This window comes from Aristolochia californica, unplaced genomic scaffold (assembly GCF_029961685.1).
Source record: "Aristolochia californica isolate CCGP_79_NKW_82.1479 unplaced genomic scaffold, dmAriCali1.0.hap1 SCAF_7, whole genome shotgun sequence".
Classification (NCBI taxonomy): domain Eukaryota; kingdom Viridiplantae; phylum Streptophyta; class Magnoliopsida; order Piperales; family Aristolochiaceae; genus Aristolochia; species Aristolochia californica.
In genome coordinates this window covers 6,046,369-6,114,328 of record NW_027182268.1, presented here as the reverse complement: position 1 = coordinate 6,114,328, position 67,960 = coordinate 6,046,369, and the positions used below count along the sequence as shown (strand labels likewise).

The window sequence follows — 67,960 nt, the reverse complement described above, 5'->3', positions numbered from 1 at the left end:
TTGCCATGAACGGCATCCCTTTCCATGTCCAAGAAACGCTAAGAGCAAGCAGTAAAGTAAACGGATTTTTTATTATTTCTATCTAAGAAAGAACAAGAGAAAGAGACCTAGAAATTGTCTAATTGATGTGAAGAACCTTGGTTGTAGTGAAGTGAAGCATCTCTATGATCCACATCGATGAGTGATGACTTGGGAGTTCAGTCGATGACATTGCCGAGTTCAGTAAAATTAGGAAACCTCTATTTTAATCCATAAACTCCCATTGCTGACAGGGTGAGATCTCATGCTGATCTTTTCTTCTACTTCGAGTTGCCGACCGAATGTTCGAAAGAGGAAAAAGGACAAACAGTTCTCAGACATTTTAGGATTAGATCTTTTATAGTTTCACCCAACTATCTACAGTAGAAGAGAGGAGAAAAAAATTATCCGAAGGATTGTGCAACATCGGGCTACCCCATTTCTACCCTTTTCTTTTGCCTCTGCTCAGATTGTAAAAATAATTCCAGGGACAATGTGGTAGTTTTCTCTCATTACACAGAGTAAATTAAACTGATAAATAGACATCTCTTAGTATCGTAAGGCAGGATAACCCGACAAGTACTGGCCAAGTTGATCAAGAAATATGATCTTGTATCTTATCATCGCACCAGTGTCAAGCATGATCTTACTTATATCTGCTTGTATTGGCCACAGTCGACAGGTTATGTTATTGTAGTTTAAGTACCAAAACAAATGTGAGAAATTCACAAACCACATTCATGAAAGTTTCTATTTACAAAAGATATACAAAGTAGTATATCTACACTTGTATGATATAAAATCCAAACTAGTTTGACCAATCAGGCTCAGTAGTTGAATTAGACCTAGCCGATCAATAAGATCAAGGAGGAACAGAAGGAAAAGGGGTATATGCCTCCTCCCTTGTCCTCCCTTTCAGCAATACCAAGGAACTCCTTTACGCTCCCTTTCAGGGATAGCAAGAGAGGGACTCCCACCTCCCACCCTTTCAACTGTTATACGACAATAGTAAATAGGATAGTGAAGGAGAGGTCTTAAATGGACCCAGTTACGCCTGAGCTACCTGCAACCTCCAAAGACAGAGCAAAACCCAACACTACATACCATGTATTTTCAACCGTCTATTTTCATAGTTGAATGCAGCAAACAGAAGAAACAAACTGCATCACTCTGACATGTACCTCTTTATCAGACTCAACAAACATATCTGAGACTACCGTAGAAGAATGTCAGACAAGTTAAAAAACCTGATCCCTCAACTCTGCCGGCCGGACCCAGAAAGAAATTATCCGACGAAGTGCTAAATGGCACGAACAGCCACTAGAGAGTCACCAAAGATCACGACAGTATGTATAACTAAAATCCCGTTGATATTATTATAATCTTTTCGCTGTCTTGGTCAGTTCTATTACATGTAAAAGCAATTAACGAGCAGAGCATTCAAGTTCTCAGCTTTCTGAATCTTATTTGGCGGAAGTGGAACTTGGAAAAATGTTTACCCTGTACAGACCAACCATAGAGAGGGAAGAGAGCCAGACTAGGAAGAAAAACAGTAAGTTCAGATGCCGAAGCAAGGATACCTCGGCGCTCATCGAGCAGGATCAATCAATCAATTGGAACATGCCTCCTCAGTGGAAGGAGTGATTCTCATCAAATTGTAGCAGTTGTGCAGATTCCAGTTCTTTCAGTGGTTGCTCTTGCCAGAACTTACCTACCATTGTTCAGAATCTCTAGCGTTCTATCTTAGACATCCTGAAAATATGAGTAAGATCATGAGTGATAATGAATTTAAAGTTCAGATAGTATTGACCCTGGAAAATAATTGCATGCAGTTCTTCTATTTCTTTTTTTACTTAAGAGTTTTATTACCTGATTGGCTAAAGAAAGTGGGACTTGTTTTAATTGATAGGATGATATTGATCAGAGACACGCTTAGGAGGCAGCTTTCTCAAGATGAAAAGTACCAAAGCTGAAGGAAGAATCTCTACCAACTGAATAAAAGATGAGAAATTACCAATAAGCTTTCAAGAGACAGAAGAGTCTGTAAATAATGAAATGTTTGGTAAGTACCATGTAATACATAAAATTTAGAATAGGATGATCTAGAACATCCAAGTCTGCATCCTTGTTAAATGCAGAGAGAGCAACCTAGCAGACAAAATAAAGGTTATGAATTGCAAAAACCAAAATTTGATAGAAAGATGAACTATTTTAATAAAGAGGAAAATTATGGTCATTTACCACAAAGCATCTAATCAAGAAACATGTGCAACATATCCCAGTAACGAAGCCAACCTGTTAAGAGAAAAAGAGGTTCAACTCCAGCAGTTAACTGAAGTACAGTAGGTTCAAATTCTTCCACCGCAGACCTATTTTAACCTAGCAGTCACTGCTTGTGTACTGGAAGTCATTCCAAGATGATTAAATGCACTTGCCAGATTTCTTCATATAAGCATGATGCCTCTTTAACTGCTTTTTTTAACAACTTTTGACCACTAATATTTGTTGAAATCCGATAAACATCAAGGGTGACTGTTATGTTAAGCTCCAAACCCCAAAGATACAATTCAGAGCTGACTGCTATACTAGACAGAATACCTTAAGATTTAAATTCAGAACTTGAAAGCATAAGCTTTTTCAATGAAACCAGTAAAATGGTAAACCTCATTCAGCTTTTTCTGACGACCTCGAGATTCAATAGGGAAGCGCCTCAGCATGATGAACAACCTTCAAGTTGCAGTTAGTCTCATGAGGTATATTAAAATACCATAATAAGAAAAACAGATAACAGGCATGTTAAATAACATCTAATCATAAGAAGTCAGGAATGGTTGAAAGAAATTCTCACCTCCCTCCATATATAAAAAATCCCACAGCAGCAATGAAGGAAACAACTGAATAAAAGAAATTTAAACAACACTCCTCAAGTCACACTTTAAATTTATTTTAACCAAACAAGAAAAAGAACAAAAAACATATTTCAAAAATATTTCAACTAAACGACCTGACAGAAAAAGTTTAGAGATTTCAACTGCAACTGAGCCATGGTTCAAATGTAGATAGATCCACAAGCTAACCTGTCAACCCCCACACACTACCAGGTAAGGAGCAAACCATCTATCTCATAGTGACAAAATGTATGTAGACATATCTCATGACAAAATAATGTTCATATGACATTTTGTACCTGTATTAGATAAATAGCTCCATTGACAGCCAAATATGTACTTCTTAGATTATTTATTGGAAGGCTCTTTGCCTATAACAGACAATGAAATATCAATGCCCACTACTAGTAACTTTCAAATGGTCAAAAGTTGACTAACATTGGAGGATGTCTTAACTCCAAAAGAAAACACACGTACCTGGTGATAAATCTCTGCCCAGAATAGGACAAGTAATGTATAAGTTGAAAAGAATAGAAGCCCAGGAGCATCTAATAGTGCCATCCCAAGTACCTGTACCACATAACTATATCATAAACAAGAATTCAACCAAACAGTTTTGAATACTGGAAACTTCTTTAGCAAAATCTCTGAAGATGACAATTATACAGATGTGGAGAAATGTAGCTGAAGATAATGCCAAAAGAACACATCATAACAGACAATTTTAAGAAAAGGTAATTCCCACAGCATTATCAAAATATCAATTTTTGGAAGGTTACGTGCTACAAGATGCATATACGTTTTGTCCTTTAATTTTGTAAATGTAAAACAGAAGATAGTGCTAAATGTTGGTGCAAGTCCTCACTAAGCAATGACAAGTAAGAACAGGTAAAAAAACTCACCTCTGGTTTGAGAAGAAACACTTTCTTATAAAGTCCAAAAAGGATGGCCCGCACTGCAATGGTATTTTCACATTAGTAAACAGAAGGAAAACTGAGACAGGGATGGAGATGACAAAGAAGTTGCTAATTGATCCTTACATCCATTCACTAGAAAATTCAACAAGTGGAAGACCTTTTGTGTAGTCCAACCATACTCTGGTACTCGTAGTTGGATACGGAAGAGTTGCACCTGGAGAAATATGCCAACAGCTAACATCACATCAATAATGCTGCAGAACAAATGGACCAGTTTGTGTCCAGAAAGTATGGAAATACCATGGTGAGAGAAAGCATAGAGAGGAGATCCATCTCTTCGTTGGTAGTTATTGTCTAAGGGAGATGCATTACACTACCAACCCACATCCAAGTACAGATTTTTTCCTCTAGCATCATGAATCACTTTAATATGCAACCCCCCGATATATGATCTGTCACTTCACTAAGTGAAGCAATGTTTAGCTAAACGTCTAATGTTGAACACTTTCCAAAAGCCTTCTAGTTGAGTTCTAAGTGCAAAAAATAATGAAGGCAGCCACTAGAGGATCCCTTATTAGGTCTGTTGGTCACCAACTCAACTGTTCATCTTCATTTCGCACTGATTCACTAAAGTTTCCTGCTGCCTTTCAATCCATGCAATCCTCCTACTTTTAAAACCAGCAGATTGAGTATCACCGAACACTAAGAAATCTACTAAAATTGAGCAAGCCAGGGCAATTATAACGGAAAGAAGTGCACTCTGACTAATAGCCCTCGGAAGAGTTCTTTTGTCTCACCCAGGGTGACTCCTGGAAAACAGGAAGGTTCAAACAAATCCACACCACCTAACGTGGTGACCCATTGAAAAACAACTTGCTTGTACCCACCTACCTCTAGGTCATATTCAAGTACATCTCAAAAGCTTACCTTTACAACGCTAAAGTTGTTTTTAGTTTATCTCTGAGTATATTTTGCACCAATGGCGGGCAAACCTCAGACTCGAGATCCTTCAGAGCTATATCTCAGTTCTTAATCCAAGTAAGATTTTTTTGCCTACGACAATGTAACCAAAGAGCTCTTACGATACATAAAATTCTCCTAGAAACATCACATCATCTCATAGGATCTAGGATCAATAACATAAACTTAAAAAAAAAAAAAACACCTTTTTTCGGAGGAACAAATCAAACACAGGAAAAAAGAATCGCTCTCACCAGAGCAACAAAGCTGACAAAAGCATACGCCCCAGAAAGCGAGTAAAAGATGCTGTCCTGCCATTCGGCCGAATTATCAATGTCGCCCCACCAAGTCGACGCATTCCCTCTGTAACTCAACTCCATCACGGGAACCAATCTCGCCATCTTTCTCCAATGAAAGGGAGAACAAGTAGACTGTTCTGCCAAAAAGAGGACTGTTCTCCTCCCCTCTTTGTTCTTGCAGAGAATTGAGGAACAAGAAGAGGATCTGAAGGAAACGTGTCACTCCAGGTAGGCGAAAACGGGAGGAGGCCGCATCACACGTGGCAAGTTGTTAGAATCTCGCGGGTTCGTGGCATGTACGTCGACTTTCGCCTCGACACCAAATCTGCCGCTACGTTTTCGTTTTTTTCTGCGTTGGAGTAGCGGGAGCGGGAGAAAACGACAAAAGAAGTGACCGGTACGGGAACCGTGTTTGTACCGGCCGGTTCGCAGTCGTTGACGGGTTGAGTCAGGTTCTCCTTATTGAACAACGGCATTATACTTCATTCTAATAATGTAATTATTTCTTAAAAAATTTAAGTTTATTAAAATGATTTAAAAATATATAAAAAAATAGTTTAATTATCTGGATCTTAAAAGGACAGCTTTGTAGGCTCACACCTTTTGTAGGCCATGTGCACACACTTGTTATTAGTTGGTTGATTAATAGTCAGGTTATCTCGATAACAACAACACTAACTGTGATGAACTCAAAATGCTTTTAATAACTTGCAAGTGCGACTATAGTGATTACTCCACGAATCTACTAACCATCCTAACATTGTCATAATGCTTAGGTGAGTAATTGTCAAACAGCACAGACTACCGACTATTTGCCTGTAGTAGGTGGGGGTTTCACTTCGGCTACACTTCCCTCCTTGGTCAACTTAAGTCTATCTTCCATGGGCGTGCCAATGGAATTATAATCTGACATCTTCTACCTCTCTAGAACATCACAAACATATTTCTTTTGACATACAAAGATACCTTCCTTTGTCTAAGTCACCTCAAGTCCTAAAAAGTAAGACTAAGACCCATGTCTATTATATCAAAATTATGCATTATGACCTCCCTAGACTCCTTAATCAAGGTTGGGTTGTCACCTATAAAAATTAGATTATCCACATACAAACAAATGAGTAATATATGTGCATCACTCCCTCTTTTGGCTTACAAAGTGTGTTCATGTAGGCAACTTTTAAACCCCTCTCTACAAAAAATATTCATCGATCAGAGTCTACCAAGCATGAGGGGCTTGCTTCAACTCATAGAAGTTTTCTTCAACTTGTACATCATGTGTTCCTTGTCGACTTAAACATATCCATTTGACTTTTCAATATAAACCTCTTCTTCCAATTTGCTATTAAGGAACGCAAACAAGACATCCATCCGATGAATTACCTACCTCTTCTAAGCTGCCAACATGAGATTATCTATACCCTATTAAGTTGAGTATCGAGGCAGAGACTTCAAAATAATCTATATCCAACTTCTGTCAGTAGCCCTTTACCACCAAACACAGCTTGAGTTTATTAACTCCTCCATCTAGCTGGTACTTGGTCTTATAGACCATTCAATACCAATAGTTGTTTCTTTGAAGGAAGAATGGTGAAAGTCATCAATAAATGTAATAAATATTATTTATTTCAAAATATCACAATTGTGCTATGTATTGATCGTATGATTTTAATGGCTTACAGAACCTACATTATATAGACTACTTTCAAGAGTACATTTTCCTCTCTTGTCCAGGACTACAAGTAAGGTTCAGATCTTTAAACTTGGACACTTTTTTCTTTTGCATTAAACAACTCATTATAAGGTAATTTTAGCACAATTAGGAAACCTAATATTTCTACTTAAACAAAATTTAATTGGAGAATTGGTCATAAGTTTCAACATTTACCAAAGAGGACAAGTGTCAAAAACAAAAAAAATTATTATGTTAAGAATAATTAAAATACACACTTATTATTTCCAAACTAAGTCAATATTTGTTTTATAGTGATTATAGTAAAAAAACTATTCGTCAACATTAGAAAATTAGAAATCATTTAAAAATTGATGAGATTTTTTTTTTCATTTCACAAGTTATTTGTGATAAAAGCACAAGGAATGTCCTTTGGTGTCAGAGTGGTTCCGTCCACTCTTGTAGGCGGTAGTTTTTCGCACCTAACAGATCGGTCGTTTGAGTGTATTGGCTAGGCGTTTAACATGGTATCAGAGCTGGGCATGCCACATCCATTGTGTGAATCCCGTGAGAGGCGGTAGAGAATGGGCAGGGTAAGTGTCAAAGTGGTTCCATCCACTCTTGTAGGCGGTAGCTTTCCGTACCTAACAGATCAGTCGTTTGGGTGTATTGGCTAGCCACTGTCATTTGGAACTCATTTTCACTATATAAGAATGTGAAACCATGGTATATTTAATTTTGTTATAATTGTTAAGTTAAAATTTAAGTTTATTGAGATAATTTAAAAACACCCTTAAATTTAAAATTCTCATGCGCCAAATTTGTGGTGAATTAAAAATTAAAAAACAAAGAAAAAAGTATGTATAACAACTACTTCTACCAAATAAAAAACTAGTTAAATTTAATTATATTGAAAATAGTATAAGTCCAATAAATGATCCAATAATTAAATTTTAATTTATAATTAAAATAATATAGCATAATAATTATCATGTATTGGAAAAAATGTTAGATTCTGAGAAAATTGACGCAATACTTATATTAGCATCGGAGGCACATTTTGTTTTTATACCAAAATCCAAGTTAACTCCTTAGAGCTTTAGGAAATGCTTTATTTGCATAAATTTACTTTAAATTTCATTACTGGGATTATAAAAAATAAATAGATAAATTTTTAAATACATCCTTCTTAGATGTTGCATTTTAGAATTTAACTAATTAGAAAATGTAATTTTGAATACGATCCTACAATGCAACTTTACGGTGTGTTTGTGTCAATAGGAAAATGTAGGAAAAAATATCATCGAATTTTTTTCTTGTGAACCAAAATTTGTCAACATTTGTGCCATTTGTGGAGATAGAAAAAATTTCCTCTTGATTCTGGTACCGCCTTCTCCATTCAAGAGACGAGAAGAGGGGGAGTGTCCCCCACCAACTCCCCCCTCCCTCAGCAAAAGAGAAAAGAAGAAGAGACAGGAAGTTCCCCATCTTGTTTCTACACATGGGAAGGGGATTTCCTCCTTTTGACTTAAACTTGAGCCAACAATTAAGCCTGTTTTATTTCTAAAAAATATTACTTATTTTAAAATTTAATAACAAATTGACACCGAAGTTTATAAAAAAAAAATAGTCCTATTGCAATTTTGGTCATGTTTGGACTTATGACATCTAGTCAATATTTAAAATACACACTTATTATTTTCCAAACTAACTCAATATTTGTTTTTATAGTGATTATAGTAAAAAAATATTTATCAACATTAGAAAATTAGAAGTCATTTAAAAATTGATGGGATTTTTTTTCTTCATTTCATAAGTTATTTGAGATAAAAGCACAAGGAATGTCTTTTGGCATCAGAGTGGTTTCGTCTACTCTTGTTCGGTCGTTTGAGTGTATTGGCTAGGCGTTTAACATGGTATCAGAGTTTAGCACGCCACATACTGCGTTCGCATCCCGTGAGAGGCGGTAGAGAATGGGCGGGGTGGGTGTCAGAGTGGTTTCATCCACTCTTGTAGGTTGTAGTTTTCCGCACCTAACAGATCGGTCGTTTGGGTGTATTGGCTAACCACTGGAACTCATTTTCTCTATATAAGAATGTGAAACCATGGTATATTTATTTTTTTTATAATTTTTAAGTTAAAATTTAAGTTTATTGAGATAATTTACAAACATCCTTAAATTTAAAATTCTCATGCGCCAAATTTGTGGTGAATTAAAAATTTTAAAAAAAGAAAAAAGTATGTAAAACAACTACTTCTACCAAATAAAAAACTAGTTAAATTTAATTATATTGAAAATAGTATAAGTCCAATAAATGATCCAATAATTAAATTTTAATTTATAATTAAAATAATATAGCATAATAATTATCATGTATTGGAAAAAAATGTTAGATTATGACAAAATTGATGCAATACATATTAGCATCGGTGGCACATTTTGTTTTTATACCAAAATCCAAGTTAACTCCTTAGAGCTTTAGGAAATGCTTTATTTGGATAAATTTACTTTAAATTTCATTACTGGGATTATAAAAAATAAATAGATAAATTTTTAAATACATCCTTCTTAGATGTTGCATTTTAGAATTTAACTAATTAGATAATTTAATTTTGAATATGATCCTGCAATGCAACTTTATGGTGTGTTTGTGTCAATAGGAAAATGTAGGAAAAAATATCATCGAAATTTTTTCTTGTGGACCAAAATTTGTCAACATTTGTGCCCTTGTGGAGATAGAAAAATTTTCCTCTTGATTTTGGTACCGCCTCCTCCATTCAAGAGACGAGAAGAAGGGGAGTGTCCCCCACCAACTCCCCCCTCCCTCAACAAAAGATAAAAGAAGAAGAGACCCCATCTTGTTTCTACACATGGGAAGGGGATTTCCCCCTTTTGACTTAAACTTGATTTCTAAAAAATATTACTTATTTTAAAATTTAATAACAAATTGACACCTAAGTTTATAAAAAAAAAAAAAAATAGTCCTATTGCAATTTTGGTCGTGTTTGGACTTATGACATCTAGTCAATATTTAAAATAATTTAAAATAATTAAAATACACACTTATTATTTTCAAAACTAAGTCAATATTTGTTTTTATAGTGATTATAGTAAAAAACTTTTCATCAACATTAGAAAATTAGAAGTCATTTAAAAATTGATGGGATTTTTTTTTATTTCATAAGTTATTTGTGATAAAAGCACAAGGAATGTCCTTTGGTGTCAGAGTGGTTCCGTCTACTCTTGTAGGCTTGTAGGCGGTAGCTTTTCGCACCTAACAGATCGATCGTTTGAGTGTATTGGCTAGGCGTTTAACACGGTATCAGGGCGGGGTGGGTGTCAGAGTGGTTCCGTCCACTCTTGTAGGTGGTAGCTTTTCGCACCTAATAGATCGGTCATTTAGGTGTATTGGCTAGCCGCTGGAACTCATGCGCCAAATTTGTGGTGAATTAAAAATTAAAAAACAAAGAAAAAAGTATGTATAACAACTACTTCTACCAAATAAAAAACTAGTTAAATTTAATTATATTGAAAATAATATAAGTCCAATAAATGATCCAATAATTAAATTTAATTTATAATTAAAATAATATAGCATAATAATTATCATGTAATTGGAAAAAAATGTTAGATTCTGAGAAAATTGACGCAATACTTATATTAGCATCGGAGGCACATTTTGTTTTTATACCAAAATCCAAGTTAACTCCTTAGTGCTTTAGGAAATGGTTTATTTGCATAAATTTACTTTAAATTTCATTACTGGGATTATAAAAAAATAAATAGATAAAATTTTAAATACATCCTTCTTAGATGTTGCATTTTAGAATTTAATTAATTAGATAACGTAATTTTGAATATGATCCTGTAATTCAACTTTACGGTGTGTTTGTGTCAATAGGAAAATGTAGGAAAAAATATCATTAGAAAATTTTCTTATGGACCAAAATTTGTCAACATTTGTGCTATTTGTGGAGATAGAAAATTTTTTCTCTTGATTCTGGTACCGCCTCTTCCATTCAAGAGACGAGAAGAGGAGCATCTAAGAAGATAAGATTTTTGAGTAAAGAAAAAAAAGAAGAAAAGTTGTCTCTTCTTCTATGAAAGAAAGCCCAAGGTTACAAAAATAGCAATGAGAATATTTTCACTATTAAAAAAAGTTACAAAAAAGCCAAAAGCATGTCTCTTTGATTCCTTCTTTTGCTTTTTTTTTTTTTTTCCTTTAAGGCAGGAAATTGAAATTCTCAATTGACATTTTTGCATGCATGAAAAAGAATTCATGGAAAAGCTTTTTTTGGGGAGGGGGCGGTATAGAGATTTGGGACCAACATTTTTTACTTTTGCAAATTCCATCAGAATGAAGGGTATAATTTCAAATTTATAAAAGATAGTGGGACCCAAAAGTTGGATGCTCTCTTTAGTTTTCCTTTTTATAAAAAGTTAGTGCTTCTCACCTTTAAGAACAAGATAGGACAATTATATTTAATCATCTCTTAGGGTTTTATTTATTACAACATGTGTATCTTAATTTCTTTTTATTATCTCTTCTATATTTCGAAATGTCAATTTTTTTTTTAAAAAAAAACTTGTAATAAGCTCTAGACAGGTTAAGAAGAAGAAAATTCATCGATTTTATCTGGCTTTTAATATGCAACAAATAATTTAAAATATGAAAGTAGAATATACATGGGAAGTGAAATTGAGTTTGATATGTTTTAAGGCATATTGAGAATGTTCGACATCAATTTCATTATAATTTGATTTATTCATCTAAACTAGATGTACAAGTTTGTATTTAAATTATGTCATGACATATATTATTCTCTGCAAAGCATTAGTGAAATCCTTAAGCTGCTTAAAATTAAATATTTTTTTTTATAATTTCAATTATTTTTTTTGTAAAAATATCATTTTTATTTCAAACTAGTTTTAGGACAAATTTTCTTCTTCTATATAAACACACTTTAAATTTATATTAGCTATTTTCTAGTATTTTGACATATTAACTAGGTAATTGCTTTTGTTAATACTTTACATCAAATTACTCCCCATGTCCCAAAAATGGCTTTCCAATATGAGGAAAAAAAAAAAAAAAAAGTTAATCCTAATTAAACTCAATCGTCGATCATATAAATTAAGATGTGTGATGAGACTGACGAATAAGAGATGGAACTCAAGCCCTTGGACACGTCTTAAGTTGTTGATTTGCATTACAAACCTTTTTCACATATGATATTATTGATAATCTTTATGTGGCAATCCTCATACACAAACAACAAATACAAACAGATGACAACTAAAAGCACTATCAAGATTTGTGGCTTTTTTTTTTCTCAAGCTTTCACACTTGGTAGAGACCCCAACCAATATATATCCTACAACTAGGGCAAGACATGTTTTCAAGTGGTTTTTTGGGTCACCCTATAGCAAAAACCACTACAAGTCAGCTTTCATGTGGTTAAGGCACTGGGTCAATGGTTAGGGCTATCCCTACCTATCTGTATATGACCAGGTCCATATAGTATGGCTTCAGGCAATGAAGAATAGTCTTTAATGAGGATACTTGCAGCTAAAGCTCAGTTAATGAGATTATTATATTGTTATTACAAATGTTAACAATCTATTTAGCAAATGATTAAAAACCAAAAGTATCAAACCACTATGCTAAAGGGAAATGTGATGTCAAGTTCTAAACTATTCCTTGTCTTAATTTTATCTTGACCAAGACCATCACATTCAAGCTGCAAGTAAGTTTGTTTTTACAACAATTAAACTCTTCTTATTGGAAACTCTCCTCTATTGAGCTATAAAAACGAATATAAAATGGAAAATCCAGGAGCTAAAGGGTAGAGCAATCAAAACTAGAAATGGAAAACTGGAAACAGAAAAATAAGCCAAAAGCGACATTAAAGAAAAAAGAAAAATTGAGATGATGGGTAGTGCAGCAAGGAAAGCTGAAGTTGAGATTTGTGTAACAGTGGGGGGCATTTTGCTTTTCTATTTTTGGCTAGAGCCAGGGGCAAATGTATCTGCTTCAGTTATCATTGAAGTAGTAGCCAGGAAAGTCAACATGAAGGAAGTCTGCCCTGTGGCTGCCTTTTTTTCCTTTGTACTCCGAAGAAGACCCAAAAACGGTTATAAAGTCGCAAATAGCACCACTCCGGCGAATTCCTCTTATTTTATTGTGCATATTCAATAATCCTCAGTAGAAAGGGTTCTCAGCGGTTGTTGTGGTTTCCATCCTTTATTTTGCTCTCTAAAGCCTGTTGTTGGAGAAGGAGAGGGAGAAAAACCCAAGTTGAGCTTTGCTTTTTCTTCTTTTTTGGCTTTTTTATTTTTATTTTTGTTGTGTTTCTCAGTTTAGTGGAGAAAGACGATGGCAGACTGATCGGTGAGTTGAATTTTGGAGTACCCAAAAGATTCCAGTTCGGTCTTCTGTTCTTTGATGGGATATTTCTGCTTTTTTTTACATCACTTTTCCTTTTCGTGTTGGGTGAAATTGGTAAATGAATCGAAGTTTTCTGAGATACGTTTTGTTGAAATTTCAATTTTAATGTCACAGATGCTGGGAATTTAGCTGGCGGATCGACTCGGTTGAGATGTGTATGGATAGGCTCTGCTGTTTTAATGCTGCCTATTCTCAGGTAAACTGATTTTTGCTTTCCTTTGTTGTTTTACTTTTCTGATTTTGTTAGCCTCTTGCTGTTGAGGTGGATTAATAGAGACTCAAAATAAATTCTGTCATTTTGTCTCTTGAGTGTAAATTGATGAGTTGGGAGAAGTTCTACACGCTGGTCTTTCCAAGTTGTTCCTTTTTTGCTTTACATTCCATTCATAATTTACTTTGGCTTTAAAAGTGAATTATGGCGTTTTCTGACATGAGGTCGAGGTTTTCTTGGGCTACTTCTTCCACCCTCTACTACTCAACAGTTTAAGTTCGATTTCTTCCTTTTGAAGATCTCGAGTCCTCTGCTGCTTAATGCCGTTTTCCAGTCTTGTATGAGAAATCGAACTTTTGTTCATTTGGTTCTAGCAGGATCGTTTCAAGACTGGTAGTGAATTTAATCTCCTACTGTAATGATACAATACTTCTGGCTTTCTGTACTCGCAGTGTTTTTCATCTTTATTTTCCTGCTAATGGCTTTCTTTACTCAAAAGGGTTTTTCCATCTTCATTTTCCTTCCAATCTTTGTGTTTGTATGTTTTATGTGTTAAATTTGAAACGTTGAACATGGATATAATTTCAACTTGTATTTAATATCTTAGAGGGATTTCCCTCTATTTAATTAGGTCTCTTACGAGTGGTGTATCATGGTTGTGGTTTTTAAGTCTTTCTATTTATGAAGTTTCACGATTAGAGCAGCTTTATAACTGGTATACTTCACATTTGAATTTTGTTCTTTCTTTTAGCTGGTAGGAGTACGTTCATCATGCGGTTCTGGTAAAGGAAGAAACCATCAGGGTCCAATTAAGGCTACTTATGGATTCAGTCTCATCAAAGGGAAGGCTAATCATCCTATGGAAGACTATCATGTCGCAAAATTTGTACAAGTCAAGGGACAAGAGCTTGGGTTGTTCGCTATTTTCGATGGACATTTGGGAGATAGTGTGCCGGCTTACTTGCAAAAGCACTTGTTTTCCAATATTTTAAAGGAGGTATCCTGTTGTAGTTATTAAAGTCTGTGAAATTCTTGGAGAAAGAGACCCACTTGTTATTATGCTTGGTCATGGTCTGCTGTTTGAGTGATCTGGTGAATCTTTTGTTAAATGTTTCGTACTGTAGGTGTAAAGTCATTGTTTTTATGACCATGATCATTCAAACAGTGAGATTTTTGGCAATGGTCCCACTGATATTAGGTCCAGGTTTCAATATTTGTCATGCATATGCCTTCGAAAAATAACAATGCCACACAAAAAGTAGGGATGCAGGGATATGGACCTTCCTCTCAAGATGTTTCCTTGATCACTCTGAAACATTGAGATCTGCTTAATTGAGAATTACATGTTTGTTTTTTTTAGGAAGAGTTCTGGACCCACCCAGATAGATCAATTAAGAAGGCCTATGAAAGGACTGACCAGGCAATTCTCTCTCATAGTCCAGATTTGGGACGAGGCGGGTCCACCGCTGTAACTGCCATTCTCATAAATGGCCAAAAGTTATGGATAGCCAATGTGGGAGATTCTAGAGCAGTTCTTTCAAAGGGTGGAGAGGCAAGACAAATGAGCACTGATCATGAGCCAAGCACAGAGCGAGGGAGCATTGAAACAAGAGGAGGCTTCGTTTCAAACATGCCAGGTTTTCTATAAAAACATGAAATTTTTATATTTTTTCTTGGAAAAATGACCTTTTTGAATAACTATCTTATTGAAATATTGAGATTTAATTTATATGGCTTTCTGATCTGTATTCACTGCTCAATTCACATAATTGATTACTGAATCTTACACTTATGTTGTGATGTAGGCTTTTGGCTCAATGTCCACTTGTGGTCTTTGGTTTAAGTCTCGCCAAGGTTTAGAGTGTAGTATTTGTATAAGGAATCTTCCTGTTAGAAAGAAATAGCTTTATTGCTGTGCAACATATAAGGCAGTTTTTAACTAAATAGTCAAACTCTACAGCTACTGGTTGGTCAGTCCATAGTGCCTTCATTCTGTGGTTATGCTGCATATTATCAGGAGCATGTCTTCTCACTTGTACAACTCCCTCTGCGTCAACTAAAAAGTCAAACTCTATAACCACTGCTAGTTCTTATTCGCTTCCTTCCGTGATTCTGCTGCATGCTATCAAGAGAATGTCTTCTCACTTGTAAAACCCCCAGTGCTCCACCTTGGTTTTATAGACCCCAATGTATGATTCAAAAAGCTGACATCCTAATGTTAGTCGATGCCCTAAGTTTGTCATAGTGGTTTCCTAGACACCGATGAACCAAATAGGCTAGTACCACCATTTTGTGAGTTTCACTAAAACTAGATCTAAACAGTAAAAAACTGACCAAACCATTGAGATCATAAACATAAATTGTATATGCGTATGTTGAGAGAGGGGAGGGGCAAGGAAGTGCATGTTTTGCTGAGACCTAACCCTGCTTCCTCAAGGTAGTGAGCTTCCTTATCAACTGAGAATACCTCAAGCCATACCATCCTTGTTTGCGTTTATTTAAATGCTTATTTGGGTGCAGTGCAGCAGCAATTAGTTAATATAAGTGGCTTTTGGAGATTGAAGGTTATTTTTCTTTATTGACAACGTTTTTGAAACAAAAATGTTGGGGTAGATCTAGTATTCTTCCTGAGATATGGTTCTTGTTTGAGTGGTAATGCATACTTTCAAATTTTCCCTTTTGTTAGTTAGGACTTTCCATTTTACTGTAATTTATTGTCTTGGATAGCTGACAAAGCAGTTTGATTTGGAAAGCATATGCTGTGATATTTACATTTGCACACATACAGTCGCAAAAACATTCTTCAAATTACTCTGTTCTCATCTTTTCATGACCTTACCTGCTTCTCCAGACATATCAAATTAACTTGGTATCTCTATCACTTTTTCCTAACAAAAATAAAAAATAAGATACTGACTTTAGTTTGACAACTTTATGTAGGAGATGTGCCCAGAGTTAATGGTCAGTTAGCTGTTTCTCGTGCGTTTGGTGACAAGAGCCTTAAGTCACACTTAAGCTCAGAACCTGACATTGACCAAGCAGACATCGACCATGAAACTGAACTTCTCATCCTTGCCAGTGATGGTTTGTGGAAGGTCCTTCTCCACTTTTCTACCTCTCTTCTTCTCTGTGTGGACTCCATGTCAGTGTCTAAAAATCCTTTATTGTTTTTCATGGGTGCTTGGTCCAGGTCATGGATAACCAAGAAGCGGTCAATCTTGCAAGAAAGGTCAAGGACCCATTATCTGCTGCCAAGCAACTGACAGCGGAAGCTTTGAATAGAGACAGTAAAGATGACATATCTTGTGTTGTTGTACGATTTAGGGTATGAGAGCCTATTAGAGTTTATACTGAAAATTCTTACATAGCTTGCAGCTATTCACGAAATCCAGGTGAGTCCGTACATGACACAAGCCAGCATGAATCATGAGAATACTAGGAAGAGGTCAGATATCCGTTATCTCTCTTCCCTTGTAAATTTTGTTTGTCTCGTTTTGGTCTGTAAGGTTTTTGTTATTATTTGATTTCATCATTATGTTGGGAAAGCCAAATTGTATACCCGGTTTTAATTTTATTTGCACGAAGACCGAAGCCAGCTCTATCCAGCACTAAGTATATTTTATTTGATTAATGAATGAGGTATGTTTCTCATTGACATCTGATTGAGCTAATGGTGTAAAAACCAGAGAACACTATTGTGCTCAGTTTGGTTCTACCACAGCATTAACTACTCAGGTTATTTCTATTCTCTTAAGACTGCACAGATCTAAGCCTATTTCCTCACTGGACTTGATTTCTTGATGGAATCACTCATAATCAAGTGAAAAAGGGATCTCCTATCTGAGATGTTTACAGGAATTGTAACCCAAGCACATTACAAAAAACAGCAATTGCTGAAATGTGTTATCTCGCTTTTTTCGTTCTTGTTGTGCAGGCATTGCTCTGTAATATTGCAACCTTGGCACGAGGGGATGGTACATGTTTTGGATCCAATATATATATATATATATATATATAGTTAGTGATAGGGTTGATCCAATATCAAAAGCCATTCGGTGTGAAATATGTAAAATGCTATCTCAGTCATTCGATCATGATCAATGGTTATCTCAGTCGTCTAATCAAGGACAATTTTAGTCATTTAATCATGATCAGACGGTTGAGATAACCGTTTTGCATGTTTTGCACCAAATAACTATTCGTATTGGATCAGTTATGTATATAAAAGAAATAATTTATTCATAATTTTTTGTTTAGAAGGATCTCACCAAGTAATAGAGCACATTCAAACGAAGTGTGAGGGGAAGAGGGGAGGAGGCCATCATGCCACATAAAAGGTTCTTTCCTGGTACATTTTGAAAGCTTATTTATCTCCTATGATACCATTCTTTAACTGAGCAGTTCAGATCTTTAGGCGATTACTGAATACTGGATTGAGATGGAAGTATCAGATCTGGTAAACATTAAACGTTGATTTTGAAACTAATGTTAATGAACTTTTAGTAGAGCTTACCAACGACCATCAAGCTGACGATAAACAGTAATCAATCGTATAAGGCAAATTCATGGAAGAAGAAAAGGTGAAGACAAAATTGAATTCTAACACAGGGCTCTGCTTCGCTCGGCATCTACTCGCAGGGCTCTGCTTCGCTGTCAAGGATGTGTGCATATTAAGAAGTGTACTTCTGTTGCAAGCTTGTTATTGATTTTTCATTTGTTGTCAACAAGTTTTGGTTTTGGTTTGAAGCGCAGTTTTGACGTTAGGGAGTATGTAACTGGGTTCGGGAGTCCGGATTGGAAGAGAACGCATGACCCATCGATCAAGACGGCTGTGACGGTTTCGCTTCTGTTAAAAAATGGAGCTACTTGTGTTGGAAAGACTGTGTCATGGATGAACTCTCATATGGGTGGGTCGGTTATGTCGCCTAGCATGTTCTTTTGAGTTGTAATTAGCTGACATAAATTCGTGCTGTCGTTTCCTTTTTTTTTAGTGTAATTAGTTTTGCCTAATATCTTAAACTATATGCATTTGTTTGATGTGCTCTCTTGTGGGACTTTTCTTTTTACGAGTTAAAAAGTCTTCCAAGGAACAGTTGCTGTTTTTATGAGGTTCAAGTTCATTTGGAATTCGCTAATATCGATCCAATTTTTAAGGTTGTTACAACAACTGGTGGATGCCCTTTGTATTTACTTTCTATTGCTTTAGAAATCAAATTCTTTACCCATGTCAATCATTGCAACTTAATGTTTCTGCTTGAAAGCAAACTAGTATGAGCTACTGTGATTAGCTTCTGTCTCTCTGTCATCACAGAATCACAGGGGAGAATATGCATTATGGCACCCCTAATAACCCTGAATTGCTATCACATATTCCTGGAGGTTCTTCAAGTGGTTCTGCTGTGGCTGTCGCAGCTGGACTTGTGGACTTTTCTCTTGGTATGTTTAAGTTTTAATTGCTCTTATATATCAAGTGTTAGTTATTATGAGGCCACCAGTAATCTCAAATTGGTTCCCTTGGGAATCATAAAATTTCTTCTATTTCTGCATTTTTTCATGTTGAGAGGATTCATTGGTTTAGATTATGCTCACTTGCAGCAAAAATAATTCTTTGTACATATATGTTAGTTAATATCTTTAACTCTTGTATACGCAGGTACTGACACGGTAGGCTGTATACGAATCCCAGCTGCATTTTGTGGTGTGTTTGGATTCCAACCTTCTCATGGGGCAGTTTCTACTAATTGAGTTCTGGCAGATTCCCAAAGCTTAGATACAGTTGGTACAATAAAAGTTCTAAAATCCTTCAACTTGTTACTTTAGATTGATCATTTATTTTTGAGTGACCTCTGGTGGTAGGAATGATTGTCTGCATTTTATAACAAAGGAAAATGCTGAGGTTTTTGGCTCAATGACAACTGCAGATTGGGGGTTGATAGCCTCAATCTGAGGTTTTAGTTCAAATTTCACAAAGTCCAGTTCTTTTATTTTTTCTGTGTACATGTATCTAACACTAAAGAATGGTGAATAGGGAGAATGGTTTTTAGCATGTTGTCCAATTCCAAATATAAGGTGCCACAAACTTTCCTTGTAGCTTATTCTAAAATCCTTATTGACCAACCTCTATTTTAAGTATCAGTTAATTCTCACAAGCAGATATGTAATTGATACTGCAGCAAGTGAATGCAGATTGATGCCTGTTACTGCCTTGGGGAGACTAATTATGGGTCTTAACGTTATGACATTTACTTGGTTTTCTATATACAGCAACCTGCGCAACTAATATTTGCTTTGAATGCTTTTTTATGATTTAGATATTTTAAAAGTTTGTTGCATTTGTTTGATTATATTTTTAGGTTTTTCCTGATACTCAATATATTTTCTGTTTCAGGGTGGTTTGCTCAAGATCCATCCATTTTGCGTCGGATAGGGCATGTGTTATTGCGGGGATTGCCTTCTGAGCTTAGAAAGTCAAAGCGCTTTATCTTTGCAGATGATTGTTTTCAGCTTTCTAAGGCCCCAAAACAGAAGACTGTCCATGTCATTAAAAAGGTAACTGAGACTTTATCTGGATGTAAGCATACTTCCTTTGATACTTTAAGAGGAGGGAGCAATACACCTGCTTCTGGTGTTCTCCACTTTTTTTGCTGGTTTATTAGGTATATGATATGTGTGAATTCCTCTTATATGTGCAGACCAGCAGCCAAAGCATATGAATATTGGCCAGTATATTGCTTCAAATGTTCCAAGTTTGAAAGGATTTCATGAAGTATCTGGAAATACGCAACAAGGAATTTCTAGTTTGAAAGCTCTTTCAAGTGTTATGTTATTGCTAGGTATAACAACATAACATTTATTATTCACTTGTAGCTGTTGCTGCAGTTACTTTTTCATCTACTGCTAATACATCTTGTGCTGTACATTTTGGTTAGTGATAGATGAGTGCGTTTTTTGGTTTTTTTTTTCTTCAATGGAATGTGTTTATATTTTATGTCAGTCATGCATATAATTTGGATGGGCATGTCATTCCTGTGAGTATAACCTCAAGTGTAACTATTTCAATAGACAAATTATTTAATTTATGCCTCAGGGGCACCCTTTTCTCTAGAGTTAACTAATGCCTGCAACAGTGAAGTGGGTTATGGACTTCAACCTCTTTTGCCTCTTGCAGATGGTTTTACCCCTAATTATGGGAAGCCATTTCTGCTAGTTAAATTCTTAGAGACATTGTAATCATATATCGTTTAATGTGTATCAAAAAATTTTTAATGTGGGCACAGGCACTTGTGAGTAGGGGGTGGCTTTGAACCGAGCCGACTCGGTTTGATTTGGTATCTCTCGAGCTCGAGATCCGAAATCGGCTCGTTTGAGTTAACGAGTCGAGTTCGACCGAATCAAGGTTCGGCTCGAAAGCTCGCGAGCCGGCTCGTTAACGGGCGAGTCGCGGGATCGGGAGCGAGAGCGGGGGGGGACGCCGAGCCCCTCCTGTCCACTGCTCTGGCCACCTCTGTCGTCGTCGATAGCTTCTCGCCGGCCGCTACATCCCATTCCCTCCGATTTCTTCGCCTCATCTGTTTCTGTCGTCGCCACGCCTTCGCTCTATGTTGTCTCGGCAGAAAACAAGAGTACAGAGAGATACCTAAGTCGGGAGAAAATAATTTCTCCCACCCCTGCGTGAAGTCGATTTCGCATGTGTACAAGTCACATGTGCGAGATCATAACCAAGTAATAAAAAAAAAAAAAAAAACTTTTTGTCCCTTCCTCATCTCTCTTGAAGAAATTGAAAAAACGTTTTAGTAGAAATACGTTTCTAGAGACTATTAGTGGTATTTTCAATAAACATTGAAAAGACATTTTTAGTAGAAATATAGGGACCATTAGTGCCTCATGTTTTTTGGAAACATTTTTCTAATTAAATTTTTTTATTAAAAAACCATATAATTTTCTAAGTAAAATTTTCTTGCCAAGATGGGCTAGAAAACCGTATAGAAAATTTTTGAATAAGTATTTGATAGTTGATGGTATAATACTTTTAGCATGAGGCAATTTTCATAGCAATTTTGTATTTGACATTTTATTTGATTAAAAATTTATCGATAAGTATAGTAATATATTAGATTGATTATTAATTTTTATTTATTTTCCTAGAAGTGGCAATAAGAGGTCCATTTAACTTTCCTAAGAAAATTTTAAAAAATTTCTTGTAATTTTCTAGTAAGTCTCTAATAGTAATAGGATTTTATTTAAAGGTTTTTTTTGGAAATGTGTATCCTAGGAAAAACATTTCTAGTTTTTCCTAGAATATAAATTTTCAATTAGGGCACTAAGGAGGTCATAGTAAATTTATGGCCAGATTAAAAACTTACAAAATAAGCTAGACAACATTTGGGGTAAAAAAAATTAATATTGGTGGGTTCTAATCTATTATCGAGATTCAATCCCGAACCTTCCCTATCATTCTTTTTTTTAAAATGTATGTATAATTTTATAGATAATTTATTTGACATATATTTTATGTAGAGTATTAAGCTAGAGCTCGATCTCGAACTCAAACTTAGTTAAAATTATTAGGCTCGAGTTGAAGCTCGAGTTCGAAATCTTTAAATCAAGCTCGGCTCAAACATAAGAAGGTTTAGACTCAGCTGGATTCGATGCTACCCTTATGCTCAATTTTAAGTAGAGGTCATGCCTAATTTTATGTAGAGGTCATGCCCAATTTTATGTAAAATGTATGTATAATTTTATATACAATTTATTTGACATGCATTTTTTGAAAAGTTTTAAATGTATGTTGGAGCTCGAACTCGAGACATGTAATTTTTGAAAAGTTTTAAATGAATGTTGAAGCTCGAGCTCAGCTCGAACTTGATTAAAATTATTGGGCTTGAGCTCGATAGCAATTTTAGGCTCGAGGCTAGGCTCGGCTCGAGCTCGAGTTCGAAATATTTAAATCAGGCTCGGCTCGAACATAGACAGGTTCGGTCTTGGCTCGGCTCGATGCCACCCCTACTTGTGAGTGCTGGTCCTTTCCTTGGTTCCAAAGTTTTTTTTCTTTCTTCTCATTTTCTGGAAAGAAAAGGAATAGAAAGCAATAACAGTGTACTACTTCATGAATAGTAGGCCTTATATTTGAGCATTTTAGCTTAGTCTTCCCCTCTCATAATCACCATTTAATGCGCCCTTGATTGAGCTTTCACTCTATACATTTGAAAACTCGGTACATTTCTTGAACTGCATCCTATGTGGGGATTACTTTGAATACCGTTGGCAGTTTGAAGTTATATAATTACAAATATATTGGACATCTTGAGTTGTTTCCGAGGTTATTCAACAAGAGGCTAGGTGAGACGGAGGATGAAGCCATGGTGTGGCCAGACACCAAGGCAAAAGACTGTGCAAGTCCAGTGCACAGCAATAGCAGCATCGGCCAAGGCCAAGTGCAATGGCACAGCCCAGAGGGGTGCACACATATGGCTGGCCCTGCATCCAGACTTGTTAGACGTGGTCCAGTTTTCATACAATTTGCAGAAATCGGAATCAACCGGGCATAGTCCTTTCGAGTTGGCGACAGGACGACAGCCTTTGTTCTCCCACAAGTCTCTTTCCAGACACTTCACGGAAAAGTCCAGCAGCTCATCAGTTGGCGAAGAGGTGGAAAGAGAAAATGGAGCTGGCATGGGTCTTATTGCATAAGGCAGCTAAAAAGATGAAGAAACATGCTGATTTGAAGAGGAGGGAGTCTTCTTTCAATATCGGTGACCAGGTCCTTCTCAAACTCAGACCTGAGCAATTTCGTCACCTAAGAAGCAGGAACAAAGGTCTTTTGAAGAAATATGAAGGACTCTTTCCTATCATTGAACGTGTGGGCAACCTTGCCTACAAATTGCAGCTGCCATAAAGGTTTAAGTTCCACAATGTTTTTCATGTATCGAACCTTAAACCTTATTTTGAAGACTCGGACCCGGATAGAGTAGTTGACCCAAGAGCTCCCATGGATATATCTACTACCTTTGACAATAGGGTAGAGTATATTATTGTTGACCGAGAGGAACGCCAAAGGGGCAAGCCCCGGAGGACGCAATACTTGGTCAAGTGGCAAGGTCAACTGGAAAGCGAGGCAACATGGCAAGACGCTGCCGAGTTATGGCAGTTCGAAAAGGAGGTAGCCGACTATCGCCAGGGGTTGCAGACGAGGGCATTTGCCTTATGGCGGTAGGAGTATGAGACGGAGGATGAAGTCATGGTGTGGCCAAACACCAAGGCAAAAGACTGTGCAAGTCCAGTGCACAGCAATAGCAGCATCGGCCAAGGCCAAGTGCAATGGCACGGCCCAGAGGGGCGCACACATATGGCTAGCCCGACATCAACTTCAGCAAAAGAAGACACACTTGAGCTTGCCAAACGGATGGCAAAACAACAAGGTACACAACAACCCCAACAGCCAGCTCAGACACAAGGCAGCACGCCAGCAGACACACCTAGCGGGGCGAAATGGGGTTGCACGCGACCAGGATCCCAGGCGGGGCGAAATGGGGTTGCTGGGGCGCGACCAGGACTCCAGGTGGGGCGAAATGGGGTTTCCTCAGGACGCCAAGTGCCAACGTGCGCACGGCAGGACTCCAGGCGCAGGCGCGCGTGTGACAGGCCAGGCGCAGCCAAGCGCCTGCGCGCGAAATGGGGTTTCCCCAGGACCAGGTCGCCAGGCGCCCGCCTGACCAGGGCGCCCCTGACGCCAGAAACCGAATTTTTGGGATCTGACGGATTTCTGGGCGTTTTTAGAGATTTCTAAAGGCCAGGGGAGAGGCTATAAATAGAGAGGCCTCTCCCATTGTAAAGAGGTCGAAAAATCTTTAGCCTTCTTTACTCTTTTAGTGTATAGAGAGAGTTTTTAGCCTTGGCCTTCAAGAGTGTTTGGCCACCCTTTGTAATCTTGTATTCTCAATACAAAGTAGGCTTTTCTCTTCTATATCTTGGTCTTTTCATTGTCCCATTTGGCTTGCAACTTCTTGTGTGAAGTATTGGTTGGAGGATCCGAGGCTCAAGGAGGCTGACTAGTTCTTTGGAAGGACTAGGCCGCACGGGGTAGATATTCCGCTGGGCTAGACGGACTTAGCCCAAATCTAACCACGTGATACTAGGGGCCTCATGCAGAGATTATGCTGGCAATGTAATGTTCATGAATTGATATTATATCTGCTGTTAATAATTTAATTGAATGTTAAGGCTATCTGGGTCCCATAATGACTAGCTGAAGTTGGAAGGATTCTTCTCAACTAATAAACACAAGATAATTCTAGTTCTACAGTATTGTGGGATTATGCTTAACTTCCCTATGTGGGCCTTATTTCTAGCTTCTTATATGTGATAGTTTATGCGTGGAGGCCTATCATATATTTTTTTATCTTGTTAAAGTTGGGTCCTTGTCTATCAAAAAATGGCTAGTTGTAGTTAGGAGACTTTTTTCCAATTAATAAGCACACCATATTGCTATTCCTGGATCAATACTTACCAATTAAAGGTACATGAAGCCCTTGTTGTTGAAGGGGACTCTGTAGTCGTCATGAAGTGGATGTTAGATAGAATACCTTCCCCATGTTTTCTTCAGATTTCTGAGGTGATGAAGGACATCTACATGCTATTGATCTTCTCTTGGTCTTATTGCCGTAGGATCAACTACTTATCTGATTTCATGGTTATGAATGCTTTGTCCTAATGATACCTTGTGCGGGAGATCTATTTTTGTAATAGTAATTTCTCTTTTTCTTTTCTGTGGGGCGTAGTTTTTCTATTCTCTCTTTTATATCTCTTTTTGCGAGACTTTTTTTTTTTGTCTATTAATGAATCCTCATTTGCTCCTCCTTTTGAAAAAAAATAAAAGAGAGCATTGAACAACATAATGACAAATTTAATAATAGGGTTATTTGGAGAAAGTCTTGCAACTGCTTCCAACGTGCTTCCAAATGAATTTGCTTCTGATAAGTAAATGCATTTTTCAGTTTTTTTGGATCTCTCGCAGATCCTATTCTTCTTAGTTTCTCTTTTGCATCCTGTCTTCAGTTCATAAGTGCTTGACTGAGTCTTCTCTATGTTGTTTTTGTTCTTCAACATACTGTCTGCACTTCTGTTCTGGTGTTACTAGTAGGTTTTGTTTGCACTTGTCCTTTCTCTTTTAAAATGCCATTCTTAGTTTCCTGATTCCTTGAGTACTAATGATAGTTACATCGACAAGGTTGGGAATCTCATACTTAACGTTTCCTCTTAAAGACTTATTTAAATATTTTTCCTTTAAAGTCATCTGGAAGGACATATCACTTACTGTGCTTTTGTAGCATAATCTTTTTATCCTCTCTATGTATTCTCTGGTCTCTTCTTTTCTTTTGGTTTTATATAATTTTTTCCAATAATTGTTGTTCTACTATTCCCAGTGGGATATGCTTCATTAATCTTTTTTCCAGTTTCTGTTGTCCAATGAATAAATTAAGTTGTTTTCACCTTTTAGAAGGTGCTGTGGGCATGAAGGTAGCCCTGGCACATTTGTTTTCGTCAGTCATTTGTAAAAGTTTGTATTTACATAGTCTGACCATCATATATCACATCTGTTACTTTTTCCAGATATGAGTTCAAATCAAACCATGAAGAATGGGTTAAAACAGTTAAACCCAAGTTAGGTCTGATATCTCTACCCATGTTCTTGCTGCAGTAAACTCCACTCATGAGAATATTAAGTCCTTTTATAAAGTCAGGGCTGAAATGCGTGCAGCACTCAACGGTCTCTTGAAGGTACAGTCTTACACTTTTCAATTTACATTTGACTGAGACTCATATGCTTTTCTAAACTTCTCAGGTTTGTCATCTTAAAGTGACATTTTTTCTTTAAGTGGCTTCATTGATACATGTATTTATAGTTACAAAATGATAAAAGGATTTACATGAATGTAGAGTTACACGTGTAAATAACTGTAGAGGTAGAAGTTGATACAATCTCAACTTCTCTTGACCTGATCATCTTGATCTCTATCAGATAGCTCATATTATCGATTCAGTTTCCGCAAAATGGGCGTTTACATATATTAACAGATGCATATGTGGGGACACGGATCGCAGTACCGGAGGGGCCCGGACTCGCTAAGAGGAGCCTAGCGGCGGGCGATCCTGAGCATCCCTTGTTACTGCTGTGCGGAAGGATGCCGGAATCATGTAGCAGGATGTTGGGATGGGGACCTTATGTTGAACTTGGTTTGAATTCTGTATGATTTCAATCAGCCAATTAAGTTTACTTGTAGCATTTATTTCTTCAATTATTTCTTGTTGATTATTATTACTCATTCCTTCCCCAGGATGATAGAATACTAGTCATTCCAACAGCACCAGATCCTCTTAAACTGAATTCAAAGAAAACTGTCCAGTGAGTTCCATGATAGAACATTAACATTATAGAGTATTGCAGCAATGTCAGGCTGTTGTCAGGTATAGTAAATAATGGCACATGTAAACATGTAAAGAACAATTTGTGGGGACTTTGAGAGTAGCCTTATTTATGTTCTTTTTCGAAAATGTCTTAATTAACTTATTACTTCCTGTTTTCAGGTTACTGTTCCTCTTGGAAAACATGAAGGCTTGTCAGTCTCTGTTTCATTTATAGCTGCGCATGAAGCTGATAAATTTCTTCTTGATACTGTTTTGGATATAAATTCATCTCTCCAAGAACAAGTCAGCATTGCTTCAAATTCAGTGCATGTGCTAGATACTGATGGGGACATGGACACTTCAGAACTCTTGAAAGAAAAAGTACTATTCCTCTGCAATTTATTTCACTTTTTTTAAAATGATTCAACATTTTATTTTGATTTTTTTAATGTAAGAAAGATTTGTTTAATTTTTTTTGTTTCGGTTTATAAAGAAATGATGTTTGAGGTGATTCTCTCTTGGAAAGCATACATTCTACAGTAGACTTCATTTAACACAAATTGTTATTGTCGTTATTCTTTTTCAGGGGAATGCAGCTTTTAAGGGAAGACAGTGGAACAAAGCTGTAAACTTCTACAGTGAAGCTATTAAGTTTAATAGTACAAATGCAACCTACTATTCCAACCGGGCAGCTGCTTATTTAGAGCTTGGATGGTATGATCTATTTAGGGCATTTGTCAGTTGTCAATCAGATTTTGCTCTTAAAATTTGGCATTCACTTTACAAACTGATTACAATTGGTGCAGTTTCCAACAAGCTGATGCAGATTGCACACAAGCAATTTCACTTGATAAAAAGGTGGAATCTGGATTCAAACGCTACCATTTGCATACATTTTGTGCTGTGAAATACTTTCCACTGTCAGTATCACATATGTGGTTTCTGTAAGTTTAGTTATTGAAAATTGAAAAGGAAAAATTGCATCATAGGATGATTCGTGGGTATTTGTGGTTTCTCAAGCAAGTGAGGTTACAAAAAAGTATTTCTGAAGGGTTGTAGTAGTTTATAGATTACCAGCTGGCCTTAATTTTACTCTTCTTTAGCACTGGTTTCAATGCAATAAGTGCTAAAAACAGTCAGATGCAGAAATATACTCCTAAATCTAATATACTGTGTTTTGTTTTATCTGCAGAATGTGAAATCGTATCTGAGGCGAGGAACAGCCAGGGAAATGCTGCTTTATTACAAAGAAGCTGCTCAAGGTGAGACCCTCATCTTACTGCTACTTTTGAGAATTTACAATGACGATTGTGGTATATTTATCTGCTACATAAAGCACGTCATGCATACCAATCATGTTAGGATTTTTGGGTTGAAAATCTGGATCGGATCGAGAAGAAGACGAAAGGGGAAGGGAGAAGACGAGAGCGACGACTCTCGGTTTCCCGATTTTCTTTTTATTAAAAACCTACTGTTTCCTAACTTAGGGTACATAAGACAAATAGAGAAAATTACATAGGCCCACTGGGCCTCACACCATAATTTGGTTAAACATAACAATCTCCACCTTGAACCAAATTGCATCTAAAACAAACGTAACCTAAACAAAAACAAACATAAAGATATACTAGCAACATGCTAGAAACAAACCGACACCAAACCTGAACAAAACTTGAATTTTGCAATTGGAAGAGGCTTTGTGAGCATATCGGCTGGATTTGACTCGGTACCAATCTTCTTCACGACAACCTTACCATCCGAGATCACATCTCGAACAAAATGATACCGAATATCAATGTGTTTCGTCTTCTCATGATACATGCGGTCCTTTGTCAAATGAATGGCGCTTTGGTTGTCACAATGCACTGTAATAGGACCCTCGATAGAAGACATCTCACCAACAAACGCCTTGAGCCAAATAGCTTCCTTGATAGCCTCTGTAATTGCCATGTATTCGGCCTCGGTACTTGAGAGTGCAACAGTGGCTTGAAGTGTAGACTTCCAACTAATTGCACAATCTCCAAAAGTAAAAATATATCCTGTCAAGGAACGCTTCTTGTCTAAATCACCGGCAAAATCCGCATCCACAAAACCAAATAGTGCCTTGTTACCATTTCCAAATTCCAAACGAGCATCAATGGTACCTTTCAAATAGCGAAAAATCCACTTCACTGCTGCCCAGTGCCCTTTTCCAAGACAAGAGAGATATCTACCTACCACACTAACAGCTTGAGCAATGTCGGGTCGAGTACACACCATCAAGTACATGAGACTCCCGACCATACTCGAATATGGAATCTTCTCCATATATTTCTTCTCATCATCGGATTTTGGGCTTAAATCTGCCGAAAGCTTGAAATGCACCGCAAGAGGAGTTGAAACACCCTTAGCTTTCTCCATGCCAAACAGGCATAACACTTTTTCGGCAAAACTCTTTTGTGAAAGGAACAATTTTCTATTGGGCCGATCCCTTGTGATCTCCATCCCGAGAATCCTTTTGGCAGCCCCCAAATTTTTCATCTCAAATACCGAACTCAATTCCTCTTTCAACCTCCTAACTTCTTTCAAGTTAGAGGATGCAATCAACATGTCATCCACATAAAGCATCAAGTAGATGAACTCACCACCATTCAACTTTTTGAAATAGACACAACTATCATAATTGGAACGGTGAAAATCAATACTCACCATGAATGAGTCAAACTTCTTGTACCATTGCCGTGGTGATTGCTTAAGGCCATAAAGGGACTTCTTCAAAAGACACACACGGTCCTCCTTTCCCACCACCTTAAAACCCTCCGGTTGACTCATGTAAATTTGCTCCTCCAAATCACCATGCAAGAATGCAGTTTTCACATCCATTTGCTCCAACTCCAAATCCTGCATTGCCACTAAAGAGAGCAAAACTCGAATGGAGGTATGTCTTACCACGGGAGAGAATACATCATTGAAATCTACGCCTTGGACTTGGCTATAGCCTTTAGCCACAAACCTTGCCTTGTATCGGAAATCCGCGAGATTTGAGCCATCAATCTTTCTCTTGTACACCCACTTGCAACCCACAATCCTCTTATCACTAGGAGGCTTCACAAGAGACCAAGTCTCATTTTGTTGTAGTGATTGTAACTCTTCATTCATCGCGGCAACCCACTCAGCCGCATTCATAGAAGAAATGGCTTCCTTGTAGGAGGATGGCTCACTATACTCCACATCTTCGGCAACTGCCAAACAATAAGCAAAATCAGAGTGTCCATACCTGGTGGGTGGTCGAATTTCTCTTCTAGCGCGGTCCTTTGCCAATAAATATGGTTGTGCATCGTCTTGACCTGTCACATCATCATGTGACGTTGCCTCATCACCTTCTTGGACCGAAACTTCGAAATCCACCATCTTTGCAACTGTCTCATTTTTCTTAATAGTCGGCTCAGGTGCAACATCTATTTCTTTCAACATTGCCAACTCGTTGAAAATGACATCTCTAGATATGAGAAACTTGGATGATTTGGGACACCACAATCTATACCCCTTCACATTTTCGGGATACCCAAGAAAAACACATTTCTTCGATCTAGGCTCTAACTTTCCTTCATTCACATGAGCATATGCGGGACAACCAAACACCCTCAAACTGGAATAATCGGCCGGCTTACCCGACCACACCTCCTCGGGCGTTTTGCACTCAATTGAAGTGGTAGGAGATCGATTCACCAAATGGCATGCTGTGTTGACAACTTCCGCCCAAAACTCCTTACCCAAATCCGCATTGGAAAACATACTCCTAGCTCTCTCAAGTAGTGTCCTATTCATCCTTTCTGCAACACCATTTTGTTGTGGAGTGTTGACCACTGTCTTGTGCCGAACAATTCCTTCAGTCTTGCAAAAATTATCAAACTCCCGGTTGCAAAACTCTAAGCCATTATCGGTTCTCAACCTCTTTACTTTCTTTCCCGTTTGGTTTTCTAAAAGTGATTTCCATTCTCGGAATGTGCGGAACACTTCACTTTTCTCTTTAAAAAAATAGACCCAAACCTTCCTTGAAAAATCATCAATGAAAGTAAGCATGTAACGAGAACCATTACCACTGGATGGCTCACGAGGTCCCCAAAGATCCGAATGAATGTAGTCCAATGTTCCCTTGGTCAAATGAATGGCAGTGGAGAAGTTCAACCTCTTATGCTTGCCAAAAACACAATGTTCACAAAACTCTAAGTTACCCGTGCATTGGCCACACAACAAGCCTCTCTTGCTCAAAATGGTCATTCCTCTCTCACTCATATGCCCCAATCTCATATGCCACAACCTTGTAGCATCCGCATCCGAGATAGTACCCGAATGTGCAATGGCGGTTGAACCCGTGACCGTGGAACCTTGTAGGAAATAAAGAGTTCCAATCCGCTTTGCCTTCATGATTGTGAGAGCACCTTTAGAAACTCTAAGAACTCCACCTTCGCTTTGGAATTTGCAACCCTTTTCCTCAAGCGACCCTAAAGAAATCAAATTCTTCGTCAAATCAGGTATATGCCTTACACCCATCAATCTTCAGACATTTCCACCATGGAACCTAATTGTCACTGAACCAACTCCGGCAACCTTACACACATTGTTGTTACCCATAAGTACCTTACCATCCATAGGCTCATAGGTCTCAAACCAATCTCTATAAGGAGTCATATGTTGTGAAACACCCGTATCCATGACCCAACAATGTTTGTCATCAACATTTGTATCTACCACACAAAGAGTATCAATCGTGTCACACTCGGCCACATTTGCCTCCGAAGAAGAACCTTTGGTATCCGCCTTTTGTTTGTTTTTAAGCTTGAAACAATCGGCCTTAATGTGTCCCTTCTTCTTACAATAATTACACGTTAAATCCTTGTGTTTAGACTTCGAACGGGTCCTTGTATCCTTGGAGTATCGATCCCTTGGCCTACCCCGATCCACAACCAAACCAACACCTTGGCTCCCTTTCTCAACAATGGTCATGTTACTGTCAATGTGCATCTTGGCTTGTAAATTGCTCTTGACATCTTCAAGAGAAATCTTGTCTCTACTATAAATCAACATGTCTCTGAAAGCTTTATAAGATGTGGGTAATGAGCACAATAACAAAAGGGCTTGATCTTCATCCTCTACCTTAGCATCAATTTTATCTAAATCATTCAAAATAGATACAAACTCCGAAATATGATCGGAAATTGATGTACCTTCAACCATGCGAAGGGTGTAGAGGTGCAACTTCAACCGCAACCGATTAGTGAATGACTTCTTCATATAGATGTCCTCCAATTTTTCCCACAAACCCTTAGCGGTTTTCTCCGATAGGACCTCTTGCAATGACAAATTGCTCAAACACAATTGGATAATGGAGAGTGCTTTATCATCCATTTCTCTCCACTTTTTATCTGATACCGCATCAAACATCTTATTTCGGCCAAAAATGGCTTCCTTGACACCTTGACTTGACAAAATAACAGCCATCCGCACTTGCCACAGTGCAAAACTCGTCTTCCCATCGTACTTCTCAATATCAAATTTACCCAACATATCCATTCAAATTTTCCAACACACAATCCACATAAAATTAAAATTACCTCGATGTCCCCGAGAGCAGCGCTCACGGCGCAAGCCTGCGCTCTTCTCCCCCAAATGGACAAATACCTCACGCTAATGAAATGTCTCCCGAAATCGGGATTTCAGCGCCACGAAAAATCAGTTTCGGCGCCCCTGCGTTCGGTAAGATCCGAACCGTACCTGCGGCGACGACAACGACAACGTCGACGGCAGTTCTGGCCACAACGACGGCGAGGAGTCCCACGGATCTGGGATATGGTAACAACGAGAGTCCCTTGGACTCTCTCTTCTCTGATAAATGGCAAACAGAGAACTGTCGGGAAAAAAAAACAAAAACAGAGCTTCTCCTACAGCTCCGACGCAAGCTCCGATCGGAATTCTCAGGGCGGCTCTCAAATGGGACGACAAGCGAAAACGAAAACGAGATTTGATTAACCTCGCTCTGATACCAGTTTGTTAGGATTTTTGGGTTGAAAATCTGGATCGGATTGAGAAGAAGACGAAAGGGGAAGGGAGAAGACGAGAGCGTACGACTCTCGGTTTCCCGATTTTCTTTTTATTAAAAACCTACTGTTTCCTAACTTAGGGTACATAAGATAAATAGAGAAAATTACATGGGCCCTATACCATAATTTGGTTAAACATAACAAATCAACATTTGGATATTATGTTTGGCCCCAGCACTTGAAAACCTTTTTTGGGACCCAAAACTGAATGAGCAAAAACCATGTTTCCTGTGTTTATTAAAACAATTTCTACGTAGTCCAGATAGTGATTCATTTTTTGTATTATTAACACGATTGGTTTTTTAGATTTCAAGCATGTCCTAGTTTTGGAGCTACAAAACAAGGCAGCACTTCAAGCAGAGAAAAGGCTGAGGAAGAAAAGGACTCACCTTCACCACATCAAAATGACTCAACACTCATGATCCATGCGAGCAAACTCCAAGACGCCCAACCACTAAAAGCTGCCCGGTAACCAAAATTAGGAGATGAAAGACGAGAAGTCATCAATAGAAAATTCCAAAAACTTTTTTCCTGACAGCGTATAGTACCTCTTTGTATAGCTCGAAGCTAGCTGAAGAATGCAAACAGCAGCAAAAGAACTCACTTTTCTAGCATCCATGTCAACCGTTTGCAGCATCTAGGATTCTGCTCGCACGGACTGAAAGTGGGAGAAAGGAGAGCGAAGCCCGTTTCGTCCTCTCCCCTGAACGCCGATTTCCAATAGCAAAGAAGCCGGACACCCGTTTCGGCTCACCGAGGAGACGAGGGATTCTCAGGATGTAATAACTTCAGTGGCATTTTCGTAAAATACGGGACCAATGCGCCGCCACAGGGCAGTAGGCCCATCACACCGTAGGACCTTTTTGCAATTATTATAATTTAAATTTATTTTTTTTATTTTTTATTGGAGGAGAAAACGCAATTTCTTTTCTATCAGTCCTTTCTAGGTGTGATTCAAAGAAGCAATAGCTTTGGCCCGAGCTAGCAGCCTCTCCTTCATCAACCTCCGACGCTTCAAACTCGATATTACATTCTGGGTAATCGGCGCCCGCCATGGCCAGAGCTTCGATCAACTGTCAGACAATTACTCTTTCCTAGTTGACGGCTTTACTGAATCTCTATGTGGGTGATTCCGGGATATTTATAGCTCTCTCTTCTACGAACGTGAACAGTTTCAGCGATCACGGGGTTCTGATTTTAGTCTTTTCCACTTTTGGGGATATTTATAAAGCCTAAAAGGTGAAGTTTGTCATAGGGAAAATAGTAAAAACAATGGAGATTACAGGAGTTGGATTCAAAAGCTTTTCTCGTGAAAAAAAAAGTGGATTCTGCATTCAAGTGCGTGCAGGAAGGAAGATTCATAGTGAGATGAAATTCGTGGGTTTTTATTCCATGGATTTAGTTATTAACGAAACAATATTGAGATCAAGAACATATCAATAATTCAACCAGGCTGAAGACGCCCCTTAAAAAAAAATCAACTCTACTGTAAGTTAGGTAACTTAGGCTGCTGCACTGTTGCAGACGACGCAACATTCTTGGCCCAGGCACTGAGCTGCAACTTCATCTTGACGTCGTCGTAAACCTGAAAAGTTCTGCTACTAGATCCATCGTCTTGCTCGTCCAATCCTTCACCCGCAATTAAATATGGTGGAACCACGTACTCCTCTAGCTCATCAAGCTCATCGAAATCGATCCCGCACTCAACGTAATCAGCCCCCGACATTGCCAGAGCCTCGATCGACACGGCTCCCTTGTTCCTGCTTGGTTTCTTCTCTTTCCTCTCAGCCTGTCGAACTGCGTTCTCTCCGTCCCTGATTTCACTATCGCGGTTGAAGCTGTTTACGAGTAGCCTCTGCCATGCATGATCATGGGTCACGGAAAGAGCCTCCAAGTTTTTGGCCTCGCTGCCATTCCTGCTGGCCATGCATGAACGAAGGTTAAGAATTCTAGGGCAAAACCGTTGTAGTTCTTCATTCATTACACAAGAGGGGGTTAAATAACAGCAGAGTTACAATTACTTTTTAATTAGACTACAGAAATCCTAATCTACTTACAACAAGAGTTTCTTCAGAATTCTCGGAGTCCAGGTCCTACTCTACCACTTCTCACAAAATATTTATGAAAATAACCTAATAATAAAATTAATTTTAAAAAAACCCAAATTTGACCGGTCAACTGTTCACTTGAAAAGTCCCCTGCAACCCATCAGCTTTTGACAGCTAGTGTATTACCACGTCATCCGCCACATGCTATGCCATCTACTGCATAGGCAGTCGCATCAGCATGCCACACTAGTGACGCGCCATGTCAGCATGACAATATTCTCCTATTTTCCTTTCTTTATTAATTTAAGTTCTTTTATAATTTAAAAAATATTTTATAAAAATTAATTTTAGGTTTTAAAAATCTTATTTGATGGTAAAAATTTCATTACCTTTTTATTTATAATAATAATAATAATAAATTATATATTAATTAATTAAAAATATATTCTAATCCATTTAGCACCTTTCATTATCTATTTAAGATATTTTTTTAATTTAAAAATTTTATAAAAAATATTTTAGTTTTAAAAAACTTATTTGTCGATTTATTACCATCTAGTTCTTGTAATAAAATATAAAATTTGTATATTAATTAATTTTAAAAAAATCTTCTAATCAATTTAACAACTTTCATTATCGATTTAAAATATTTTTTAATTTAAAATTCTTATTTGTCGGTAAGTGTTTCATTATGTTCTATTTTATTTTAATAAAATTTATATATTAAATAATTAAAAATATATTCTAATCTATTAATACATTTCATTATCAATTTAAGATATTTTCTAATTTAAAATTATTTTAGTTTTTTAAAATCTTATTTTTTCTTACGCATTTCATTACCTTCTATTATTGTAATAAAATAATTATATATTAACTAATTAAAAATATTATAATCCATTTAACACCTTTCATTATCGATTTAAGATATTTTCTAATTTAAAAAATATTCGTCGGGAGTAAGAAAAAACTGAATAGACAAAGATGAAGACGAAACAATCTTTACAGGACAACATTGAGATCAATAACAAATCAACGCTGCTGTCTCTTGGGTTGCTGCACTGCTACACAAGTTGCAATCTTCTTGGCCCAGGCAATCAGTAGCAGCTTCATTTTGAAATCATCGTACACCAGACAAGTACTACTTCCAACAGTCTCATCTTCCTCATGATCCAATCCTTTATCAGCAAGTAAATAGGGAGGAACCACGTATTTCTCTCTCTCATCAACCTCATCGAAATCGATCCCGCACTCGACGTAAGCAGCCCCCCACATTGCCGGAGCGTCAATCGACATGGCCTTCTTCTTCCTTCTGCGTTTCCTCTCACTCTGTCGAACTGCGAGTCTTCGTCCCTGAATTCACCATCGGGGTTGACGTTATTTATAAGTTGCCTCCGCCAGGGTCCAAGGATCATGATCACGGGTGGCAAAACATCTCTGAATGTTAAAACCTTTCTAGTTTTGACCCTGTTGCCATTCCGGCCGTACATGCTTGAACAAGGGGTGAAAATTCTACGTGCTTTTGATCACATGACAAACGAATCATGGAATGAGAAAATCTTACACTATCTTTGCAATTACAGTTCTGTAATGGAGTGAGGTCGCCGGTGGAATTGTAGATGACGACTATTTGAAGAGGAGACGTTACGTGTGGCCGAGTAGAATACCCATATTGATCAAGTCGTCTTCCCCCGTGGAGACCAGGTCTCTGGTAATTCGTAAATATTAGTTTCATATGTATATAATATTTAAAATTGTATTAGATTTAGAATCTTTGTTACATTTTAGCCATTGTTATCAAAATCAGACCAGACCAATTGATTGAACCAGCTGCTCTTCACGATCTGACATCATATAACACGAGGGAGCACCCGCGTCGATTGAGATTGCAGGAGAGATGACTCCAGTGACTGAGCAAGATGATGATACTTTCGCATTTACTGTATTTTTTTTCAGATTTAGATTTTTTAGTACCCGAAACAATAAATCGAGATCAACGGGATTTGGAATAAAAATCTTTTGCGGTGAAAATAAAAATAAAATCTGCATTCATGTGCCAACAGGTATATAGATTGAAAAGAATACTGGAGTTATTAGTTTTAATCAGATTACTTCTTAACAGTCGCGTCTAATTATCAAGGGTCGTCGTCATAACATTCACATCAGATATGTTTAGTTTTTTGTTTTTTTGTTTTTTTGTTTTTTTTTGCTAGAGCATCGATCGACTTGGCTTCTGTGTTTCTTCACCGATTCTTCAGGTCGGTTCTTCTCCTCCTTGTTCGGTTCTGTCTCGTCTTCTTAACAAACTTCACTGTGGGGGGGCAGTGAAAGGGATGATATTTATAAGTTGCCTCTGCCATGGATGATCACGGGCACAGCAAGGCAGAAAGGAGGTACGTCTCTGATCAATGTTGAAACTTGAAACCTTCCGAGTTGTTGACCCTGCTTGAACGAAGGGGTATGAATTTAAGTCGCCTGTCTCATGCTAAATACAGAATAACGGAATGAGAAAAACGAGAACAATCTTTGTAGTTCTGCAATGGAGGTGGTATTTGGTGGGATTGAAGAAGACGTCCGAGACTTCACGTGTGGCAGAGTGGAACAGAACCAGCAGAGTTGACTGCTCATGCATAGACCCAATCAGGGGTTAACCGAATCAGGGGTGAAAACCAGCTGTAACCATGGTTTGAATTCGACCCAGACCGAGGTTGGGTTGGACTCACGAGTCAAAATCTGATAACGCCAGACAGTAACGTATGCCCTTGAGCTGTTTCTGCAGCCACTTCAAGGAATTTACGAAGCAAAGGGATGATGAAATTTCAAAAGAGTTGCAGCAATTCTTCCTACTCGTGTAATCTTCTTCATGAAACACATTGTAAAGAGGGAAAATGTGGGCATTCACTACCTCCAACTGCTCTTTTGTTCTTCTATTTCCGCATTCTTCTTGTTGTTTTGATATAGAAGTTCATTCAAATGATTCAACAAAGTACTTATGTTACTGCTTGAAAAATCAAACAATTCAAACTTGAACTGCAAAAATGGACGCTCAATAGAAGCTGACCCTCCACCTATGGGCATAAACATAAACACAAAGAAAGAAGGTATAAACCTATTTGTCAATTTGAGCACCCAAAAGATAGAAGAAAAAAAAAAAAACTGAAAGTATAGCCGGTTCTTTAGCAGTCAGTTTTGGATACAAGAAATGATTACATTTAATGATTGATCTGTTCTGTGTACATTTTTTTGTAAGAAACAAGGAGTAATGGGGGATCCAAAGAAGAAAACATAGCATACATCACAAGCTAATAAGAATTCTGCTCCCAGAAACAAAACAAAAAAAACAAAAACTGTATCCCCAGGATGCTTTGCCCTATCATCAAGTTACCAACAAAAACAACCCCTGGTTTTGGACTCTGTAAACCTGCCATCAACTATCTTCCACCTGATAATTCAATTGCATCTTGATTATAAATGGAATTCTCTCCCCAATCAAATCTCCTCTGAAGTCTCTCATACTCTCGTCTTCGGGTCACCTCAACTTGTTGCCACTCTTCCCACCTTTCTGCCAATCCCTCTCCTTCAAGCATTCGAACAACTTCTGACATAGTTGGGCGGTCTTCTGGTGAGGGTTGGGTGCAAAGTAAAGCAACTTGGATCATCATTTCCACTTCAGCACCATCAAAACTTCTATCCAGGTTCCGGTCTACTATGGCAATCAATCTTTTCTCCCTCTCCAATTTCTTTACCTGTACGATTGTACAAAATTGGATCAAATTGAGACAAATCAGTCATCCAAATTTCAGACACTTGACTAAAAGAATCCAGATCCCAGGGTTTGTAACAGTAATCCAGTTTGTATTTACTGTTTGGACAGAGACTTGCAGCAGAAAGGATTCCCAATCTTGACACAATAGGTATCACTTGGAGGTTTCTTTTCTGGCCTTCCTATTAAAATGGGTTTATAGCCACTTACCCACTGAGGCTCGCACCTAAGACCTCAAAAATCTAGAAACACCCAGACCCCAAAATGAGACCACCATGCCTCAGTGTCTCCAGTATCACGTGGAGATTACTAAAATCAAATTCAAATAAGAGCACAATGATAAGAGAATCTACATGGTCAAGCAATAGGACATCATCTTCTTCCTCCAAGCGCGAAAAGTCAATCGCACGTTGACCCGTCACTAGTTCTAGAAGCATTATGCCATATCCAAACACATCAGTTCTCTCCGAAGACTTGCCGGTAGATAAGTATTCTGGAGCTATATGTCCCATTGTCCCACGAACTTGAGTGGTCACGTTGGTTTTTCGCACATCCACCAATTTGGCCAGGCCAAAGTCCCCAACAACCGCTTCAAAATCTTCATCAAGCAAAACATTAGCAGCTTTAACATCACGATGGATGATTTTTGGGTTGCAATGTTCATGAAGGTACTCCAGGCCTCGTGCTGTGCCTAAAGCCACTCGCTTTCGAGTATGCCAGTCAAGAACCAGCTCTCCAGGTTTAATCTCTGGATTGGGGACAGAAACAGGCATGTTAATGAAACATGTAAGCTTCCAGGTTAATAAAAACAACATATAAGCACACTATACACTCACAACCAGCCAATGGCTAGTAAAAACATCTGACTAATTGGAGAGCACTATTCATCCCTCAATGGAGTACTAACTTGAAATGGAAAGCTGAATGAAGTCAAAATTGTAAAAATATACAATGGTATCTTTCTGCTGATAGTTCCCACCACCACAAACATGAAACTTTGATCAAATATAAGCATCCAAAGACCAACAGACCTCTTAAACGGTAGGCAACACTGAGGTTTTGCATGAACGGGTAAACCAAAAGTCGTTCTGATGGAGTTGTGCAGAAACCTATAAGCCTTAAAAGGTTTTTGTGAACAGCTACACTAATCATCTCAACTTCACGAAGAAATGCTGCCTCTCCACCAGGACTCTCATAATCAGTCAATCTTTTCACTGCGACTTTTGTATCATCTGCAAGCACTCCTTTGTATACCTTTCCAAATCCCCCCTGGCCGAGAACATTTTTTTCATTGAAGTTATCTGTTGCCAACTGTAATTCCCTCCATGCAAATCTTTTTAACTGCCCAAAGCCTATCCTTCGATCATCTTCACCTGAATATCCAAAAAACATTAAGTAGAAGATAAAAGCAGCTACAAAATAAACTTGATAAAATATCAGTTCAAGGATATTTTGGTCATTTACAATATTATGTTTTATCTTAGCTTATGTCTGCAAATGCCACGATGGCGAGTATTTTTTATAATTGACGCTTTATTACATTGAATTGTGGATGCTTTATTGTATTGAATGACTGAATCCAACACACAAGTTGATGTCAAAAGGAGAACTGAAAGCTCAAATGAAAATTTCTCTCAACCTAGTTAGATAACTAGGATCCCGTTGAATGGATCAAACTACGTGAATTGGTCAAGGTCAATTTTGATGTATTTGGAGGCAAGAAGGATGCCAAATACATAACAGATGATCCCCGTGTACCTATTACAGAAGACTAGGTAGCAGAAAACAATCTAGTGATGAACTGGTTGGTGAAAAGTATGGAGTACAATTTAGAAACCACATTTTGAGTTGTAGTTCAGCTTAAGACAATATGAACTACCTTGGAATCTATTTTATTTCAAGCAAGTAATTTGTCTCGAATACATGAATTATATGTGAGGTACTTTAATATGAAGTGTGGTAGATCAATGATAGATTATTCATTGAGATGAGAGGGGTGCTACAAGAATTCAGCACCTTTCATCCATTTACTGCAAATGTTGAGGACATTTGTAAGAAGGAGAATCATATTTAGGTAAACAGGTTTCTAGATGGGTTGGACTCTGAGTATGATGTCATCCAAGCCCAATTATTGGCTAATGAAAATGTGACCACCTTAGAGTAGATTTCTAATAGAGTTTCCGGGCAAAAACACAACAATGAATAAACATGACACAGGTGGAAGTCTATCAGATGCAGTTGCTCTTAACCACCAATCATCTACTAGCAAGCCCAATAGTCAATTTCGCGGTAATAATAACAGAGGCAGAGGTTGCTCCTTCTCTACCCATGGCCATGGCCAAACCGATAGGGGAGGATCAGAAATATGTTCACTATGGTAAGTCAAACAATATTTCCGAAAAATATTGGGAGAAATTTGGTAAACCTACCTAGGCCAATTCTATAATCATAGAAAAATGACTCTTTGCACACTAGGTTTTATGAAGAGATTCAGTAGTTAGTACAACGACTGGGTCAATTGACTGAACCGTCAATTACATCTCCGACCGTTGAGACTCAACCTTCATCCTCTGCAAATGCCACGATGGCGAGTACAGGTATGACTGCATTGACTGTATCGCATTCTCCTTATTGGATCATTGATTCAGAAGCCTCTACCGGCATGTCAGGTATTCTCTCCTTCCTTATTTCAATCCATCAGTTCATCTCCTTCATATCGTCGAGTTACTTTAGTTGATGGGTCCACCTCCCCCATTCAAGGAGAGGGTAGCATTCATACTACACAGATGTCCTTAAAGTCAATTTTGTTTGCTCCAAAGTTTCCAATCAATCTCTTGGCCTTAAGTTATATTACTAAGTCTTTAAATTGTTCAATAAGATTTTATCCTACTACTTCTATTTTTCAAGACTTGAAAACGAAGAGAACGATTTGTTCCGAACATGAGAAGGGAAGGGCTCTACCTGTTGAATGATGTTTTTGTTTCTCAAGTTGTGGTACTTACTATTACTGATTCCTTCTACTTATGGCATCTATGCTTCAAACATCCATAACCAGTTAAATTGCATTGGTCTTTCCCTTCTTTGCCAACAAATATTTCTTTTAATTGCGAGTCTTGTCAACTGAGAAAGCATCATCAAGCAAGTTTCCCAGTTAGTTCTAGTCGTAGCACCAAATTGTTTGAATTAGTCCATTTTGATGTAAGTGTCCGTGTCAAACTCCTAGCTCATTTGGTTTTAAGTATTTTATATCGTTTATCAATAATTCCAATACAGTAACTTGGATGTATCTCCTAACGGAGAAGTCCAAAGTGTTTGATGTATTCCATTTTTTAATAAAATAAAAAATGAACTTGGCGTTTGTGTGCATGTGCTTCGTACTAATAATAGATTGGAATATCTTAATCACAAATTCTCATCGTTTTGTGACTCACATGGGATTACCCATCAAAGGTCCTGTGCTTATACTCTTCAACAAAATGGGGTGGTTGAACGTAAAAACAGACACCTTGAGGTTACTTAGACATTACTATTGCACATGAATGTACCTAAGTTGTTTTGGGGGGATGCAATATTGACTTTTTGTTTCTTAATTAATCGCATGCTCTCTTTCATTTTGCATGGTCAAGTTCCTCTACAGATTTTGAAACCAAATTGTAAATTGTTTGATGTTGTTCCTTGTGTTTTAGGATGCACTAGTTTTGTTCACTTGTTTGGGACTATAGTTGAGAAGTTGTCACCTCGGTCTATCAAATATATCTTTTTGGGATATTCTCTGCGGCAAAAAGAGTACAAACATTATGACTTTGACATTTGTGTCAGCTGACATGATTTTCTTTGAGCATACTCCATATTTGGCATCAATCGTTGAATTTATTGTTTCTACTAAGTCATCTTTGGTAAGCCCAATTCCTATAGCTATTTTGGATGTACCAGCTTCATCAGGTTCTTCTCCACCTCTTTGTGTCTACAACCAAAGTCCTCACGCTCCAACAATGCTTCTAGCAAATACAACTACCAAGCCCTCTCCTCTTGATCAACCGTCTTCCTATTTGCCTTTAGGTCCCGTTCTGTCAGATCTGGACTTGCCTATTAGTCTTCAAAACAACAAAGTCTTGTACTTCTCATCCCATCTCAAAATATATATTTAATGATTTTTTGGTCCCATCCTGTAAATATTTTATTATATCCTGGTCTACTTCTACTATCCCTTGTTTAGTGCAAGATGCTTTGTGTTCTCCTGAGTGGAAATGCAATAGATGATGAAATGAGAGCCTTAATGTCTCAGGAAACATGGCATTTATGTGATCCACTAACACAGTCGTTGGGTTTATAACATAAAATACAATGTTGATGGCTCTATTGAATGACACAAGGCACGGTTGGTGGCAAAGGAGTATACACAGACCTTCGTTGTTGATGTTTTTGAGACATTATCCCCTGTGGCCAGACTTACATCGGTATGTATCTTGGTCTTTGTGGCAGTTAATAGAGGATGACCTCTCTTTCAACTTGATAAGGAAAACAACTTGTATGGTGATTTACATGAATAAGTTTATATGGTGCTATCTCCTAGGGATATTGCTCAGGGGGAGACAGGGAAGGTATATAAGCTATAGAAGGCTATTTATGGGCTTAAACAGAGTCAGCGGGTGTGGTTCGAGAAGATCAGTACAATAGTAATGCAGTTTGGGTTCTATAAAAGTCATTGCGACCATTCTATGTTCCTACTCAAGAGTAAGACCATTGTGGTTATCTTGGTAGTCTTTTTTTTTTTTTTTTTTATAAAGGTTATCTTGGTAGTCTATGCAGATGATATTGTACTAATTGGGGATGATCTCGAAGGCATTGCAAAAGTTAAAAAGTATTTGGCCACACATTTTTAGACGAAAGATTTGGGCTCCCTAAAGTACTACAATTATAGTGACAGTATTAACCAAATATTCTGTTAATTTGATTATCAGGGACCAACCTGCAACATCCACAAAGACTTCACGTTTGTAGCCTCCACGCCTATCCCTTAACAGAAGAAACAGCACACCAACACAGATGAGAAGGCCAACGACTCCACCAATAGTTCCAATGACAATTCCAATCTTTGACTTTTTTGAACCACCTACAAGTATAAGAAAAGAGAAGACATATATAATCAAAAAATGTTGTGGCATAAAGCTCTGAAGATGATGATGAAGATATAAAATCAAAATATTGAACGATCAAATGGTTCTAAAGGACATATTTCTCCGAACAATATATTTAAATTTTTCCAACGACATTATTTGAATATCATCAATTATTACCTGCACCTGAAGTTCTTGAGGCACAAGGATGAGAGAAATTTGCACCACAGTTCAAATTATTCCCTGTAAAACTTCATGCGGAAACCCAAAACAGAATCAATTGAAATGCTGTGAAGTTTGGTCATTAAACAAATGGCCTATCAGTTCTTCTAAAGACAGTTTACTTGGACTATGAGCCCAGGCACATAAATTCTATAAACATGTTCCATGCATATAAACCAGGAAACTGGTTCCTATCAGGAAACCACAGCAACCCCTTCAATGAAAATAGTTGAGGAGGTGAATTCAGAAAACCACCCATACTTGTACTTGTTAATCTGGAATAAGCGGTCAGGCACTAGACCACTGAGACCATTATAAGCCAGCTGCCTGCCAATGTAGAAACTTACAATCACGAAGAAGCGGAAGAAAAATCATTCACAGTAAACTAAAAATTAATAAAGTAGGAAAGTTCCAGGTGGGTCTACACCAGAAATTCTCAATTTCATCCCTCATGAAAACTTACAGGTGGATCAAGTTATGAAGATTTGACAAGGATTGGGGAATATTGCCAGTGAGATCATTTTGGCTCAAAACCCTGCATATGTAGTTGTATAATCAATTTGTCGAAATATAAACATAAAAAAAGCTTTCAGAAAAGAGAATCCTAGATTTTAAAATGACAACAGCATACAGAAATTGAAGTTTTCTCAGATTTCCAAGTGAATCAGGTATCTGCCCGTTCAAGTGATTATTCTCCAAATCCAAGTTTGTCAGACTTGATAAATTTCCAATTTCTTTTGGTATCTCACCCGATATGTTGTTACCTTGCAACACTCTGCATGACAAACAGATTTGACTGAAAATTGAACAGTTGAGAGCAAAATTTTATCTGTTAAAAGTAAAAGTATGGATATCAAAAAGTTAGATGTCGCCCAGTAAATTGAAATGAAAATAATAAAAACATAAAGAAGATGCTCAAAGTATTGGATAAGCGAGGAGATAGATTAAACTTGGAAATCTCATATAATCTCAGGCCACCCAGATAAATTCTGCATGAGCATTTCACCAGTTTAAAATAAAAATAATAATAATAATAAATTACAGAATAAAATCAATTATTCCACCCACACCGTAATTGCCAAGATAAACTATATGAAACAAAGCATGTCTGAATAAGTTAAACAAAAATGATATTTAGATTCCTCACGTACAGTGTAGTAAGGTTTCTGAGAACTCCAATACTGGGTGACAATGTTCCAGAGCACTGAATGGAAGACAATATTCTGCAAACAAGCCATATAGATTGCCACAAATAAAGCTATTGGAACACAGACCAGGTGCAAGGAGACAAAGGGAGAGCTAAATATATATTAACAACTCACAGTGAGACAACGGTGCTACCAACACATTGAACCGAAGTCCAAGTGCAAGGGTCAACTAGGTTCAGATTCCAATTTGTGAGCTGATCAGGACCAACTTTTAGTGACATTTTCAAAGAGTATAGAGCATCTCCTGAGAAGGCAATTCAGAATTACTCAAGCAATTCACTGTAGTCAGAACAAAACTCTCAAAAAAGAGAAGATTCAATCAATGCAATGAATACTGAGCAGTACAGCATGACTTCACCCACCAATCACAAAGCTACAGAAACTATGCCAGTTTAGTGTTTTGTACTCTGGCTTTTCTTATGTGCCCTATCGTAAGTTGCACCAATGAGCAAATTAAATATCATGAGTGATACATAATGGAATTTCAATGCAAGCCCAACACATGAAATACCGAATATCTAATTAGACATAAGATAAAATTTGAATCCTATAGAGTGCAAAAAATAGTGCACCTTGATAATCTGATGCCACTAAAGAACACATGGAAGTTAACGTCAAAAACAGAGGGACCAACTTCATCTTTGCTCCCACTATCCACTGTTCGACTCCGATCTCTTAAGCTTCTCAAAGAGAGGCATATTCTGCAAAAATATGTCAACTGTGATACAGAAGGATCTGCAATACTGAACTCCGTAATATTAAGTATATCAATTTCATCTTTCCTCCTATTATCCACTGTTTGACTCCGTAAAACAAATGGGAGCTCCCATAAAATACTTGCATCTAAAAAAATGGCGATAATATCAAGAGATCACGGCCAGACATCTGACAATCAATCAGCTCCCACAGATGAGAACCACAAAAATCACGACTTCACCATAAAAAACAAAAAACCATCAAAATAAAATGGCTATACCGACAAGACCAGATATGTGGTCCAGTAGCTGAAGTGTATCTCCCACTTCTTGCATCAATGACTCCACATCAACAACAAAGAACAAATAGAAAATGAAGCTCCTGGTATGCTTCTCACAGTACCGTTTCCCATAAAAGATTATGAAAGACAGAAAATAAAATAGAATGGAATAAGCGCCGCCTCTACATCTAAAACCAATCAAAGGTACTTCAATTAAAAGAAAATAACATCTCAGCAAAATCTGCTCCGGATCCCAACGAAGTCAAGCCAAACTTCCCAGAAGCATCTCCAAAGGAAAAACCATACAACAAATTGGACAGCAAAATACCCAACGAAAAGGAAATCCAAAAATGAAACGGGACAAAGAAACTCCCAACATCCGAGAGCAGAACATTTAAACTAGCAGGTCAACGAAAGCATAAAAGGAAGAAATGCAAGAAAGCGCCTAGAAAGCTGTAGATGAAAAAATAACAATTTGAATACCATGTTCACCTCCCAAGATAATGAGTGCATCAGATTCAGTATTCACAGACAAAGAAGTTGAAAAAGCAAAAGTAGTTTCCCTGCTTATAGGTAAAAGACCTTTTGGGGTTTGCTAGTCCACAGAGGCGGCTGCAGAGATAGCAATTATAAACTGGAGAAGAAGGAGAAGATGCATCTTTTATTTTTTGTTTTGGGCTGAGGAAGAGACGTATGTGATCTTACGAAATGGGATTGTGCTTCGATTGGCTCGGGACTGTTCAAATTCCTTGCCTTCTGCAAGACATAAGCAAGAGGATAAGCGTGGGAAAAAGGTAAAGTGCAAACAGCGGGAATTTACAGTATTGGCAGACAATTTGTCCCCCTTTATGAATAGATTTTATTGACACGGACGTGCGTCTCACTATTAAGATCTCATAATAATAATTTGAACTTTGAATAATTTAATCCTTCATATTTTATTCTATTTTTATGTTTTATCCTTTAAAGTTTATTTTTTTCATTTTTTATAATAAAGATAATAACATTGTTGTAAATATATTAAGATAAATAACCCTTTTTCAAATAATATTTTTTTTCTAAGAAGAAAAAGGTGAGTGATTAATAAGGTAATAATGGTTAATGATAAATTTAAGCTTACTAATTACTCCTGAAAAGCAGCAAATTCCAAGCCATTCGTCAGTCCAAACATCTCTGACCAATGAAAATGCAGGCTGCCCCTTCCTTTTCCTTCACATCCTCTTCCTACTTCCTCGACAGGATCTCTCTTCCACATCCTTCTACAGTGGCAACTGGCAAGAAGAGAAAGGCCGTCCATTTCTTGGCTTTTCCATGAACCAGCTCCAGTGATCGTTCCCTTGGATTCAGGGATTCTTTACGTAGAAATAACCTATATTCATGTACCCCCCGGGTTCCCTTCTCCCAACGTTCCCCCTCTCCTCCGCAAGGGCCGCTATTTTCCCCCCTTCCATCTACCTCTCTGGGTAATTCCCTGCGGACGGCCGTCTCTCTCTTTCCGACGAGTTTCCCCAGGGTTGTGAATCGGGACAAATAACAGATTAAGTCGGATTAGTTATCTTCATTTCCTTCTAGGTTAAGATGATTTTGTGATCGTATTTAACCTGAATTAAATTTAAAAGAGAGTAGATTGCCGATCGTGGAGCGGAAAGAATCTCCACGAGTTTGATGCTGTCGCTAAGATAGAGCGGGTCTAATACAGAAAACCTTGTTAGTTGTTCTTCGATTGTCGGCATTTCTTGGAGATCTTGTCGAAGTAAGTGCCGAACCAGGGTTGAGAGATGGCGAAATGTTTCAGCTTCACGATGTTCAGAGATAGGGCATACCGCAATACTTTCACCTCGGCCGGTTTGAAATCCTCCACCACCGACTTCGGTGACGGGACGACGATGCACTGCTGGATCCCTCAAACTCGCTGCCAATCGAAGCCTTCTATCCTTCTCATTCACGGCTTCGGAGCTAACGCTACCTGGCAGTGGAGCGAGCAGCTCCACCCGCTGCTCCAGGCCAACTACAACGTTTACGTGCCGGACCTGCTTTTCTTCGGCGACTCGTACACGACTCGACCCGAGAGGTCCGAGTCGTTCCAGGCTCAGTGCGTGATGCGACTGATGGAGTCGCTGGGTGTGGGGAGGATGAGCCTCATCGGAGTGAGCTACGGCGGGTTCGTTAGCTACAGTATGGCCGAGCAGTTCCCGTCGGCGATCGAGAAGGTGGTGCTGTGCTGCGCCGGGCTGTGCCTGGAGGAGAAGGACCTGGCGGAGGGCCTTTTTGTAGTGAAGGACTTGAATGAGGCCACTAGCATTCTGATGCCGCAGACCCCCGACAGGCTCCGGCAGCTGATGCGGCTGTCGTTCGTGAAGCCGGCGAGGGCGGTCCCTTCGTGCTTTCTCGCCGATTTCATTGACGTGCGTCCGTATCTCCCACTTCCCCATTCATCTAAAGATTTGTCCATGTCTTGCTGTGAAAGAACTTACCCCATGAGTTGGTTGGATGAACAGGTCATGTGTACAGAATACGTTAAAGAGAAAAAGGAATTGATCCAAGCAATTTTGAAGGAGCGCAGTTGTTCAAACCTTCCCAAGATACATCAGGTATTCCCGTCTTACTGTCTCTACTCACTATTCTTTTTCTTTACTCTTTCTTTGTTCAGAATTATATTGAAGTTTACGATCCATTGATAGAGTATATGTTGATCCTTGGTTTGTTTATTCATACTATAGATCATAACTGCTATTCTTTTCTGTAAATGCAGCCAACTTTGATTATTTGGGGGGAACAAGATCAGATTTTCCCAGTAGAGCTAGCAAATAGATTGCACAGGTTTGTTGAATTTGCTTCCTATGGGATGTAAAATGAATTAGCTTCATCAAGGGCTCCTGAGCTGAGGTCAAACATGTCTGTAAATTTTAACCAAAATCCAATGATGCAGGCATTTGGAAGGGAATTCGGAGCTGGTAATCATCAAGAACACAGGGCACGCCTTCAATCTTGAGAAACCAAAGGAATTCTGCAAGCATTTGAAAGCGTTTCTTGTTGATTCACAAGTACGCAACAGCAAGATGGATTGACTGTGTAGCTTCATAAGCCAGAATGCCTATTTTATATTCTTTCCTGATAGGCATGGAGAGGCGTGAAAAATTCCTGGGCTAGCTATTTCAGGTGCAGCAGCCATGGAAGAGACTGTAAGGTAGAAACAAGGTTTCCGATTTTCTGGTCTACGAAATACAAGGCTGGGGAAATATATTTCATTTTCGGAACAGTTTTCTGTAATCTATATTCTATGCTTAAATCTATCTTCTTAAAAGGCGAGATGATCACTCCATTGGGAGCCTCCGAGAGGTGGTGTACCAGCGGGTGTAACAGGGTTGGAGATTAGGCCAGTCAGAATCAGGATTGGACATGAAGTTATCAAGCCAAAGTGCCAGCACTTTCTCCTGTTGTTGGCGATTCAGCTCCTCGATCATCTCTTCAAGAATCTTCACCATTTCTGCCTTCTCCATGCTGCTCAACACAGGCACATCGATGCCGTTGTTAGCTTGGCAGAGAAATGGTAACCAAGTCGTCAGCATCTTCATCCTCCTTCCCATTCTTTCCTCTACTTCTAGTTCTCTCGCTTGCTTGAAGAGATACACTGTACGCAACAGAGAACGATGAACAGTCAAATAAGATCCCAAAGTTGTGGACCTGGGCCCAATTATGGGCTTTCATGGTCTTAGAGGTCAACACGCTTTAACGTGTGATCGATATTGTTTTGGTAGTACCTTCGTTAACGTGTGAATTATGACTCCTTATACCAGGCCAGGTAGCTAATTGGATTCTCTCCGAGAGCGTTCACATAACAGCCCGTTAAAAAGAGAAGCACATAAGAAGCTACTTAAGCCACCGTATAATCATACTAGGTTCCACGTGTGGTGGATTAGAGTGTGGAAGAAGAGTCTTACCGCAAACCCGGAGGATCGAAGCCTGCAACCGCGGCTCAGCCGACTGAGAGAGGTGAGCCAAGCCCGAAGCCCAGCCCCATCTCGAGACCGCGTCGTCACCCCCGCCACACTCCCCTAGTCTGCGTGCCAACCATAACAGCTCGGCCGCCAGTTTCTCACCGGAGCTGGAGACCGACAGGCGGTCCTCTTTCAACCCCACGATCCGCAAGGCCCAGCTCGGGCTCAGGCGCAGAGACCCTGGTAAGCTGAAGGGGCTCGCCCCCGCCGCCATCTCCTCTTCCAGCAGCTCCAACGTGATCGAAAACGCCCCCGAGAGCGCTTTACGGTTGACAGCGGCAGGTCCTTCTCGGTGATTCTCCTCTACAAGGGTGTCTGCCAGAGATCGGATGCTGGCGTACTTACGCGAGGAGACAGGGACGGCGGTCACGAGAGAGAAGACCTGATAGAGCGCTCGGGCAGCGACGGAGTCCTGCGGCGACGGCGAGGGGTTATGGGGCTTGGAGGGGGATTGGAGAGTGGCGAGGAGGGAAGAGAGGAGAATATGGAGGAAAGACAGGAAAAAGGAGATACAGTGTCTGGCGAGGTGGAGGAGCTTGTGGACTTCTGAGACGGGTTGGAAGACGGATTCGTGGAAGAGGAAGTGAACCAAATGATGGAATAGCCTGGTTTTGGCAAGAAGAAAAGCAGCCATGGCGTATTCCCCTGTATGTGTGATGGGAGACGAAGTTTTGAGAGAGAAGGGAGGAGCTCCTAGGACAGATAAGGAAGCGGAGACGTCGGGGAAGAAGGCGGTTTGGGTGCAGAGAAGGGGAGAACTCCTGGTTTTTATGCACTCGTTCGGATCCATTCGAAGTGTGTGAGGAGGGTGTGCATGGCCATCATCGAGTCTGAAACGCTGGTTGAGGGGGAACACTATTTCTGTGATTAATTTTCTATTAATTAATGTCCATTAGTTGGGCCCTTTCTCCTCCTCTTCCGGTTAAACAAGTCAGAAAAAAACTCTACCCTCGTTTAAATGCAAGAGGGGGTTTAACCCAACTTTTAAAACATAATTACATAAATGACAAACTTTTGAACTTATTTAGAGGATGTGAAAAGCCTTTACTTATTTCACCTACTTTGCAAAGGAAAATGGAAACATATATGTTAAGAAATAAGCTCATTTCATGGTATTTATCAAAGGGAAGATCATCCTGTACAGACAAACCCAAACCAAGCGAAAGAAGGATTATTGATGAATAAGCCATGCCCTCTCCAGTGGTCCAGTAAAAAAAGCTACTCTTCCACTGGTGTGACAACTGAATTAACTGAGATAAGTCTGTTCTATTATGATTTGACTGGAACAATCACCACAAACCAGTAACGGTAGGCTCGACATGTTTTTTGATGATCCAGAGGACGATTATGGAATACCAGGAACGCCCATTACCTGGAAAAAAATCACTAGGTTAGTCTCTAACTAATTCTAAATAGCCATATAGATGCATAAATTGGGTAGGACCAACAGCAACAGCTTATCATCATTCCGCTTAGAAAATATAACCAATATTTGCTTAAACTAGATGAGGAAAGAACACGACATGAATGAAATGAAACAATGCACTGGATATGTCATCCAAATCCTCATAGAGATGAATGCATTAATGTTAACAGAAATCTATATTGTCGAAATACCACCATTACCACCAACCATAAAGATAAAAATGATAGCATCGAATAAAAGACCACAGCATAATCTTTACCTAGGCTTCAGTTACCATCAGCTTTGGAATGCTCACCTGCCAAAGCAAATGACACTCGTTTATGGGAACATGTTAGTAGCTATATTTTAAAAGAAAAAGGTTCCAAAAAAACTTAACCACTCCTGTGCTTACCTCCCTCTTCAGACAAATCTGTAGTCCATAAACTAAGGTTGTCCCTAAGAAGCTGCATAATTAGTGTACTATCCTTATATGATTCTTTACTGAGGGAGTCAAGGTCTGCAATTGCATCATCAAATGCTTGCTTGGCTACATGGCATGCACTGAAAAACAATACCAAGAGATGAGAACATGGTAATAATGGTGATATGCCAACGTTTTGATTGAGCAAGTGGAATAATTTTGAAAACCTTTCAGTGGAGTTCAGTATTTCATAGAGGAAAACAGAGTAATTAAGAGACAAGCCAAGCCTGATTGGATGGGTTGGCGGCAGATCTTTGGATGCAATATTAGTTGCAGCCTGTAATAAGGCATGTTAAAGAAAGAAAACAACTAATCAGAGATCTTTATTCCCAACAGAAAACTAACAACAAACAAACCCAGACCCGAAAGACTAATTGAGCTAGAGGAAGCACTCAAAGATTAAACTAACCTCATAGGCTTTTAGAGACTGATCTGCTGTTTCCTTGCGCTCATCCCCCAACTTAAATTCAGACAGATAGCGATAGTAATCACCTTTCCTATGTAAACAGCCAAAAATGGAAAGATCAACACCAGAAAGAAAAAGGAATGATCTGTTTCCAGTTGACCAATTAAGTAACATATATCAAATCACAAAAATGTACTTGTGGAGAGACAATTCATGTAAGCTAGCCTTTTCAAATAGAAGCCAAAGACATTTAAACAACTTGGTTGAATGGAGTGACAAACAAAGTACAGACTCATACACAGTACTGGATGCCATTGGTCTTCATGTTATAGGACAAAGAAAGTTGGTAAGACCACTCTAACTTCACTTTCCATAAACAAAGAGAATCACAGAAACAATGAAAATTATCTTGACAATTATTATATTGAAAGAAAAAAATATAACACACACAATAAAGGGTGTGCATATGGATAACTACAATGGCAAAAAGTCTTGTTCTTTTACTCACAAAGCCTACACCATGGTGATCTAGTCAGGAGATAATCCCCTGATGAATTGCTGTTTCCTATGCCAGTGAGTCCCAGCTAATTCAAAAATTCTGTTCAAGATATAATTCAAATTTTTTTAGTTCTCAAGCTACTATTTCTTGATATACATAGGATATATTTATCACAACAGTGTGACCCCATCACTGAAATGTCTCAAAATAATCAGTTAAAAACATGCAACATATGGATGACAAAGGAAACCGCAAATTAATTACATCTTGTAGTTGAAGACCTCGGATTCTCTGGACGTAGAGGAAGGGAGAAGGTGTTCATCTATGAGGGAAAAGATGTCATTTGAGATCTTTGAAACCTCATCTTGAATCTTCTGCAAGTAATCTTTTATCATCCTCACGTTTTGTTCATTCCCCTTTGCTTCCTCTTTCTGCTTAATGGACGACAGAGCTCGAAATGCTGCACGCCTTTGACCAACAACATGCTTGTAACCGGTAGATAATGCATTTCTCTCCTCTGCTGTCAGTTGGGAACCCAAAAGGTATATCTTCATCATCTCTACCATGTCTGCATTATACCAACAACAGATCATAAAAAGTAAAGTGAGAATTAAAATCAAAGCCCCATAAAACAAAAAGTGATGATTCTGTCTGAACACAAAAAAATCATTCCATAAAATTTCTTAACTGTATTAGTACAGCACAAGAAAGGAGATAGCATGCAGAACAGAATTATTGATCTAATAGTTTTTTTCGTCTGCCTTCTACAGCAGAGAAAATGGTAAGTATTATAAAGATTAAGGAAATATATAATATAAATTTGCATAAAAAATTAAAAGAAATGTAGTATTTGGAACCTATTACTTCAACAAGTAAAAGCAACATCAAACTTGGTGGCGCACTCAGGCATGCGAAGATTTTCAACAACCATAACAAGCTTAAAATTCAACAGGTTTATGTCAAATAAAGCGGAGGAAAAAAGACTACAGGGTGACCAGCAAAATTATTCATTTGATTTAAAAGCATCCGCAGTATAAACAAATAAATGAAGAAACATATAAACAAAATAAAGCACCTATTACCCAAGAAATCAGAACAGTTCAGAAACAAAAAGGTGAACCCATAATTCTAAAAAAAGCTTTGCTCTTGATCTCATTTCCTGAAAAAAACCATATAATCAGAACAACACTTGAAGCTGCTAATGCTCGCAGCGTTAAAAATTTCAATACACATAACCAATTGTACAAATAAGCCGTCAGTGGCATACCCATTTACGCAGTATCATTCAGCAATCAGCAAAAGAAACAAAAACCCCCCCAAAGAGAAGAATTAAGAGCTAAAAATAAGGTAAACCCAAGACAGATACAGAAGATCAGTAGAGTACCCTGGTATCTTTCAGCTTGCTCTGCCAGCTTCGCCTTGTACCAAAGTTTCTCTCTCTCGCTCGCCATCATCGTTTCCGTATGTGGAAACCCAGAAATTCTCTGTTAACTTGCAGGGGAAACGATTTTCAGACTCGAGTACCCTGTAGAAGTACAATCCACCCACCGAAATGGACAGAGAAACCCTGAACCTCTTGATGCCGTTGGAGGAACCCAGGTGGAACGAGCCGGGCGGTTGAGTGGTCAACCTGGATTGTCATCGTCCGTCCACAAGACAATTCTTGTCCTTTCGGTTGCCTAAGCTCTAATTTCTTAATCTAGTCAATTATCAGCTTCATTATGATGCAAATAAGAGGTTTCTTGACACTAAAAATCAAAATCTACATTAAAAATTATTGTCATTCGTTGTACGGGGTCAAAGCTTTGATTTGTTTAAGAATTTTCCAATACAGAAAAAGAGTTTTTATATTCAATGACTCTGACATAACGAGTTCAGGGACAAAAGGGTCGTTGCTCCTTTGCTCCTAGACCCTTCAATCGTTTTTATGCATATTAACGGCTTCCATGTCTGTAATGGATCAGTTACTTGATCCAATTTCATTCCGTTTAATAAATGATGAATAAAAAATCAGGTAATCAGATAAAATTGACATTCCTAGCCATGATTTTGGTGACAACAAATTAAGAAATATAATTGTGGTAAGGGAGTTTGATTTTTTTGTAGAAATTGTAAAATTTCTATAACTCAAAGATGGCTCTAGAATGGAGAGGTTCACCTCTAGTTGACTACCCACAAGTAGGCAAGAAACATAAACTTTGTGGTTTTTTAAGCAATTAGCAGTCATATAGATAGAAGAGAATTTGCAGTCAATCAAGCCAATAGTCAAATGCCCAAGATCAATAGAAGCCAAAACCAAGTCACATGCACTCAACCACTTGCTATGCAATCAATTGCCATAAGAAAAAAGTTCAAATCTTCGACTTGACACTATGTCTCCAAAAATTGTAAGTGACTTGTTCTTATATGTATGTCAAGTTGTAGCCCGACTTGCTATTTAACCTATCTTACTGTCACCCCCTAGCCTAGTGAAGATGAGTTAGATTTTAGAGTTTGTTTGACTTAATTTTTTTAGTATTTAAAATATTTAAAAAGAAAATTTAAAGTTAAAACTACTTTATTAATTTTTTTGAAATATTTCTAATTGTTTTCTTAAAGAAATTTAAGTTGGTTTTTGAAAAAGTAAAGTCTAAAATTTAAAATACACTAAAAATTTAAATTTTATTTATAGAATTTTTAAAATACCCAATTTAATTAGCCATCTGTCAAGAATCATACAACATGTTATTAAAAGCCAACTTGCTATATAGCCAAGTGATCTCCACTTAAATAATGAGTAGACCCCCCACCCATGAGAACTCACATGATAGGGAGGAAGATGAAATGCCCCTCCTGTTCATTGACAACTGGGGGAGGCTCCTCCTCTATCAAAACACTCATGACTCTTAAATATAATGGGATAGACTTCCTTCCTATTTAGCTATGATAATGAAAAATAATTATGATATAAATGGGATAGACTTTCTTTTCTGGCATAACCAATCAAAGTTTTGTGGAACCGTATTTGTATCGTTCGGGCCAATCCTTGTATAAGGTCCTGTTGAGCCTCTCACTAATTCCTCGAGGTTTTAGCATAATTGGTTTCAACACGTTGTTATACTAGTTAATTACATAAAAGTAAGAAATATATGTAAAATACCCAATTTAATCTATCAAGAGTTACATACTATGTCACATTGGTCAAATTTGCTATATAGGCCAGTGATCTTCACTTAAATAATGAGTAGACCCACCCTTGTGACTCACATGAGGAGGAAGAGGAAATGCCCCTCTTTTTTTAATTAACGAGACGATTGAGAATTGAAGGGAGGTCCTCCCTCTTGTGGGATATGGATGAACGGGGGGGAGCCCCCCTCCCTTTCTCCTTCCTTTTAGGTGATCAGAGTTACCAAAATAAAATCAGGTGATCAGACCAGCTCGAGTATATAATATTCATGATTTCTTCATTGATTCGCAGCAATTCTGATACATAATACATAGATTCATAAAGACGATCCCTGAAACATTGTTTATTTAACCCTTGCTTTATTTACGTTCGGCTGCTACTGCAAGTGGCAAGCGGATACAAGTCTTCCTGCGCCGTTTATTACAGAGTAAACGGCTTGCTATAGGCATCGAACTGCTCTGAGGCTGAAAGTTGAGGATCCTGCGTGGAAAATCCGATTATAGTTATTATAATCAGGGGAGAATTCAGCTAATAGTGAATGATGCTGCAGAGAGAGGTGTACTTACTGCACTAAAACCGGTTCGGAGCATCTTCCTCAAGAGAGAGGCGATAGGGCCGCAATTGAGAATGCCCTTCTGCACTTCACCTATTGAAAAGCGCATGGAGTTCAGCAGTTCCCCGTAGGTGGCTCCGGGTTTACTCTCCAATGCTTGAACGAAGCAGTAAGTCATGGCGCCAGTCGTAGCGTTCACAGAGTAAGCCTGCAAGAGATGGAAATAGAAACGATTCCTACAGAGTAATATAATGGAGAATGTTATAGTGTTTTGCCGTTTACCGATGTATCATCGGAAGTCTGGTCGTCTCTGCAACTGCTAAAAGAGATGGCCAGTCCGCCATTAGTCCCTTTATAAGTGCTTGGCAGGTTCTGATTCACCCACTGACACAGCCCATCCCTACGTGAAAGAGCAAAGAACTGTGATATTTGCGATGATCAATGAACGATCGAGCAGTTTGGGAGATTTGAATAACTGTTGACTAATATAGACGACCAACCTGGCAATCTTGTAAACATAGGGTAGATCAAGAACAGTTCCACTGTGAGAAGCATCGATAATAGCGTGAAGCTTAGCTCCTCTTGGCAACTGCCTGACCAGCACTTCGTTAATCTCATCGTCGACGATAGTTCCAGATGTTTCATAATCCATCGGGCAAATAGCTTCATCATACCCATCAACTTCGTCCTCGTCCTGATCTAGTTGTTGCACACCAAGACCAGAGAAGTGGAACACCAGGGAGTCCCCGGGCTGGCAACCCTGAACCAGCCAACGCATTGCATTGCGAATGTTTTGCTTCGTGGGTATCTGCAATGGATTCTTCTCGTCCTCTGCAAAAAGGGTTTAATCACAGGGATAAATCCATACAGCCGTACATGGTGTAAGAGACCTCGATCGAGGATATAATCAAACGTGAAATACCTGAGAGCACGAGGATGCAGTTATCAGGGAAGGAGAACTTGTCCCGCAACAAAGTCCTCATGCAATTCACGTCATTCGCAGTGCCCTTGAGCTCGCACTTACGGAATCTGTAGCTCACGCCGCAGAGAACAGCCCTCTTCTTCCCATACACAGATGGGAGCATTGGAGAGTGGGTCATGGTGAGCGAGCTCTGACGCTGAATGGGGTCACGACTGCGAACTGGGTTCACGGTTTGGCACACAGGGCAAGTGGTCGTGTAGACTTCTGTAGAGACTTGCATGCGCTGGCTGCACCAGATGCACCTCTGAATGATCCGCGCCATTGTTACGTCTGCTTCCAAGTTTAGCAGAGCTCCTGGTTATAATTCTTCTGGAAATGGGTGAGATTGGTGGAGAAGAAGGTAGGTTCGACTTGATATAAACCGTGATCTGGCAGTTCTAGCAGACAAAAGGCGATTATTCTATTCCCACTCTGAGAGAGAATCGCACCATCCTTATGCAAGATGGGTCACTAAAATTGGAGCACAGCATCGCGAGGAGGGAGACGTAACAGGTTCATAAAAGGTTTCTGAATTTGTGGCTTTAATGGGTCACTGTAGCTATGATTTGTTGATGGCAGCATGTAATCTGATTCTCTTGTTGGTGTGAAAAGCAAGCATTAAACGAAAGCATGAAGGCTCCGGCAGGTAGTCACATCTTACCAAAAACTTGCTAAAATATTGTGAAACCTAGACTGTAGTTAAATTACTTTCATGATAAGGAATGAATAAGAGCAAAAGCAGCTTGGAGTCCAGCCAGCCTTGACTGCAATTAATCCCCTGGTTTCTCTTTTAAAAATCTCTTGCCCTTGATTATAAACTTCATTAACTAATTTCATTAAATCTCTTCAATTAATCCCTGGTTTGATGTTACTATCTCGACTAAATACTTTTTTTTTTTTTCACATTTGAGATATTAGCTCCTAATAACAACTAAATGAAACCTACTTAATGTGAAACATTGAAATGTAAATGTAGTGGTGTGAACTAGCCACCACAACATGAAAGCTTGTGTTCCACTTTCGAATTTTACTATTGAGTGTGGTCCACCACTGTGTGAAAAATAACAATACCACCATATATCGGTAACCTTTTTCATCCCTTTTTTGGGAAGAAATTTTGGCAAAATGCAAGTGAGGTGGAGTTGGTAAATATTAGTCGGGCTACTTTTAAGTGGTTTTTGTGGAATTTCACAAACAAAAGGAATGTGGTATTTGTAGTGTGTACCTTTTGACATTAGTATGTTTAATAGAATATTAGGTATCACCCTATTATCTTGTGTCTCAAATTAAAGGCCAAGTAATTGAATATATAGCTAGATACACAAGCTCATTTAATTTTTCATCTTAATTTGAAAAAAAAAATCGGTTCTTTGCAGAAGAGATCGTGAACAAGTGAAGCTCTACTATTGCACACTTGTATAGAAAAATGGACAACTTTTCCTCCACTAGGGCATCTCAGAGAAAATTTTGATGGGTCTTCAATGTGGCACATTGGTGCATCAGGAACAATGTCCTCCTGTAATCTGTATATTAGCTTCACTTAGAGTTACTACTAATAACTAAGCTGGGGATTGTGTTTAAATGTTTTCCAAGTTTTGGAATCATCTAATAACATTATTGAAGATGACTAGCTCTTAACAATAACAGGCCTCTAGCTAGGGACACTTGCCTATTAGGTGTGTTAGAAAGAATTGTTCCACATGGAAAAATAAGTGAAAAGATCTTGGGTTTATTAGATGGGAAAGAGGGTTCCCAACTTAACAAGTCATTTTAGGATTAACCTTGGATGCAATTTCCAACATAGTATCAAAGCAGATGCGAACTTCTATCCTAGATTGTCCACACATAGTTGGAGCCAGAAAAATGGCTCACACATAAGGGAAAATATTGGAAAGAATTGTTATACATGGAAAAATGAGTGAAAAGATCTTAGGTTTAATATTTGGAAAAAATGATTCATAACTTGACTAGTCATTTTGTGATAAACCTTGGGTCTAACTTCCAATTGCAGGAGTCTTGATAATTGATTGTTACAAGGAAGGCAATTGAGTGGTCGACTTGCAAGCTAGGGTGTATCTGATGGGGCTCTCAAATGGTGCATCATATTTTATTTATCAATAGATGTGTTTCAATGGGTCACCAATGAAAATGTCACCTTCTCAAATTATGAGAATAACATAGATAGAGAGGTGGGGGCTTTACCCTAAACACATAGTCCTATAGAAAGGTGTTGAGGAGTCTTGTATAATGTGTTCATTTCATGATGAGCTTATTAGAAAAGTTGCAAGAGTGTTGCATGACAAAAAAAAAAAAAAAAGTCACATGAGATGTGTATAAATATGTAACATCTATCAAATTTAACCATAAACTTAACATTTAAAATCTAGAAAAAATATTTCTTTTAAAGATTTGCCAAGATCACCAACTACCGATGTATGATGGATCTTATGTCAGATATTTATATATATTGTAGAGCTTTTTACCAAAATACCAGTTTAAAAAAACTTATTTATGAAAACAACGATGACCTCAACTTATTTGCAAAACTACTGAACTTTGACCGGTCCATTGTACATGTGGACAGTCAAAGGTGACACGTAAGCTTTGATTGCTTAGGTGTTGACACCTCATCGATGCGGGATAGTAGTTGAACACACGGGCTGCAACGTCATTATTTTTACACCTCATCTGACATGTCATCTAACACGTCATTATCAAGTTCCCTCTTTGCCCTGTCATCTCTCGCCATGTCAGCTCACTCCACGTAAGCCCTCCTTTATATTTTTTTCGTTCTAATGTTTCTTCCTCGATCTTTCTCCTCTCCTCTCCTCTTGCCCTCGCTCCTGCTGCCGCTGCTGGGCCATGACACTCCCCTGTTGCCGCCGCTCGGCCACGACACTCCTCTGCTGCCGCCGCTCGGCCTCAGTCGCTCCCTTGCTGCCGTCGCTTGGCCTTGCCCTCGCCCTCGACACCCCCCTCTCAACCTCTCTCTCTTCGTCTCAGCCTTATCTCTCGTTCTTCTTCTCTGTTCCCTTCTGTTCATCCTCTTGCCGCCCCCTCTCTTAATACCCTATCATTTCACTCTCTCGCTGCCCCTTCTCTCAAAACTGAAGCCCTACTCACCCTCCAAACCCGAATTTGAATTTCAGAAGCCGATTTAGGAGGGTGAATTTTTAGGGTTTATGTTAATTGAATCTAATTATTGTATTTAATTATAATGTTGATTTGAATTTAGGTGTTTAATTACTGTATTAATTTTTTTGTGATTTACTGTTTAATTTATGATTTTATGTTAGTGAAATTTCTGCCAAATTAAAATTATTGTAAAGTTTTGTAAGATTTTTAATTAAATAATATATATTTTTAATAATTTATTATTTTGTAAATAAAGTGATAAAAAGTATACAAATAAATTATATTTTTAAACACTAAAACAACTTTTTTGTATATTTTTTAATTTATAAATATTTTAAATGGATAATATATGGGTAAGACTTAAGATTAAAAATTTTTCTATTTATAAATATTTTAAATTTCCAATTATTATTATTTTGTAAATAAGGTGATAAAAAGTATACAAATAAATTGTATTTTTAAACTCTAAAATAACTTTTTTGTATATATTTTTTAATTTTTTTAATCGATAATATATGGGTAAGGCTTGAGAATATGATTTTTTAAATTTATAAATATTTTAAATCCATAATAAATGGGTAAGAGTTAGATTTTTTCTATTTTTTAAATATTTAAAATTTGTAAATATTATTATTTTGTAAATAAGGTGATAAAAAGTATACAAATAAATTATATTTTTAAACTCTAAAATAAATTTTGTGTATTTTTTTAATTTATAAAATTTTAAATCTAATTAATTTTCTTATTTTATTTTATTTTTTAAAATATGAAAAAAAAAGTGTAACGATAAATTTTTTTAGTTAATAAATATTTTAATTGATATTAAATGGTTTTAAATAAGTAAAAGTTAATTTTTTAATTTTTTATTATTTTTTTAATAATTTATTATTTTAGATGTAAGGTAATTAAAAGTGTATTTGATTTTTTTAAAATTTATTCAAAATTTTATCATGTAATGATGTGGGAGCTGACATGGCAGAATACATGTCAACTATAATGACGTGGCAGACGATGTGTTAATCTACGGTATTGCACTAATGATGTGGCGACGCGTAAGCAGTCAAAGCTTACGTGTCGGATTTGACTCTCGATATATACAGTGGACTGGTGAAAGTTCGGTGTTTTCAGAAATAAGTTATTTTCAAGCTGTTATTTTGGTAAAATTCTTTATATTGTAACATATAAAAGACAAAAGGATTATAGCTTATAAACATATTGACTGCAAGGTTGTATTTAAAAAACTAAAATCTCAATACAGCAAAATAACAAACTGGTTTAACAACTGCAGCAGACATTACACACTACTAAATCCTCGCGAGAGTTTTATTCTTTTATTTGCAACTCATCACATTTTGAGGCGATCGATCATATCCGTGACAATGGAAGTGTTTTTTACAGCTGAAACGGAAGTTTGTAAACATCGAAACGCTCCGAAGCAGAGAGTTGAGGTTCCTGCAGCATACAGGAAAGTGGTCAGAGATGAAACAGAAGAAGACCCAACAGATATCGATTCAGAGTGATCAAATGGGATGAGGAAAAATAGAGATACCAAACCTGAGTTAAACCAGTGCGAAGCATTTTCCTCAGAAGAGAAGCGATGGGACCGCTGGTGCGGAGGCTTGTCTGGGCTTCCCGGATGGCAGAGCGCATGACGTTGAGCAGTCGGCCATAGCTGACTCCAGGTTCACTCTCCACAGCTTGAATGAAACAATAAGTCATTGCACCAGTTGTGGTGTTCACTGAGAATGCCTGGAAGAATACAAGATTGAGGTTAGCATGAACCCAGATACAGTTTCATGGAGAGAGCTGATTTTGAGTTCATGTTTTGTAAGCCTTTTAAGTCTGTCTTCTTTACCGAGGTATCAGCGGAAGTCTGCTGGTCATTACAACTGCTGAAGGAGATGGCCAGTCCACCTCTGGTTCCTTTGTAAGTGTATGGTGTGCTCTCGTTTACCCAATCGTAGAATCCAGCCCTGTTCATGGAGAACATCGTTGACATAGTTTCTATTTGATTATATATCACACGTGAACACGAAATTGAGGGAAGACTGATCTGTTTTGGTGCTTACCTGTTCATCTTGCAGACAAATGGCAAATCAAGAGCAGTCCCGCTGTGACAAGCATCGATAATGGCATGAAGTTTAGCCCCTTTAGGAAGGGGCCTCACGATCGTTTCATTGATTTCATCATCGACGATGTTTCCCTCAGTTTCGTAATCCATAGGACAAAGTACCTCGTCATACCCATCAGCTTCATCGCCGCTGACATCTACTTGCTGTGAACCATGGCCGGAGAAATGGAAGAAGAGAGAGTCACCTGACTGGCTGCCATGGACGAGCCAACGCAGTGCACTCAGAATGTTCTGTTTCGTTGGCGTGCGGCTTGGATTTTTGTCATCCTCTGTTACAATGGTTTTCTCAGCGAAGAAGAAAGATGATTAGCAGTTCTTAGAAGATTCATGAAGCAATTAAATACTGCCTCTTGCCCAACAAGAAACATTTTTGTTCTCTTAAGTGATTCTATATGTTGAATTCAATTGCCTTAGAGATGCCAACAACCCTTCACATATCAGAGATTCAACATCATCTCGCCGGAGAATTCTTGTAAAAAATAGCAGATAGTAAAAACAGGGCAAACCTGTGAGGACGAGGATGCATTCGTCGGAGAAACTGAACTTATTGCACAACAAATACTTCATGCAGTTCACATCATTCACAGTGCCCTTCAGCTCATACCTCCTATACTTATAACTCACTCCACAGAGGACAGCCCTCTTCTTCCCATGCACTGGGGGGCACACAGGGCTCTGACTTATAGTGTAACTGCCATAAGAATTTGAGACTCTTGAGATCTGGTGGGGAGAATTCTGATGATGGCCTTCCTGGTGGGAATTCATCTGCCCATAAGAGTGTGGCACTATTGCCCCATGGGGAGAACTAGGGGAAGAGCCACAAGTGTAAGGATTCTGGGAAGAACCATGAGACTGAGACAGTGAAGTCCCTTGGTGGGCATACTGTGAAGAGCCATGAGAGTAGGGCTGTCCTACTCCTTGGTGGGTACTCCCAGAAGAACCATAAGCTTGAGAGTTTGCTGTCCCATGGTGGGCATTCTCTGAAGAGCCGTATGAATGTGCCGTCCCATAACAGGGTTTTTCAGAAGAAGCACCATATGGGAGCGACATTGTCGTCCCCAGGTGGGAATTACTCCCTGAGTAACCATGGGAAGTTTGAGAGCCGTACTGGTTAGGATACATTGAAGAGGAAGAGTAAGATGAATGGAAATTCATGTCAGTAGAAAGCTTCTGCATGTAGCCCTTGACCAAACTTGCAGTTTTTTTCACTTGATCTTGGACACGAGAAATGGAGTCATGAGAGCGAACAGGGTTCATGGTGAGGCACTCGCTGCACTTGACCATTCTGGCATATGCAGGAACCAGCAGATACTGGCCGCACTGGGTGCAGCACTGGGAGTAGGAGACAGTGGTGTCTCTCTCGTTGACGCAAGCCATGGTGAAGTCTCAATGACAAGAAACTTGCTCTTCTTTTGTTCTAGTGAGACAACCAATAGAGGTTCCATGACCCTTTATACCTATCATCTGGGCAATGCATCGATACGCTACGTTATTCCACTCGCACTTGCTAGTGGAAGTGCGAGTGGAACTGGGAACCAGAATCTAGTCTTTTTGGTCGACCCTGTTACCACTGGCAAAGATTGCTGCCACTCTCACCTTCACTATTGGTTTGAGTGGTCTGGTTCTTTATACTGGGCAAATTAGCTGGTTCTATAATCAAACCTCTTCCCTGACCTATGTAGACTGGATTTGCTGAAACTAGATTCGCAGGAAAGGCTGGGAGAATGGGTTACTATTCGTGGATAAACAGTTCCAATCAAATACTTCACTTGCTTTTGTACAGTTTTGATGCGATATCCCTTTGCAAGATTGGTCTAGTCAATGGGGCGGTTTGATTCCTGTCAAGCTAGCTTGCCTTTTTCCTTTAAGGGCTTTTTACCAAATTATCCATTTTAAAAAAACTTATTTCGACAAATGACGTCACTTTGAACTTATTTTGAAAAATACCCAACTTTGTACAATTAAAAGTAACACGTAAGTTTTGATTGATTACATGTCACCACATCATCAGTACTACATGAGTAGATAGACACATTGACTGCCACATCACCATTTTGACACATCATTTGCCAGGTAAGATGCCACGCCACCATTCTGACACGTCATCTTGTGCCACGTAAGCCCTCATCACTTCTTATGTTTTTTCGTTCTATCTCTCCCCACTCGATCTTTCTCCTCTCCTCTCCTTTCGCCCTCTCGCCATGCCAACTGCCGCCGCTCCCCACTGCTCCCCTGCTGCTGCCACTCGCCCCCTCTCAACCCAGACTTCGTCTCAGCCACATCTCTCACTCTGCTTCTCCGTTCCCCTCTATTCATCCTCTCGTTTCACCTTTCTCAAAATCGAAACCTATCATTTCATCTCCTTGCTGCCCCTTCTCTGAAAACCGAACCCTATAATTTCCTCTCATCACCCCTTCTCTCAAAACGAAGCCCTACTCACCCTCCAAACCCGAATTTGAATTTCAGAAGCCGATTTAGCAAGGTGATTTTTTAGGGCTTTTGTTAATTGAATCTAATTGTTGTGTTTAATTATAATATTGATTTGAATTTAGGTGTTTAATTACTGTATTGATTTTTTTGTGATTTACTGTTTAATTTCTGATTTTATGTTAATGAAATTTCTGTCAATTGCAGATAAATTAAAATTATTGTAAATTTTAATTGAAACTTGATTGAATTTCCCTTCCGTATTTATTAATTTTCTGTATTTTAATTTATGGATTCCTATGTCATTGAATGTTGTATTTTTTGAAGTTGCTAGTTTAATTTTAGTTCAATTTTCTGATTTATGAAGTTGCAGTTTACTCTATTGAGATAAGATTTGTAGGATTTTTACTTGTTAGTTGTTGTTAAATAAATTTGAAGTGTAATGGAATAATCATGCCATGTGGTGAGGAGATTTGGGTGTTATAAATATCCACCACATGAGTTTTTTTGTTTTGTTTATGTTTGCCCTAGTTATTAGGGTGGGTACAAATTCTGATTAAGAGTAGGTTGGGTAATGGAGAGTGGGTTGAGTCTATTTCAAACTAGGCTGAGTCACCTGCACAGGCGTCCATTAGCCAATAAAACCCAACCCCCATCACTAACGAGGTACAGTTTGTAGTGACTGCAAAGTTATTTGGGGCTCTACCAATGGTGTTCGGTGAATTTGGACTTAGGTGTGTTTTTGCATTGTTAGGACTAGTCATCTACTATAGAATTAGTTAAATTAATTTTTAAATATTATAGAATGTTGTTGAGTAATATTGAAGTGTTATAGAATGATTTTGCCATATGGTGAGGAGATTCAGGTGTTATAAATAACCACCATATGGTATTTTTTTTGTCTATGTTTGATTGAGTTTCCATGTGTCCCTAGGGATGGGTAGAGAGTCTGATTAAGTGTAGGTTGGGTAATGGAGGGTGGGTTTGTCCAGCTCAAATTAAGCTGAGTTGCCTACAAGGGCATCCATTAGCCAACGAAACCCAACCTCCATCACTGACGAGGTACGGTTCGTAGTGACTGCGAAGTTATATGGGGCTCTCCTATGGGTGTTCGGTGAATTTGGACTTAGGTGTGTTTTTGCATTGTTACTACTAGTCATCTGCTATTGAATTAGTTTTATTAATTTTTCAATGTTGTAGAATGTTGTTGAATAATTTTGAAGTGCTATGGAATGATTTTGCCATGTGGTGAGGAGATTCGGGTGTTATAAATAACCACCACATGGTATTTTTTTGTCTATGTCTTATTGAGTTTCCATGTGTCCCTAGGGATGGGTATAGAGTTTGATAGAGTCTGATTAAGAGTAGGTTGGGTAATGGAGGGTGGGTTGTGTCCAGTTCAAACTAGGCTGAGTCGCCTGTAAGGGCGTCCATTAGCCAACAAAACCTGACCCCCATTATTGACAAGGTACGGTTCGTAGTGATTGTGAAGTCATTTGAGGCTCTACTAGGCGTTTTTAGTGAATTTAGACTTAGGTGTGTTTTTGAATTGTTAGGACTAGTCATTTGTTATAGAATTAGTTTGATTAATATTTAAATATTATAGAATGTTGTTAAATAATTTTGAAGTGCTATGCAATGATTTTGCCATGTGGTGAAGAAATTCGGGTGTTATAAATAACCACCACGTGGTATTTTTTTTGTCTGTTTTATTGAGTTTCCATGTGTCCCTAGGGATGGGTAGAGAGTCTGATTAAGAGTAGGTTGGGTAATGGAGGGTGAGTTGTGTCCAGTTCAAACTAGATTGAGTCGCCTGCAGGGGCATCCATTAGCCAACGAAACTTGACCTCCATCACTGACGAGGTACTGTTCTTAGTGACTGCAAAGTCATATGGGGCTCTACCAGGGGTGTTCGGTGAATTTGGACTTAGGTGTGTTTTTGCATTGTTAGGATACACACCATGATCTTTCTTTTGCTGCCTAGTACTTTTTGTACATTACATGGATCACATTTCTTTTCATGGTTTTGGGTTGAAATTAGTTTTTCATACAATATATGAAAGCTCTATAACTAAGCCAGATATCTATTGTTTTGTCTCTCAACCTGCTATAGTTTCATTTTATTGGAAGGCTCTAGCCATGATCGAGGATTATATGTACATAGTTTTGAGGAGTAATTTTATTTGTCAAACTCAGAAAATACTTCCACTTCGCGATTTTATTTTATAGCACTGCATTTGATCACTACAACGAACAGGTTTGATAACTTATATCTGTCTCTTTGCCAATATCGTTTCCTCTGTATTTTTTGTTTCATTTTAACATATTTAGTTTAATGCAATAAGGTTTATTTTTCCTCCTTTCATGTAGGTTCAAAATTTGATCTCTCCATCTAGAAATAATCAATCAAAAGTTCGTATGGGTCCTTCGAAAATTGGATGTGGATAATGATCTAAAGATGGATTCTGATGGGCGTTTAGTAATTCGTGAGGATATTAGACTTAAGCAGCGAGAGAGCACCAATTCAGATCACGATACAAAAATGAGAAGCCAAACTAGTAATTATAGT

General features: G+C 38.2%; 8 protein-coding genes and 1 pseudogene across 13 annotated transcripts; 3 read left to right on the top strand and 6 right to left on the bottom strand.

Annotated features, from left to right (window-relative positions):
* Nucleotides 1-1,390: 1,390 nt before the first annotated feature.
* On the bottom strand, nucleotides 1,391-5,237 carry LOC137936365 (tobamovirus multiplication protein 1-like). The gene is made up of 12 exons (XM_068780974.1): nucleotides 5,038-5,237; nucleotides 3,947-4,037; nucleotides 3,809-3,861; nucleotides 3,384-3,476; nucleotides 3,206-3,277; nucleotides 3,023-3,095; nucleotides 2,867-2,912; nucleotides 2,682-2,745; nucleotides 2,260-2,313; nucleotides 2,089-2,166; nucleotides 1,888-2,009; nucleotides 1,391-1,770 (listed from the first exon to the last, which is right to left on the bottom strand). Exons 1-11 carry the CDS (start codon nucleotides 5,182-5,184, stop codon nucleotides 1,917-1,919), a joined length of 864 nt encoding a protein of 287 aa, XP_068637075.1. The 5' UTR covers nucleotides 5,185-5,237; the 3' UTR covers nucleotides 1,391-1,770; nucleotides 1,888-1,916.
* A 7,522-nt stretch (nucleotides 5,238-12,759) lies between these two features.
* On the top strand, nucleotides 12,760-17,066 carry LOC137936157 (probable protein phosphatase 2C 9). Of its 2 annotated transcripts, none has more exons than XM_068780715.1 (6): nucleotides 12,760-13,143; nucleotides 13,315-13,396; nucleotides 14,163-14,408; nucleotides 14,772-15,048; nucleotides 16,352-16,506; nucleotides 16,602-17,066. In XM_068780715.1, the coding sequence occupies exons 2-6, from the start codon at nucleotides 13,352-13,354 to the stop codon at nucleotides 16,740-16,742; spliced, it is 864 nt and encodes a 287-aa protein (XP_068636816.1). In that variant the 5' UTR covers nucleotides 12,760-13,143; nucleotides 13,315-13,351; the 3' UTR covers nucleotides 16,743-17,066. The 2 variants fall into 2 exon arrangements, with proteins under 2 accessions (XP_068636816.1, XP_068636817.1); XM_068780716.1 differs by having other exon boundaries at nucleotides 12,760-13,177.
* A 910-nt stretch (nucleotides 17,067-17,976) lies between these two features.
* On the top strand, nucleotides 17,977-33,867 carry LOC137937176 (outer envelope protein 64, mitochondrial-like; annotated as a pseudogene).
* A 4,230-nt stretch (nucleotides 33,868-38,097) lies between these two features.
* On the bottom strand, nucleotides 38,098-47,007 carry LOC137937781 (LRR receptor kinase SERK2-like). Of its 4 annotated transcripts, none has more exons than XM_068782957.1 (12): nucleotides 46,713-47,007; nucleotides 45,826-45,954; nucleotides 45,368-45,497; nucleotides 45,197-45,268; nucleotides 44,677-44,820; nucleotides 44,509-44,580; nucleotides 44,307-44,372; nucleotides 44,004-44,074; nucleotides 43,676-43,819; nucleotides 39,738-40,079; nucleotides 39,060-39,454; nucleotides 38,098-38,689 (listed from the first exon to the last, which is right to left on the bottom strand). In XM_068782957.1, exons 2-12 carry the CDS (start codon nucleotides 45,890-45,892, stop codon nucleotides 38,375-38,377), a joined length of 1,818 nt encoding a protein of 605 aa, XP_068639058.1. In that variant the 5' UTR covers nucleotides 45,893-45,954; nucleotides 46,713-47,007; the 3' UTR covers nucleotides 38,098-38,374. The 4 variants fall into 4 exon arrangements, with proteins under 4 accessions (XP_068639058.1, XP_068639059.1, XP_068639060.1 ...); XM_068782958.1 differs by having other exon boundaries at nucleotides 46,722-47,007; XM_068782959.1 differs by having other exon boundaries at nucleotides 46,812-47,007.
* Nucleotides 45,909-54,636, bottom strand: LOC137937788 (14-3-3 protein 7-like). Of its 2 annotated transcripts, XM_068782968.1 has the most exons (7): nucleotides 54,403-54,636; nucleotides 53,283-53,586; nucleotides 52,523-52,610; nucleotides 52,281-52,390; nucleotides 52,045-52,193; nucleotides 51,913-51,948; nucleotides 51,253-51,599 (listed from the first exon to the last, which is right to left on the bottom strand). In XM_068782968.1, the coding sequence occupies exons 1-6, from the start codon at nucleotides 54,470-54,472 to the stop codon at nucleotides 51,920-51,922; spliced, it is 750 nt and encodes a 249-aa protein (XP_068639069.1). In that variant the 5' UTR covers nucleotides 54,473-54,636; the 3' UTR covers nucleotides 51,253-51,599; nucleotides 51,913-51,919. The 2 variants fall into 2 exon arrangements, with proteins under 2 accessions (XP_068639070.1, XP_068639069.1); XM_068782969.1 differs by lacking the exons at nucleotides 51,253-51,599; nucleotides 51,913-51,948 and adding an exon at nucleotides 45,909-46,715 and having other exon boundaries at nucleotides 52,058-52,193.
* On the top strand, nucleotides 46,961-49,561 carry LOC137937787 (uncharacterized). Its single transcript, XM_068782967.1, has 5 exons — nucleotides 46,961-47,023; nucleotides 47,849-48,634; nucleotides 48,728-48,820; nucleotides 48,982-49,049; nucleotides 49,159-49,561. Exons 2-5 carry the CDS (start codon nucleotides 48,008-48,010, stop codon nucleotides 49,295-49,297), a joined length of 927 nt encoding a protein of 308 aa, XP_068639068.1. The 5' UTR covers nucleotides 46,961-47,023; nucleotides 47,849-48,007; the 3' UTR covers nucleotides 49,298-49,561.
* Nucleotides 49,459-50,945, bottom strand: LOC137937785 (uncharacterized). The gene is made up of 2 exons (XM_068782964.1): nucleotides 50,171-50,945; nucleotides 49,459-49,860 (listed from the first exon to the last, which is right to left on the bottom strand). The coding sequence occupies exons 1-2, from the start codon at nucleotides 50,859-50,861 to the stop codon at nucleotides 49,544-49,546; spliced, it is 1,008 nt and encodes a 335-aa protein (XP_068639065.1). The 5' UTR covers nucleotides 50,862-50,945; the 3' UTR covers nucleotides 49,459-49,543.
* A 1,802-nt stretch (nucleotides 54,637-56,438) lies between the features above and the next one.
* Nucleotides 56,439-58,037, bottom strand: LOC137937784 (metacaspase-1-like). Its single transcript, XM_068782963.1, has 5 exons — nucleotides 57,660-58,037; nucleotides 57,238-57,568; nucleotides 57,020-57,137; nucleotides 56,751-56,945; nucleotides 56,439-56,664 (listed from the first exon to the last, which is right to left on the bottom strand). Exons 1-5 carry the CDS (start codon nucleotides 57,979-57,981, stop codon nucleotides 56,605-56,607), a joined length of 1,026 nt encoding a protein of 341 aa, XP_068639064.1. The 5' UTR covers nucleotides 57,982-58,037; the 3' UTR covers nucleotides 56,439-56,604.
* A 4,011-nt stretch (nucleotides 58,038-62,048) lies between these two features.
* On the bottom strand, nucleotides 62,049-64,369 carry LOC137937783 (metacaspase-1-like). Its single transcript, XM_068782962.1, has 5 exons — nucleotides 63,471-64,369; nucleotides 62,903-63,233; nucleotides 62,689-62,806; nucleotides 62,388-62,582; nucleotides 62,049-62,285 (listed from the first exon to the last, which is right to left on the bottom strand). The coding sequence occupies exons 1-5, from the start codon at nucleotides 64,339-64,341 to the stop codon at nucleotides 62,226-62,228; spliced, it is 1,575 nt and encodes a 524-aa protein (XP_068639063.1). The 5' UTR covers nucleotides 64,342-64,369; the 3' UTR covers nucleotides 62,049-62,225.
* Between the last annotated feature and the right edge of the window lie 3,591 nt (nucleotides 64,370-67,960).

Excerpts from the sequence above, each read along its gene's own strand:
- LOC137936365 (XM_068780974.1), bottom strand. The coding sequence starts at position 5,184 with ATGGCGAGATTGGTTCCCGTGATGGAGTTGAGTTACAGAGGGAATGCG. Across the intron at positions 3,862-3,946 it reads GAATTTTCTAGTGAATGGAT|TGCGGGCCATCCTTTTTGGA; the intron begins GTAAGGATCAAT and ends ATACCATTGCAG. Across the intron at positions 2,746-2,866 it reads TTTTTTATATATGGAGGGAG|GTTGTTCATCATGCTGAGGC; the intron begins GTGAGAATTTCT and ends TGCAACTTGAAG.
- LOC137936157 (XM_068780715.1), top strand. The coding sequence starts at position 13,352 with ATGTGTATGGATAGGCTCTGCTGTTTTAATGCTGCCTATTCTCAG. Across the intron at positions 13,397-14,162 it reads TTAATGCTGCCTATTCTCAG|CTGGTAGGAGTACGTTCATC; the intron begins GTAAACTGATTT and ends TCTTTCTTTTAG. Across the intron at positions 16,507-16,601 it reads CCAGTGATGGTTTGTGGAAG|GTCATGGATAACCAAGAAGC; the intron begins GTCCTTCTCCAC and ends TGCTTGGTCCAG.
- LOC137937781 (XM_068782957.1), bottom strand. The coding sequence starts at position 45,892 with ATGAAGTTGGTCCCTCTGTTTTTGACGTTAACTTCCATGTGTTCTTTA. Across the intron at positions 45,498-45,825 it reads AGTGGCATCAGATTATCAAG|GAGATGCTCTATACTCTTTG; the intron begins GTGCACTATTTT and ends TTGCCTTCTCAG. Across the intron at positions 38,690-39,059 it reads ATGTCCTATTGCTTGACCAT|GTAAAGAAATTGGAGAGGGA; the intron begins GTAGATTCTCTT and ends ACAATCGTACAG.
- LOC137937787 (XM_068782967.1), top strand. The coding sequence starts at position 48,008 with ATGGCGAAATGTTTCAGCTTCACGATGTTCAGAGATAGGGCATACCGC. Across the intron at positions 48,635-48,727 it reads TTCTCGCCGATTTCATTGAC|GTCATGTGTACAGAATACGT; the intron begins GTGCGTCCGTAT and ends TTGGATGAACAG. Across the intron at positions 49,050-49,158 it reads CTAGCAAATAGATTGCACAG|GCATTTGGAAGGGAATTCGG; the intron begins GTTTGTTGAATT and ends CCAATGATGCAG.
- LOC137937785 (XM_068782964.1), bottom strand. The coding sequence starts at position 50,861 with ATGGCTGCTTTTCTTCTTGCCAAAACCAGGCTATTCCATCATTTGGTT. Across the intron at positions 49,861-50,170 it reads TTCGATCCTCCGGGTTTGCG|TGTATCTCTTCAAGCAAGCG; the intron begins GTAAGACTCTTC and ends TGTTGCGTACAG.
- LOC137937788 (XM_068782969.1), bottom strand. The coding sequence starts at position 54,472 with ATGATGGCGAGCGAGAGAGAGAAACTTTGGTACAAGGCGAAGCTGGCA. Across the intron at positions 52,611-53,282 it reads GAGGTCTTCAACTACAAGAT|GAAAGGTGATTACTATCGCT; the intron begins GTAATTAATTTG and ends CTGTTTACATAG. Across the intron at positions 52,194-52,280 it reads ATACTGAACTCCACTGAAAG|TGCATGCCATGTAGCCAAGC; the intron begins GTTTTCAAAATT and ends ATTGTTTTTCAG.
- LOC137937784 (XM_068782963.1), bottom strand. The coding sequence starts at position 57,981 with ATGGCGCGGATCATTCAGAGGTGCATCTGGTGCAGCCAGCGCATGCAA. Across the intron at positions 57,138-57,237 it reads TATGTTTACAAGATTGCCAG|GGATGGGCTGTGTCAGTGGG; the intron begins GTTGGTCGTCTA and ends TCTTTCACGTAG. Across the intron at positions 56,665-56,750 it reads TCCGAACCGGTTTTAGTGCA|GATCCTCAACTTTCAGCCTC; the intron begins GTAAGTACACCT and ends TTTTCCACGCAG.
- LOC137937783 (XM_068782962.1), bottom strand. The coding sequence starts at position 64,341 with ATGGCTTGCGTCAACGAGAGAGACACCACTGTCTCCTACTCCCAGTGC. Across the intron at positions 63,234-63,470 it reads ATGCATCCTCGTCCTCACAG|AGGATGACAAAAATCCAAGC; the intron begins GTTTGCCCTGTT and ends CCATTGTAACAG. Across the intron at positions 62,583-62,688 it reads AGACTTCCGCTGATACCTCG|GCATTCTCAGTGAACACCAC; the intron begins GTAAAGAAGACA and ends GTATTCTTCCAG.